Source organism: Phragmites australis, chromosome 1 (genome assembly GCF_958298935.1).
Source record: "Phragmites australis chromosome 1, lpPhrAust1.1, whole genome shotgun sequence".
NCBI classification, from domain to species: Eukaryota; Viridiplantae; Streptophyta; class Magnoliopsida; order Poales; family Poaceae; genus Phragmites; species Phragmites australis.
The window spans coordinates 50020653-50075576 of NC_084921.1; the positions used below are offsets into that span (position 1 = coordinate 50020653).

The 54924-nt window shown below is 44.1% G+C and overlaps 5 protein-coding genes and 1 pseudogene across 10 annotated transcripts; 4 read left to right on the top strand and 2 right to left on the bottom strand.

The window, feature by feature from the left end:
* Positions 1-8362: 8362 nt before the first annotated feature.
* On the bottom strand, positions 8363-12165 carry LOC133924983 (F-box/LRR-repeat protein At1g67190-like). Of its 6 annotated transcripts, none has more exons than XR_009910876.1 (3): positions 11669-12165; positions 9752-11216; positions 8363-8513 (listed from the first exon to the last, which is right to left on the bottom strand). XR_009910876.1 is itself a non-coding variant. In XM_062370764.1 (3 exons), exon 3 carries the CDS (start codon positions 11060-11062, stop codon positions 9809-9811), a length of 1254 nt encoding a protein of 417 aa, XP_062226748.1. In that variant the 5' UTR covers positions 11063-11216; positions 11352-11479; positions 11669-12165; the 3' UTR covers positions 8760-9808. The 6 variants fall into 6 exon arrangements, 1 of the variants encoding a protein (XP_062226748.1); XR_009910875.1 differs by lacking the exon at positions 8363-8513 and adding an exon at positions 8760-9104; XR_009910872.1 differs by lacking the exon at positions 8363-8513 and adding an exon at positions 8760-9130.
* Positions 12166-18313: 6148 nt separating this feature from the next.
* LOC133885782 (bZIP transcription factor 29-like) lies at positions 18314-19609 on the bottom strand (annotated as a pseudogene).
* A 4884-nt stretch (positions 19610-24493) lies between these two features.
* LOC133890516 (acidic endochitinase-like) lies at positions 24494-25665 on the top strand. Its single transcript, XM_062330908.1, has 2 exons — positions 24494-25020; positions 25120-25665. Exons 1-2 carry the CDS (start codon positions 24530-24532, stop codon positions 25520-25522), a joined length of 894 nt encoding a protein of 297 aa, XP_062186892.1. The 5' UTR covers positions 24494-24529; the 3' UTR covers positions 25523-25665.
* Positions 25666-28579: 2914 nt separating this feature from the next.
* Positions 28580-29885, top strand: LOC133925003 (hevamine-A-like). Its single transcript, XM_062370787.1, has one exon. The coding sequence runs from the start codon at positions 28713-28715 to the stop codon at positions 29619-29621; it is 909 nt and encodes a 302-aa protein (XP_062226771.1). The 5' UTR covers positions 28580-28712; the 3' UTR covers positions 29622-29885.
* A 1712-nt stretch (positions 29886-31597) lies between these two features.
* Positions 31598-32071, top strand: LOC133885792 (ferredoxin, root R-B1-like). Its single transcript, XM_062325541.1, has one exon. It carries the CDS (start codon positions 31598-31600, stop codon positions 32069-32071), a length of 474 nt encoding a protein of 157 aa, XP_062181525.1.
* A 16001-nt stretch (positions 32072-48072) lies between these two features.
* Positions 48073-50273, top strand: LOC133925009 (glucan endo-1,3-beta-glucosidase 14-like). Its single transcript, XM_062370800.1, has 2 exons — positions 48073-48292; positions 49025-50273. The coding sequence occupies exons 1-2, from the start codon at positions 48229-48231 to the stop codon at positions 50176-50178; spliced, it is 1218 nt and encodes a 405-aa protein (XP_062226784.1). The 5' UTR covers positions 48073-48228; the 3' UTR covers positions 50179-50273.
* The last annotated feature ends 4651 nt before the right edge of the window (positions 50274-54924 follow it).

The window sequence follows — 54924 nt, forward strand, 5'->3', positions numbered from 1 at the left end:
ATCACATTCAGGGTTGATAGATAAGGAAGAGTGAAAGACAAATTTATGGTAAATGTTAGTGAGAGTTTTACTCTAAAAGATGTGGTTTTGGTGGAGCATTTGAGATACAATTTACTTTCTATATATCAGTTGTTGGATGAGGACTTGGAAGTGCATTTCAAATGCGATGCTTCTCAAGTTCTTGATTCCTCAAGCGCTTTGGTCTGTCGGATTTCTCGAGTTAGGAGAGTCTTTGGAGCCGATTTTCCTGAGTTTTATGGTTTTTCTCGGTGTTTATTTGCACAACCTTCTTCTAAGTTTTGGATATGGTATAGGAGACTAGGGCACATAAGTTTTGATTTGCTCTCACGGTTGAGTGCTCTAAAATGATCCGAGGATTGCCCAAGCTCAAGTTTGAGAAGAACATTATTTGTGCTCCTTGTCGGTATGGCAAGATGGTTACCGCCTCTTACGCACCAGTCAATCTGGTGATGACTGAATGATCGAGAGAACTTCTCTATATGGACATTGTTGGTCCTTCTCGAATTTGTTCAGCAAGTGGGAAATAGTATGTATTTGTCATTATTGATTAATACTGTCGCTACTCTTGGATATGCTTTCTTGTGAGCAAGTATGAAGTGCTTTCGCACTTTTAGAGCTTAGCTTTGAGATTGTTCAAGAAACTCGCTGATGCATTAAAAGCAATTCACAGTGATAATGACATCGAGTTCAAAAACCATATCTTTGATGCTTTCTGTCTTGAACATGGTATTGAACATCAATTTTTTGCCCCACGCATTCCTCAGCGGAATATCATGGTTGAAAGAAAGAATTGAACTTTGGTTGAGATGATTAGGACGATACTTAATGAGCATAGGACTCTTAATAAGTTTTGGGCAGAGGCTATTAGCACAACTTACTATATCTCCAATCAGATTTTCTTGCACTCGATTTTGAATGTGACTTCTCATGAGCTGTGTTTTAGGAGGAAACTGAATGTTCTCACTTAAGAGTTTTTGGATGTCGTCGCTTTATCCTAAAGTGTGACAATCTTGACAAGTTCGAATCGTGTTCTTCTGATGGGATTTTCTTAGGTTATTCTATTCGTGGTCATTCTCACAGGGTTTATAATCTTCATACTAACACCATCATATAGTCATGTGATGTGACCTTTTATGAATCAACTCACTGTGCTAACTCACTTCACTCATCTACAAAGATGAGTGAAAACATCTTTGTAGATGGTGACCTTTCAGCTCTCGGTGATGATCAGGATGATCCATCACTTCCTGCTATCACACCTGCTCCTGAGCTGGCTCATGCTTCTTCTACATCGGTAGAGGGTCCTGCAGCCTCTACCTCCACTTTAGCTGCTTTTGAGCCTGCACCAGCAGCGCTTGAGGCTGAACGTGAGACTCTACAACACATTCAGCGAAGACATCCCTCTTAGCTGATGATCAACGACCTTGGCGAAAGGGTAACACAAAACTATGAGCAAGGAATTCGAGATGTCGATGATGGATGAGCTCAACTTCTTCCTTAGGCTTCAAATTCACAATGCAAGTGTGGTACATTCGTTCACCAGACGAAGTACACAAAGGACCTGCTGAAGAAATTCGACACGAGCGCTGCAAAGCCCTTGGTGGGTCCGATAGCTACCCCGATCGTACTTTATCCGAATGAAGAGGGCGAGGCAATAGACCATCGAGAGTACAATAGCATGATTGGCTCTGTCGGAGGGTGAACTCCTGTCGCAGGGATCCTGGGGGACCCCTTTTTAGAGATTCGGCTGGGGGGATGATCCTGAATATGTTCGCCGGAGAAATAAATGGGTATGAATGCGATGGTCGGTGGGGTGGAACGATCCAATGCGGAACGGAGTAAATGCACTGGTGTTTAGACAGGTTCGGGTCGCACGGAGGCGTAACACCCTACTCCTGTATGAATACTATAAAAGCCCTGAGAAAGTCCCTCAAGGATGTTGCTGGTTACAAGAATGTTTATCTATCTTAGAGCCTGGGGCTCTTTGTTCTTTGGCCTGTGATCTTCTCTTCTTTTTTCCTCTACACTTGCCGTTCTGTCTCTCTTTCTTCTGTTCTGTCTGCTGCTTTAAATATCCGCCGGCAGTAGCGTACCCCGAACGGAGGGGGAGCGCGAGTTCCGAGACACCATAAATGGAAAGGGCGTCATCATTTCCTCTGGGTGAAGTGACCGGGGGTGGAAAATGCATCCCACGCCCGGTCATCCGTCACCATAAATGCACTGGCAACGGGCGCCGTGGAGAGAGCCCACCGGGCAGCCGCAGAGCGACCTGACGTGCCCGCCCTGTCTTGTTCCCCTGCCACAGCAGCACGACAGACGGAACGCCTTGGCCCTTACGATGTTATCCCGAGACGGGCCGGATGGCACGGGATATGACCCGTGCAATTAATAACCCCACGCCCTTCTGCCAGAACGTGGCAGGAACTGACGCTGAGCGCGGCGGGAGCAGTTGGAGGTGACAGGCCACGCACGCTCTTTAAATGCGGCCTTGGGCCTTTGACCGGCTGACACCTCATCGGTGGGCCCCTCGGGGGCCACTGTCAGGGGGCTCTCTGGGTTGTAGGGGAAACGAGTGCTCGGGGGTCACTGTTCACCTCCCCGAGCACTCTCTCCCGAGAATGCCCTTTCTTGTCCTCGGGGAACCGAGTACTCGGGGGTACTGTCCACCTCCCCGAGCACTCTCTCCCGGGCACATTGGTACGACTCCTTGGGGAACTGAGTGCTCGGGGGCTGCTGCACGCAGCCCCGAGCACTCTCTCCCGGAACTTCCTTCAGTGGGTCCTTGGGATACTTGGGTGCCCGGGGGGGCCACCGCTAGTGGCCCCGGGCACGTTTCTCCCGGTACTTAGCTTTCCTAGTCGTCGGGGGACTTGGGTGCTCGGAGGTCACCACACACCTTCCCGAGCACTTTCTTTCCGGCACTTAGAGTTCGTGGATCATCGGGGAACTGGGACGCTTGGGGACCACCGACTGTAGCCCCGAGCGCCCTCTCCCGGGACTCGATCTTTTTTACCTTGAGGGGGAGACTCCACGGGATGGCGCCATATGGCGGATTACTGGCCTGGCCCCGGGATTCGGAGACCCCCGGTTCTTGATACACCGACAGGCTCCCTCATATATCTGACGGTGACAAGACCCCACATCTACTTTCTCGTCTGCTTATGTGATGGCTTGCAAGCATCACCAAGGACATCTCATCGCCAAGATGTGAAGCACATTTTGAGGTGTCTCAAACACACCTTTGAGTATAGTCTTTGATATTCTGCATCTTGTTCGCTTTCTTTTTGAGATTTTTCAGATGTCGATTTTGCTAGTTGTAGGATTGATAGAAAGAGTATCTCGGATACTTGTCATTTCTTGGGTATCTATCTTGTTTGTTGGTTTTCTTGCTCAGTCAACTGCTGAAGCTGAATATGTTGTTGCCGCTAAATGTTATTCTCAGATCTTGTGAATGGTTACCAACTTGAGAGATTTTGGGTTAGGCTTTAAGAGTATACTACTTTTGTGTGACAACACCAGTGTCATAAACTTAGCCAATAACATAGTCCAACACTCAAGAATCAAATACATAGATGTGAGATTCCACTTTTTACGAGACTACAATAAGAAGGGAGACTTGACTTGAGATACATAGATACCCAACACCAGCTTACCGATATCTTTACCAAGCTTTTAGATGCAACAAGATTTGCTTTTCTGAGGAAGAGCTTGGAGTGTGTCATCCCTATAACATTGTGTGACAGGAGTTATAGTTGTACATACTCTATCTTACTTTTATTGCTTTTGCATTGCATAACATTGTGTAAGCTAATTATAATAGTTGTATGTCTTTCGTATTTTCAGTTGCTAGTCTTGAATTTAGACTATGTTGAGTAGTTACGCGGAGTAATCTTTTAATCTTAGACTCCTCTTAATGCTTTGATGTGAAACATTTCAAGTAAGCTAGCTTTCCTAAAGATGACAAAGGCAATTTTATGAATCATGTCGACTATGAAATGTTGTATTCTTAATCACCATATTCGTAATTGCTTTATCTTAGTCAATACTTGTATTAAATCTAGGTTAATGAATATCTTGCTCTAATCTTCTTGGTTCAAGACAGTGGATTTGAGAACACTGCATTATATTTTCTATCTTTGTCAAATGTTTAGCTTATGATAGAACATTAGAAAAACATGTGTTCCTTGTATCATAAAGACACTACTTGACTTGATCTTATGAAAAACTTAAGAATTTATGTCATTAGAATAATTTTGAATAATTAAGTTTCTTGTGCTAAAATATGATCCAATACGGTTGTCTTAAAGCCTCGAGGTATTTTTCATACCCAGTCGTGTGACACTTCGCTTGAATAAGAGGCAACTTGAGGATAAAATTAATTAAAAAAATGTGTCTAAATGCTTAATCTTCTTAATCATTTGATCTAACTAAGTCTTAGTTTTATACATGAGTGTTTGCAAAGCCTAGTGTCATAAATGCTTGTTTGCCAAGTTCGAGATTAAAGTTTGCTAATTCTTAATACTTGTCTTGCCTCAGCACAAGTGGATGCTTATGTGGTGGTCGTTTTTACCATGATTCAGCTATATGAACTTAAATGTGCCAATAATTCTTCAGGTTTAGCCTGTGAAGCTTCATGCTTTTGTGATATTGTATCTTTTTAAGCTTTTATACGATTGTGAGTTCCTCATTCTACTCTCCATAGCCTTTTTTATGTTTATAGCATTTGCAAATGCTTTGTGATATAATTATAAAAGCTCATTATGATGCATATCCATTCATTGCAAGATGTTTTATCTTTGATATTTGCGTTGCCAAAGGGGAAGAAAAAATACATTAAATCACAAAAAAGAATCTTGCATAATGAAAATTGTGCATTCATCCAGAGAGAGTTTGTTGTTTTTGGCTTGTCCTTCTATTCGGGCATATTCATTCATTCTCTTCGGGCTTATGAAATCTCATTAGAATTGCATATTCATTCATTGCAAAATGTTTTATCCTTAATGTTTGCATTGCCAAAGAAAAAAAATACATTAAATCACAAAGAAGAATCTTGCATAATAAAAACTGTGCATTCATCAAGAGAGAGTTTGTTTTTTTGGCTTGTCCTTCTTCTCTTCAGGCTTTTTGCAATCTTTCTTATGCCAAGTGACATTGATTTGCACTTTCTTTTGTTTTTGTCACTTTGATGAGCTTCTCTTGTTAAAAGTTTTCAAACCAAATTCTTATGTCTTAAGAGTTGTCAATGAAGGTGATATACCCTAAAGGCAATCATATAGATGATTGTATCACACGTCTATGTTCATGTACTACTGAATAATCTGTTATTCCAAGAATGACTATTGTTTATATTGATTGGCAAGTATGTGACTTGTTCATAAAACTCTTTATTTACATCAGGATATTATTCTTAGTCGATCCCTGATCGTATATCATTGTGATGATACATAAGACCAGCACAGGTATTGATTGATGATAACATTTTATAGATCATAGGTATAGAGATACCATGTCAATAATATGGATATTTATGTTAGAGAACATAATATTGGATAGACCCACCTTGAGATACCGCTGGAATTGTTATTTATGATGCATCATCAGTTGTTATCTCAAATGGTGTACCTGCAGGATCCTTAGACATGAGATCATCATTGATTCCTAGAATATGTAGTGGCATACTTTGAGGATATCAAATGCTATTCCGTAACTGGGTTTGTCATGAAACATGTTGTGAGGTATGAGCGATTAAGATAGAATTTGCCTCTCCTTGATAACGGAAGAGATATCTCTGGACCCCTCGAGATAGTTGGATTGAGAAAATACATGACCATGCAAATATGATTAAAGAGTTAATCATGATAAATCTACTACTTGATCAAGTGAATGGTCGAGCTATCACAAGGGTGACACATATCTCGCCTTGAGCTTGGCTGGTATCGTGAGGTGAAGGGATCGGTGTATGTGTATATCAAGGTTCAGCCGATATGATCTTTTATGTATACACGGGAATCAACATGTCATGCTAGGGACCGCTATTGATTTCGGTTTGAAAAAAGTTTTTGAGTCGTAGCCGCTTGTGTATGAACCTAACGGGTCACACATTTAATGGGTTGAAACAAAACATGTGAATTGGATTCGTATATGAGTTTTGATTGAGTTGTGATACATGAGAAGTTAGAGTTCTAAAGGGCTTCCAACATGGGAGCCTATTGGCGAGCTCTATATAAAGAGAGGCGTGGGTAGGGCGTGTAGAGGTGGTGCCACTCCGAAACCCTAGCCGCAGCATTTCACATGATCTCCCAAAACCCTAGCCGCACGTGCGGTTCTAGCACATTGACGTTCGGTGTTTCTACCCAGTACGTGTGGATACCGTAGAGGCGCTGCTGCTATTGCGGCGTTGATCTTCTCGGCGAGTTGAACGTGACTTGGTCAAGGAGCACGACCATCTGCTCATAGTTGGTCGAAGAGCATGACCATCTGCTCGGAATTGGTCGAGGAGCGTGACCACCTGCGTGAGGCTAGTCGCGGATTTGATTGAGAAGCTACTCGAGGAGTTTGACGTGCACGACGTTGGATTGGTCTACTCCAACTCTTCTTCTGCTACACTGCGCGTTGAGCGATAACAATCTATGATCTCCTACTATCATGATTTTCTAGGTGAATGTGGTAGAATTTTTTTTTAGTCTAGCGTAGCCTACCCGTTCCCTTACAGTCAATGCACTAATAAGGGGGAGCTTGAGAAACAAAGTTGAAATGTGCCTTAGTTTATATGTGATGAGTGATTGACAAGGTTATTAATGTGGTTTGATGATTTTGGTATTACATGAGCATGTCTATATATTGTAATTATGATCATGACTAACAAAAGTTGCACTCGCCAGATGATTCAATGCTGGAAAATTTATAAACGTTGAATAGTCCGGTGCTCAGGAAGATTTCACGATGAAGGATTTTGACTCAGAAGAGAAAATCCATTGCAACACCGGATGGTCCGGTGATGGTTAGCAGTACACATCGGATTAATTTTTCCAGAGAGGTTGCAAAGCTTATATTGTGAAGATGTACATACCGGATGGTCTGACAATTGAAGATGTTCTCGCCAGAGAGTTCACTAGAGCAATTGTTCCAAAAAGGTTGCAAAATGGGGTGACTGGTGCATTTGTACTCATCGGATGATCTGATGATGGAGGAGTGTACACCAGATGCTTCGCTAGAGGATTTTCTATGAAGTTTTTAATGGAGTCAGAATTACAAGCACTGGATGGTCCGATGCTCAGAAGGAGTGTACACCAGATCATCCAGTGTTCATGATTTTTCTGGCATATGTTTAAATTGAGAATTATGATTTTTAACTTACTTGAGATGAAGTTACATATATGTTTGTGCTTCTTATGATGTGTAGGTGATGGATGCAACTTGACGGTCAACGGTGGGGTGCTTGCTGTCGGGCGATGAAGGATGTTGGACAAAATTAAGGGTAATCCTAGCTGTACACGTGGAGATCAAGCAAAGCATGGAAAGACAGATGAAGATGTCGTATTGATAAAGTCAAGTGAAAGGGATATCGATGCAAGTGATAAGACGACACGAGGAATCGGGAACGGAAGAGACTTACTGGTGGTCAATATCGCAAGACAGAGTACACGTGTCGATATCGGATCGCTTGCTTAAGGTATAAGCAAGTGATGGTGAATCACTTTGACAAGCGCGAAAGGCTGTTTCATGATTTGATCTCAAAACCGTGAAGAAGAAGTGCACGTGACATCATCATGAAGCTTACGTCGAGATAAAGCTAAGTCATGAAGGCATCACAGCTGTTCGATGGATGAGAAAAAAGATGGATGAAAATGCTCTCAATAGTAGATATAAGTGTATCGAAAGAAATGAATATTTTAGAAATAATTTAGAAAACTTATAGGTCAAGGAACTTAGATTATAAATAAGAGAGGAGGACTGGTTGAACCATTTAAGCCAGTCATTTGAGAGTTATATGGTAGGATTTTAGGAAGAAGAGATGAGTACTTAGTTTACGTATAAGGTGAGAGTTTTTGTATGCAAAATATATTCTAAGTAGCATATACGTGTATCGGTATCAGACTGATACGGATACAGGATACACTATTTTCTAGAAAACCTAATACACAAATATGTTTTAATTTTTTTAAAACAATAATAATTTGCAATGCACGTTTATATTATCTTAATCACTTAGAGGTTACTATTATCAATATGTCATATCAAACCAGAGCATATAGCTAGATTTAACTCATTAGTAATTTACATATGAGATGATAAAAGGTAGATCAAATTATACAATATCAACACTAATTTTCTTTGTCGTCTTCACAACATACAAAATTGTTTCCACTCCATATGAATCATAACCAATAACCAATTTTATTAGCCAATTAACCTGAAAAGAGGAAGAGCCAGAGAGAAACTCACCACCGCCACAACTGGGAGGGCGTCGCGAGAGACAGCTGGCGACGGCTCTGCAGGAGGCGTGTGGAATTACGAATGACTTTGTTAGGTCATGCAAAATTGCATATCCAAAATTTACATAATTGTTTTTTCAAATACTTGCCGGATACATATCCGACGTGTATCGATATCGGATACGGTATGCAACTTGGATACAATGCCTTCTGAAAGTATGGTGTTTCAGAGTTGCCAATACAACAACAACAATGTATTTGTCCCAAACAAGTTAGGGTAGACTAGAGGTAAAACCAATAAGATTCAACTAAAAAGATGATGATAAAACAATAATAAATAAAAAGTACTAGTAATAGCAAAAAAGTAAAAGTAATTTTGGTACAAAATGATTGATGCATAAGTTATAATTTTAGCACATGGATAACTAACTTTCACGTATTTCTATTCATAGATAGTTCTGTGAGGATATTCTATTTCTTCAAGTCTCTCTTTACATACTCCTCTCATATTAGATTTGATTGACACGTCTCTCTTCACATTATCTCTTAATAACCTCTTATGTGTCGGTGACTCTTGAGGCCTCCATTGAATATGTCCAAATCATCTCAACTGATGTTAGACAAGCTTTTCTTCAATTGACGTTACCTCTGCTCTAGCACACACTTCAATAAGTCTGCCAATCCCTGTCACAAAAATAAGGGCTAAGTGACACAAAGGTCGGATAACAGGTACATTCACCAGTTAGACAAAAGCCATTAAGTAATATGGCAGAGACGACTGGCTCTTAAGCAAAATCATGAAACAACAAATGGCCAATTATAGTACAGGGATCTAATTATAAAATCGCATAACTGCTTGCTAGCTGGTACTGTGCCATGATTAAATTACATCAAAATTCCAAAAGCTACCAATGTAGCAGATACGTCTGCTCATATCTCCAAAAGGTTGGTAAATCAATACAAACTTAATGCTCACACTTAATGTTTTGTAATAACTTAGAAGGACGATATCAACTACATGAGTTTTATCGGGAAGCATGTACGGCATACTTCAATATCCAAGGCTTACATTATACTAAGCTGGAGCCTGGATTTGAATCAATTATTGTGAAATTTTTGTTTTTGCCACTAAGGATACTGCACATACAAAGTAAGACTGAGCTAGAGGACAAACATTAGACCCAAAATGAACCATTTCTAAAAGGCCAATAACAGGGGGAGAAGTGCAGGAACTGTAAATGTAATAAGACCATGCTGAATAAAATGTTTTGAGGCCACAAAACAGAAAATGTTACCTGATGGCACGGCTTGAAGTGAACGAGGACAAGGATGCCAATTGAACCTTGTAGATATCACTCATATTCAAATTGTACATCAACATGGACATACTTCCTCATGAGACAGACTATAAATGAGGTGAAGCTTGCTAACATCTGGCGCTCTTCTCGTGTTTTTGCCTCAGAAAGAACACCATGAATAACAAGTTTCTTGAGATTTGGACACCTTTCAATCATACCAAATACCCAGGGTCCAAAGTGCTCACTTATTACTGTCCAACCAAGTTCCAGAACTGAAACATTCTCCAGTGGTGATGATCCCTGCAGGCTGTAGTGAAGTAACCCGTCTCGTAATTCATAACTCAATGAGAGATGCCTAAGAAGAGGAAATGAAACAGCCAAAGTTTCTGAGTCCACAATCTCATCCTCATCGTCAAACACAACACCCCAGAACCGTAGCATTCGCAAGTTGGATGCTCTGGATATCATGCTATAGAACTTTGGCCAGACTATTGTGAAGTTACTCACGTCTACTACCTCCAGATGATCAGTACTGTCCCCAACATCCAAATGTGTAACACTGACGTCATCAATTTTAAGATGCTTCAGTGTTCCTTTCCCGATAAGCTCAAACAAATCAAGGTTCAAAGCATTCAGGTGTAGAACCTCCAAATTATCCGCATCAAGTATGATCTTGTCTACACCTACTGATTTTGCAAAGAGGCTCTTCAACGTATGGCTTGTGAGCTCCATTGTAGACTGTGGATCTGAAGTGACAATCTCAAGGATGTCAAGTGCCAGTAACTCTATCTTCGGGCAAGCAGCAACTAAAAGGCTCAAATCCAAGGCTGAAATACTGACATGACTCAAGGAGAGGGATTTCAAACAAGTGAATCTCTGATAGCTCGGTTCAACGCCTGTGATTGTGTTATGGTCCAAATCCAACACTTCGAGTTTCTGCCTGCCGCACTTTTCCAGGATGTTTACATTAGGGATCGTCCTGACATTGTAAGACAAGTTCCGGAGTGTCTCCCTGGTATACATGAGCCACGCAATCACAGGTGCTGCAGAGAATTCATGGGTGTTATCTATATGAATCGAGAGGCACTGCAACCCCCTTGTTTGAAATATAGTCTGTGTGATGACAATCTCCAGCTGACGTGTAGTCATGTCCCGAGGAAAGTCATCGGAGTTGAAGGACAACAAACGAAGGTGCCTCCTGCAGGCATCCCGCCACTTGCGGCATACAGCAGAGGCCACCATAACATCCCGTGCAGCACCAAGATGGGAAAGAATGTTGCCAATGACTTCGATAGGGAGGTGCTCCATATTTCACACCCAAAGAAAGAACCACCGAACCTTAGCAACTAAAATCTAATGAAGAACTTTCTCCATCACAACCAAGACAACCTTATAGCATGGAGTTACAGACATTTCAGATGCACATATGAATAGTAGGTTCAGACCTCATTACCTTCCTTTCCTGCAAAAGGCAGAAGTGATAATTAGCAAGTAACACCAATGATTTAGTAACATCAGTCTATAATTTCTAGAGACTTTGTCAAAGCTCAGGCCCAGTGACAGAGATACCAACTTGTCCAGTAACGACATGACTCACCCAACCAATTTTGAACAAACCGACACAAGCAAAAGCAGAGTTGGCTATCATCGAGCGCGATTTCCCAGTGAGAAAATCCCTCTCAACACCTTGGAAAATCGCCCCTCCAAATCTAGATCAAGATCAGCCTATTTAGACGCAGAATTGAAAAACTATGTCATGCAATTCTTCGGTTGGATCACAAAAACGGCACATAGGAAGATCGAATACAGAAATTCACCATACAAATCTTCAATTCGAACACGGCGAACAATTTCCTACCAAATAAATTGAGTGAGACAGAAGGGAGGGGAGGAGGAGGGAGAGGATAACCCGACCTTGATCGGAATGGCAATAACAAAGTGATGATGACCGCGGCGTGGCCGAGAACTTGACCTTTGGCTGCGCGTTCTTGCCAGATCTGCACACCACAAGCAAGTTCGTCGTGGCGGCACCCCAGATCGACTTCACCCAACAACCCCTGTCCAAACCGTCGCGTCTTCCTCCACTCCGGCTGCCGCCCGAGGCGAGACTGCGCCACTGTCTTCGTCCTAGGACCCACGTGGCCGACGCGTCGGCGTGGATGCAACGGCTGAAGACCGGGCAGAGGCGGGCGGTGGCAGCGCAGGTCGCGAGAACGGGAGAGGCGGCGCTGACTCTCGAGGCCGAGGCGTCGGACTGAATCGCAACCACGGTGGCGCTGAATCGCGACCACACGGCGCAGGTCGCGAGAACGGGAGAGAGGCGATGCGTTGCCGCAGTCCTACGGCCACGGGTAAAAGAAAAATCGGGTGATGAGGCGCGGGCCGTTTTGCCCGCGGCGTGCCCGTTGGACTGAATGTCCGTGCGTGTAATGGGAATAAAAAGTTTACCTACGATAATATTATTGATTTATCATGTCTTAAAACATTAATTATGTAATTAAGTATGTATAATTATTATAAGATTATATTTATATATGTTTGTTTGTAATACGAGCTTTAAAACGTGTTTCAAAAATTCGTTGTAGATGGTTTAGAGACACTTAGAAAGCCTTGACTACTTTGGAGGTGAAGAAATATGAAAAAAGGAATAAAAAGGAAAAAGATTGTCCTCACGGTCTATATGGGATCATCTACGGTCTAACCGACAGCGGGAAGCCATATGAGCTTGCCATATGGGTTTCTCGCGGTCTAACCAACCCATTCTGTAGTCTGACCGTCAGAAACGCAGAGGCTCACTAAAGAGGATCGATCGGTCTATCTTGTGCTCTCTCTCATTTTCCCTCTCACTCCCCATTCTCCCCGATCCCTAGAGAGAGAAGGTGAGGTTCGTCCGTTGTGTTTGAAGGCCAAAGATCGTCGGTGAAGATTTGTCCGAGCTTCCTGTAGGTTTCTCCGAGCTCCTCCCCTCTTCTCCCTCGCTGGAGGAAAGTTAAGCCTATACACCACCACAGGGCTTCTCCGAAGTAGATTGATGTCACGTCCTAAAATGCTAATTACGTAATTAGGCATGCATAATTGTCAGCGTATGTGCTTTCACATGTTTGTCTATCAAAAATCGGTTAAACATGTCTCAAATACCTTAGAGACGATTTAGAGCACTTTGGAAAATCCCTACATACCTTGAAGGAAAAGAACGAAAGAGGCTGATGAGGGGAGACGTAGAAAAATTTCAACAAAAGAACCCCTCGCGGTCTGACCAGTGTCACCCGCGGTCTGACCGTCAGGTGCACTGCCACGTGGGCTGCCACATGGAATTTCTGCGGTCTGACCGCCTAAGCTCGTTGTCTGATTGCTAGCACACAGAGGCTCGGGTTAAGTGGATCGATCACTTCTTTTTGGTCTTTCCCTCTCACTTTTCTCTCACTCTCCCTCCCTCCACCCTGACCTAGAGAGAGAAGAGAGCTCTAATCATCACGTTCGAAGGCCGAAGATTGTAGGTGGGAACTCCCACGAGCTTCCTAGACGACTTCCCCAAGTTTTCCCCTATTTTCCCTTGCCGGAGCTCCGTTCATCGACCGCAAGCTTCACCACCACTCTAGGAGCCGATTCGCGAATCGGAGTTTCCACGAAGCATTCCAATCCAATAGAAAGCTTTCATAAGGTGAGGTGAGCTATCTCCTACCATTTTTTGTTGTTTTCAAGCTCGATTCGACCCTCGTGTCATTTAGGTCCAAGTTCAACCTAGCCTAGATCCAATTCATGGGGTATTATGAGTTTAGCTAAGTGAACGGTGTCCAAATCACTTTAGAAATACTCCAATAGTCCTATAGAGCATTTTCGTACCCTTCGTTATCAAAGGTCTCGCCGGAATCCTCGCCAGCGACCCCGCAAAGGCGCTGCCGGTAAGGTCTGACGGTCTGACCGCTAGTTGGAGACCAGAGAATCCGAGTTAAAAACTTATACATGAATCTGATCGCCACTTGGGCCGATCTGATCGTTGGTGGGCGATCTGACCGCCACCATGCCTACAGTCATACCGCTAGAGGCCAAAACTCTCTGCAAGCCACCGGTCTAACCCCACCCTAAGGTTGGTCTGACCGCTAGACTGTGAAGGCTAAGGTGAGGCTATGTTAGCTTATCCAGAGTTTCAAACTTTGAAACCCTAATCCTTTGCAGATGTTTTTGAGTCGTAGCGCTCTACTATTACTTGAGCATGCACATTGCATTCTTTTTGCATTGTTCGTTTATTTAAGCATTGCACCCATGTTTCTTTTAGAGAGCGTCGATCTGACAGTTCAAGGAAGCAAAGATGACACCGGTCTACCACACTTCTGTGAGTTTTGTGCGGATAGTATCAGGCAATCGACAGAGTAACAAGGCAAGTATCTAAGTATATTGCACCCTCTATTCTATTGAATGAAGTCTAAAATTGATAAATTATACTTATGTATGTCGCATGTGTAGTGAATCAAGTCTCGGGCTTATTCGGGTAGAACCTATATTGAACTGCACATCCTCTACCTTGAGTTGTTGATTATCCTCATCCTTGTCGCCTCGGTAATGTTGTTGATGTCTAGCGTAAGAGTTGTTCGACATTCTTAGCAATGCATAGGTCCTCGGTAGAAGTCGAGTGATGGTAATACCGTTGTTCGCTAGCATAGGGCTCACTTATGGTTTACAGATACTTTTATGATATTGAGATGTTTGGATGAGTGGTGAGTATGAGGTGAGATGTGGGTAGTGTTAGGGATGCTTTCTGCTTAGGAGGAGTCCTCGGTGCAGTTCGGGAGAGGAACCCGGACACCGTAAAACCGCTTTGCATTGTTTAAGCACTGACCGTTGGCCGCCGTTGGCTTTAGCACTTACCATACTCACAACATGCTAATCTAATGCTAAGCCGAGCTAAATACCTTTGTAGCTGAGATCATTTGGGCCCGAATATCGATAGTGTGAGCGGAAGGGCTTATAGGGGTATCGAGTTCGCTCCGATAGTAGTTCTAGATATTCCTGTGCCAAGCGATGCATGATCAAAATGGTTGGGGCTTATTGGGAAAGATTGTCATGAGTACCCCCTTATGTGCACTTTAGCAGGTGGCACAAGCCGAATGGTTTTTGTGTCGTGTGGGTAAATGAGTATCCCCTGCAGGGTATAAAAATAGTTCGAACTGTCGCGCTCTCGGTCATGAGCATGCCTTCTGTCCATGCACACCATCGTAGAGTCACGAGTTGTGGTTTGTGGTTGGATATGTTGGTTATGATGGAGATGGTTTGTGTTACATATATGTTCATTATGGTTCCAGTTACATTTATGTACAGTTGGTTATTGCAGTGTATATTTGTATTGTTATTGGTTATGTTTAGATGCTCACACATATGTATTCAGGTTATGGGCATATGTGTTTTACTTAACCTTGTGACCTTTTTTCTTGTTAATGGCCCAATGCATAATCCTTGGAGTCGAGCTATTTATACGTACTTTATATGGATTAAGTCTTGCGAGTACTTTCATAATCAGCTGCTCTACAGGTTTTGCAGGTGAGGAAAAGGTGGTTTTTGCTACTTTACGCCCGCCAATGCTACCGGCGGGAATGAGTAGCCAACTAGTCGGAGGTCGTGCTTTTGGGTGAAGTTTAAGGGCATATGGCTTCACCCATCTTTTGATGTCTTTAGTTTTTGTTTCCGCTATATAGTTTTTTTTTTTGGTTAAGAGTTGATCAGTTTTAGTATCTTCCTAGATCTCTTTGTTGTAAATTATTGAGCTTGTAAATGGTTTAATTACTCGCTGTTTATTAAGCTTGGTTATGATTGCTTATGTTGGAAAGACATGTGTTTCGATCTTAGGTACAAAACACGTGTCGGGACTATTGAGATGGTATTCTGATTAATGATCAAGGTTGTGATTATGAATAATGATCCTTCTGATGATTAATTAGAATACTGTTTGGATGGTTCCTCACAATTGATCTGCTAGAAAGCTTCTCTACACTAAGGTGAGTAATCTTCTACCATTTTCCTGTCGTTCCTGAGCTCTAATTGATCCTTGTGTCATTTAGACCTCAGTTCAACCCTAGCCTAGAGCTTCTCCATGGGGTGTTTTGAGTTTAGCTTAGGAATGTTGTCCAAATCACCTTAGCAGCACTCCACTAGTCTCATAGAGTATTTCAGTACCCTTTACGATCAAAGGCATCACCAAACCTTTGTCGAAGGCCTTCAAAGGTGCTACTGGTATAGTCTCACAGTCTGACTGCCATTAGGGTCGGTCTGACAATTGGCATACCATCGGTCTGACTACCAGATACCAAAACCTTTTACACGTCGGCGGTCTGACCGCCACTTCAACACCAGTCTAACCACCAACCACTTAAGTTACATGCACTTAGGTTGCCTTATCTGGGGTTTCAAACTTCGGAACCATAATCATTTGGTGATTGTTTGCAAGTGTTTTCGAAACACGACGCTCTATTAATATGCAAACATGCATCATATGCACACTTTTTTCATCATTTGATTATTTATGCAATGCGTTTTTGATTCGTTTAGAGGGTGTTACGCCAGCGATCCAAACGAGTGAAGGCGCTACCAATCTACCAGAGTTCTATGAGTGTTACGCTGGGAGTATTAGGCAACCACTAGAGCAGCAAGACAATCATCTAAGCATATTGCACCTTTGTTGAATTGAATGGAGTCTAAATTGATAAGTTGTCGCTTATGTATCATTGCATTGTTAGCAAGTCGATGTCGGGTTTATATGGGTAGAACCAATATTGATTTGCATTAACTCTACCTTAAGTTGTTAATTATCCATATCCCTGTAGCTTTGATAACATTGTTGATATCTAACTTAAGAGTTATTCAAAATGCTTAGCAATGCATAGGTTCCTGGTAGAAGTCGAGAGATGTTGCAACCAATGTTCGTGAGCTTAGAGCTTACTTATTGTTTACAAACACAATGACAATGATATGAGTTATATGATATGTGAGGACGAGACGAGATGTGAGCAGTACTAGGGGTATCTTCTGCACCGGAGGAGTTCATTGGTGTAGTTCGGGAGAGGAACCTGGATGCTATAGATCACTTGTATCGTTTAAGCACCGTCCGTCGGTGCAGTTGCCTTAAGCACTTTTCGTACTTACTACATGTCGCATATGGGAATGATAAGCCGAATACTTTTGTAGTTGTGGCTTTTTGGCGTGCGAGTCAATGGTGTCGTGGGCATAATAGGCTTACAGGGGTATCCAGTTTGCTCCGGGAGTAGTTCTGGATGACCCCCGGATCTATCAGCGCAATATCAAACGGTTAGGGTTTATTGGAAAAACTTGACACGAGTACCTCCTTATGTGGGCATGTGTGGCCATGTGAGCCGAATGGTCCTCGAGTCATGTAGGTAAAGGAGTACACCTGCAGTGTGTAAAAACAATTTAAATTGCCACGCTCTCGGTCATGAGCATGTTTTTATACATTTTTATCAGTCGTAGAGTTTCCAGAGTTTGGAGATGGGTAATATGGAAGGGTATGTTGGAAATGGTTGTTTATGACTATTGATTACATGAGATGGTTCCAGTTACATTTATGTTCAAGTTGTTGGTTACAGGGTAGAAAGATATATATGATTAAGTATAGATGCTCACACATAGCTGTCAGGTTGCTTACACATATGAATTTAATTAACCTTGTAGTATATTCCTTACTAATGACTCAAGTGCATAATCCTTGGAGTCAAGTTATTATATGTATCCATTATGAATTAAGTCTTGCGAGTACCTTCGTACTCATGCTGCTCTTTCCGATTATACCAGAGCTTGTATCTGGATACTTCACACCCGCTGATGAAGGTGACATGAATGAGTAGTGCAAACTGCTCGTGTGGTGAGTTTTTTGGTAGAGCTTAAGGGCATATGGCTTCACCTAGCTTTTGTTGGTTTATAGGTGTTGATTTTCCGCTATGTAGTTTCTACTTTGGTTATGAGGTAATATGTTCTTTATCCTCCTAGCTTCCTTTTGTTGTAAATTATTTTAAATGGTTAAATATCTAAGAACTTGTAATATAAATTAATTACTCACTCTTTCTTAAGTTGTGTTGTGATCTATATGTTGGAAAGACATGTGTTCTGATCTTAGGCATAGAACACGTGCTAAGACTACTGGGATGATATTCCGATTAATCATCATGATCATGATTAAGCTAGTGATCATCATGATGATTAATTGGAATACTATTTGAATGGTTTCTTACATGATTTCTCTAATAACTCACTCAGTACGATATGGCACCATAAATAAGCAACATAATTCTCATCAGCAAAGTTGAACATACGCAAATTGCAATCCTGAATGCTCAGGCCTATCCTTGTCCTTAATCCTTAAAACAACAGATCGGATAACGCAAGGAATTGCGTTCTGCCTAAGCTTCCCTACTGCTGTGACTGCACAACACACATTGTAGAGAATGATTGTATATTATCTTTTTTAGACGAAAACATTATTTCTTCAACAAAATATCGAAACCCATCTCCACAACTCCCTGCAATGTCCTAATCAGCCATTTTCCAAACTTAGTATCATTTCATCAGCCAACCAAACAGCCACTGCAACGGATTCAAACACGGAACACAGCTTTTAAATTCTTACGGATAAGATGAAAATGTGAGTTCAAAATTTTAGACATCTGCAAAGCATCGATTAACAAAACACCACCCATTTAAATCCTTGTATAAACATGGTGAAAAATGATGATATAATATAGAGGTGATTGATTTACAACCCACATCATCCAAAAATATTCAGATTGCCTTGGTCCAAGAATGTATTCTGTGCTACCACCCATTCGGGTTCAAATGATCATGAAAAAAATTGGCACAGAATCAATATATTATTATGCCATAAAATCTCCATTAGCTCCATAGAACAAACATGCAACATTGTCAATTGTGCTAAGAGCGTAGTAGCCTCCGGCTGCAATACATGTACCTTATGGTCAAGCTCTTGAATGTACCTCATCTTGCGCTCCTTTGACCCCGCTGCAGACTGTCGATTCATCAGAATCCTAAAAAAATCCACAAGTACAATGCTCAATTTCCAAAAAAGGGATGAATGTCCCAAACATACGGAGAAATGAACACCTCTTGACTCTCTTGGGGTCCTTCAAAGATATCTCCGCAAGTCACTCGTTTGCCATGATCTTCTTCTTCTCGGCATATGTGAACTCACTGTTTGCAAACTCCATATCAAATAGTGCCATAGCACCTCCTTCCAGGGACTTGCTCCCATCCATCGACAGATTGTGACAATGTCAGGACTTGCCCCCGTCCTTCCTCTCTACTAACGTGGACTGGCTCTCTGTCGTGCTCCCAGTGCGCATGCCGCTCGCGTGCTCGTCGTGGTGCTCTTCGGAGGAGTTGAGCGGGTCGAGCCCATCCAGGTCCATGTAGGCGTTGATGAGGTCATACAAAGCCATGTCGTCATTGTCCGATCTGTAGCCCTCTGCCTCCGTGGCTGCCTCGCACTTCAACAGTGGCGGTGGTGACAGTGGTGGACTAAGTTGCATGAAGCCAAAGGGGATGTCGATTTGCGACCGCCGGTGTCCCACCCTCCTCAGCGGTAGCCCGAATGGTGGCGGGTTAGAGCTCGACAATGGCGGGGAAGGTGGTATAGCGGGAGCCGCACCCAGATCGGTGTACGGCGGTGATGGGAGTGAGTCGAACAAGAAGAAGATGGGTTGGTATATAGTGTGGAGTTTCTATCTATTACAATGAGAGAACTCATTGTTAGTTTATAAAGGGGTGGAGGAATCCCCTCCACTTTGGTAAAAAGTCCACAACAAAGAGGAGAGGTGCCTGGGTGGGCCTCTTGTTCATGGTGAATTACCATGACATACATGCTTTATCCAAAAACCCAATGGGAACAAGGAGAATCATACATACCGTCCTTATGATGCACACATTGCCTCATTAAAAACCTCATATGAGAAAACTTTAGGTAAAAACTCACAAAAGGAAAAAGATTAAAATGCATCTTTCAATCTTCTAGATTGATTACTCTTTCACTAGGAATAAACTATTTGTCTTCTTGACTCAGTCATTTGGATTGTAATATCACGAAAGTTCTTCACCTGACTTTTGCACTTCTCTAAGTCATCTCATACCAATACCACGTACAAGCTTTTCAAATATTGCTAGTGATAAAGACTTAGTGAACAAATCTACTAGATTATCACAAGGCATGGAATGAGTCAGCATAATTTATTCTTTCTTCTGCAATTCATGGCTGAAGAATAGCTTTGGTGAAATATGCTTCGTGATATTTGACTTTACATATCCATTTGTATTTGTACAACACAAGCTTAATTATCTTCATAGATAATACTTGTAGAATTAACAACATTCACTCCACATGTATTTTGTACAGCTGAGTAACACATCTTAGACAACTGCATTACTTGGTTGTTTCATATAGTGCAATCATCTTAGAATGGTTTCTCGAGGTACCTATGAGCTTTTGCTTCACCAATTTCCAAGACTAAATGTTGTTTATAATATACTATATTCGAAAAATTGTAAATATGCAAAAACAGAAGGTCTATACTTTAAATAAACCATCAAACCAAAATCCTCATAAATTATGATGTCCCTGAGGGTTTGCATGCAAAAACCAAAAACTTTTGCAATTTCCAAAAAGTATAGGGCGTATTATGCAGAAATACAAAACCTCTGCGTAATTTCTATAATCCCTACGGTCTATCCATAAAAACAATATGAGATTTTTCTTTATTTTTCAGAATTTTTTGAAGTCCCAGTCTAATTCATTATGGGCCAGTTTTGAGCCGACCCAAATTAACCCCTTTTGTTGTTTTGGAATAAAACATCCAATCCTTTGCCAAGAGGCATGTTTCCTTATTCAGTTGAATCAAAAGGTGGGTGGCTAGGGTTTCCAACCTTACCCATCGCGTGTGGGGGCGCTAGCCTAGTGCTACAGGCATAGGGTGACGCCGATGAGGAAAGGTGGTGGGGGACGGCACGCGTGCACGTGATGGTAGGGGCCAGTGTCGTGGCTGAATCGGGCGATGCAGTGCTCGGGCCAGGGAAATAAGCGGTGGCGTCAACAAGTGCTATATTTTATGTTGCCATCGGTTATGATATTGAGAAACCAAGTTGAAATATGTCTTGGTTTACTTGTAATGAGTGATTGATATTGTTACTAATTTGGTTTCATGATCTTCTATTTTGCATGAGCTTTGATATGATTTGAGATTTTATTTGAGCATATTGATTATGGACTAATTGAAATTGGAGTTAGAGATATGTGTTTGCTTGTCTCATGGTGTGCAGGTGATGGATGCAACTTGGCGGTTGACGACGGGATGATCGGGACCAAGCGGAATGTTTGGTGCCAGACAATAAAGGAGGCTGGGTGGAGTCAAGGGTGATCCTAGCTGAACACGTAGAGGTCAAGCAAAGCATTAAAGGCGGATGGAGATGGTGTGTCGACAAAATCAAGCGAAGGGGATGCCGGTGCAAGTGACAAGGCGGCCCAGGGATCAGGAGCGAGAGAGACTTGCTGGCGATCAGGATCGCATGACGGAGTACACGCGTCGACATCGAAGCGCTTGTTTAAGGTGTAAGTAAGACGGTGAGTCACGCTTTGAGAAGCATGCAAGCGATTTCGTAGTTTGGCCTCAAAATCGTGGGAGGACTGGAGGAGTATGTGGCACTATCGTGAAGCTTACATCGAGGCAAACCTAAGTCGTGAAGGTGTCACGGCCATCCGATGAATGGAGAAGAAAATAGATCAAAATATCATCGATGGTATGCAGGAGTGTACTATAAGAGAGGGGTATTTTAGGGAAAAGCTAGAAAACTTAGTGGTCAAGTTTGTTTCTTAGGTCTATAAATAGATAGGTAGGGATATGGGAGAGTTTGAACCAGCTACTTGAGCCCCCTTGTGCCACCCATTTGAGAGCCTTAGAGCGGGTTTTAGAGGAGAGAAGGATGAGTGCTTAGCCTATGTAATATATGAGAGTTTTGAGAGATAAATCTTTATAATCTGCCTAACATAGGGCTGACCTATTTGAGTAATGAAGTTTATGTTTTTTGCATATGCTTGAATTCCCCTCCTTCTAGTTTTCCTCTATTGGTTCCCTTGCAAGTTTGCAAGTTTTTCGGTTTTCAGTTTTGATTTTCGTTTTGGTTTTTAAGCTGAAATTTCAGCATCTTGTGAGGTCATTCTTCTTGTTGCTAGATGCATAAACGCATACAAGTTGTCGGAGGATTAACTCCTGTCGCAGGGATCCCGAGAGACCCATTTTTAGAGATTCGGCCGGGAGGATGATCCTGAATAAGTTCGTCGGAGAAATAAATGGAAGTGAATGTAAATGCAACGGCCGGTGGTGGGGGATGATGACCTAGTGCAAGAAGAAGTAAATGCACCAGAATTTAGACAGGTTCGGGCTGCATGGGGGTGTAATACCCTACTCCTGTATGGATGCAATAACTGTTCTGAGGAAATCCCTCAAGGATATTGCTGGTTACAAGAACACTGGCCTAACTAAGAGCTTCAGGCTCCTTGTTCTTCGGCAGGGACTATGCCTTGTGCCTTGTGCCGGTCCTTGGTTCTTGGGTGCTTGCGATCTCTTGTTCGCTTGTTCGATTGGTTGGGCTTGGGTTCGTCCTCTTCTCTTCTGTACCGCCGGCTCTTTTAAGTACCTGCCGACCGAGTCATGCCCCGAACGGGAAGGAGGGGGCACGAGTTCCAAGACGTCATGACTGGAAAAGGCGTCATCATTTCTTCTGGATGAAGTGACCGGGGGTGGAAAAAACGCCGCACGCCCGGTCACCTGTCACCATAAACGCCCTAGCAACGGGCGCCGTGGAGAGGGCCCACCGGGCAGCCACAGAACAGCCCGGCGTGCCCGCCCTGTCTTGTTCCTCTGCCACAGCAGGGCGGCAGACAGAATGCCTTGATCCTCGCGATGTTATCCCGAGACAAGCCAGATGATACGGGACAGGACCCGTGCAATTAATGACCCCACGCCTCTCTGCCAAAACATGGCAGGAACTGACGCTGCAGCGGGAGCAGTTGGATGTGTCAGGCCACGCACGCTCATTAAATGCGGCCTCGGACCTCTGACAGGTGGACACCTCAGTGACGGGCCCCTCGGGGGCCTTTCTGAGTCATCGGGGCACCGAGTGCTCAGGGGTACTGTTCACATCCCCGAGCACTCTCTCCCGAGAATGCCCAACTTTGTCTTCGGGGTGCTGAGTGCTCGGGGGCACTGTTCACCTCCCCGAGCACTCTTTCCCGAGTACTCTTATATAGACCTTCGAGGAACCGAGTGCTCGGAGGCTACCACATGCAGCCCCGAGCACTCTCTCCCGAGCACTCTTTGTATGGATCCTCGGGGAACCAAGTGCTCGGGGGCCGCCGCTCGCAGCCCCGAGAACTCTCTCCCGGAACTCAACTCTTCTGATCATCGGGGGACTAGGGTGCTCGGGGGTGACCAGACACCTCCCCGAGCACTTTCTTCCCGGTACTTAGACTCCGTGAATCATCGGAGAACTGGGATGCTCGGGAACCACTGACTGTGACCCCGAGCACCTTCTCCCGGGACTTGAGCTTTTCTCATCCCTCAGGAGGGACCTCGTGGAATGGCGCCATGTGGCGGATGGCTGGCCGGGCCTCGGGACTCAGGGACCCCCGGTTCCTGATACACCGACACAAGTGTATGCTCATGGGTCTTGAGTACCCTTGTCTTTGGATCATCAACTTGTAGAGATTCTTTACCCAGTGATCTTTTCTTTGAGCAGCAGTTTTTCATCTTTTCAGGGTTATTTTTCTTGGTACTAGTGACTTAAACACTCACATACTCATGTATTTGAACGGGTCTTGAGTCCCCTTGCTAACTAGACTATCATCTTGGAGGATAACTTTGTCCGGTATCCATTTTCTCTAGTTTCTTTAAAAATTACGAGTTTTGAGCACAAAGACATATGTAATGGTTTTGAATGGAACCTATGGTTCATATTCCATCCGTGGAGTTACATTGCCATGGAACTAATCTTCTTACTTTGTCTCTCTGATTCTTTTGCTTCCACTTGAATATTTTGAGATGCGTTAGTGAGAAATAAGAAAATATCATCTATTTCAAAAGAAAATTGTTGAGACACCTATGTCTCTCTTGATGAACACAGTACAAATATAGATCCAAATAAGAACACAAGAACACAGATATAGGGTGAAACTTTCTTTTTTATTACTTCTTTTTTCTATCTCTTACAGTGGAAAAACTCATTATGTATATAAAAATATGGAAAAAAAATCCTTAATCTTTAAAGGACAAGTTTGATAAAAAAGAAGTCCGCACCAAGAAGTACACGACGAGGGGTGTCTGGCACGGCTCCACGACAGATACAGGAAAGATGCAATTTTTTGTCGCGTGGGCTGTTGTAGTTCAGTTGAGTACGGTGGAGCGTTTCAGATTCGAACTCGGCTTCAGCGATCATTGTCGATCATCAGTACGAGTAAATTTAATTATGGAAGTATATCGACGCAAAGAAATGTTTATGCATCTCGGCTTTACTTAACCGCAACTACTCACGGTAAATTCACATTGAAGTGCGGATGAGCCACGGCACGAAACCTGCTCAAAATTCTCAACACTACGTCCATATTACTAGCGCTAACACTCTCAAACCGCTATAAAACGAGACCCGACTAACCACACTTCGCCAGCCATCACGACTCAAAGAGCATTCCTATAGCTAGCTGGGCACGGTCAAGCCATGGCAGACCGAGCTCTCACTCCCTTCCAGCTCGTTTCCACCCTCTTGGTGGCGCTCCTCATCACATGCCACGCCGGCGGCATCGCCGTCTACTGGGGCCAGAACGACGGCGAGGCGTCCCTGTCCGAGACGTGCGCGTCCGGCAACTACAGGTTCGTCATCCTCGCCTTCGTCTACAAATTCGGTAAGGACCAGACGCCGCAGCTGGACCTGGCCAGCCACTGTGACCCCTCGTCGGGCGGCTGCACGGGATTGAGTAAGGACATCCGTTCGTGCCAGAGCCGCGGCATCAAGGTGCTGCTCTCCATCGGTGGCGGCGACGGCAGCTACGGCCTGTCGTCCGCGCGGGACGCACGGCAGGTGGCCGCTTATCTGTGGAACAACTATCTCGGCGGCACGTCGTCGTCTCGCCCGCTCGGCGAAGCCGTCCTTGACGGCATCGACTTCGACATCGAGCTCGGCGGCGCCAAGTACTGGGACAACCTCGCCAGGTAAACTCTTGCGGCCCTACTCGTCGTTACACACGTACACTTGCACAGTCGTGTTAAGTGCAGTATGCCCACCTGGCCGGATGCCATGCGCGCATGCAGGGACCTCAAGAACATGGGCAAGAACGGCGGCAAGGCGGTGTTGCTGAGCGCGGCGCCGCAGTGCCCGTTCCCGGACGAGTGGGACGGCGGCGCGATCAACACGGGGCTGTTCGACTACGTGTGGGTGCAGTTCTACAACAATCCGCCGTGCCAGTTCAGCGCGGGGCGCAGCGCGTTTCTGGACGCATGGAAAAAGTGGGAGTCGGTGCCGGCCGGACAGATCTTCCTGGGGCTGCCCGCTTCCAGTGACGCGGCCGGCACCGGGTTCGTGCCCGCCGGTCAGCTCACGTCGCAGGTGCTACCGCTCATCAAGGGCTCGCCCAAGTACGGCGGTGTCATGCTCTGGGCCAAGTTCTACGATGACCGTACGGGCTACAGCTCCGCCATCAAGAGCCACGTCTGATACTGCAAATTGCTCAGCAGTCGGCAGGCATGCAAGCTTTGCATGCGTTGTACGTGTGTGTTGGTCGTAGATTGTAGATCGTTTATCTTTGTGCATGTTCGTGTTCTAGTCTCGACTTACCAGAGCTGGAGACTGTACTCTGTAATACTACGTGTGGGTGACGAGACCATGTTGGTGTTGGGGTTGTGTTCCAGATTCATTTGTGTTGTCACATGTAAAACGTATCACACGATTAAATAAAATAAAATATCAGCTTTGCTATTTTTAAATCTTCATCCTAGGCCTTTGGATCAACAAATAAAGGAGATATCATTTGTCGTTTGTTTGTGCTACACTTAGTGTATTGAGAAAAACCCATGTCATACTTTCAAACTGACCACTTAGATTCATCTACTTGTGTTATTTTATTTCATCTAAATATAGTCGGATATTTCCATGTAAACATGCATTTCTTATTTTGTGAGGGAATAACTAAACTGATGGAAGTGTGAGCTTGCAGGGACAATTCTCATGTACCATGGATGATCAATTCACCAAAACCTAAGCCGTTGAATAAAGTGGTTAATCAACTTATAACTAGGTGGATTGACGCCCCTACGCCGCGCTCGGTTTTTTTTTTGCACAAAGCAAAACAAAAGAAGACTAAAAAATTAGCTTCACCAATTTTAAGTATCTCAATATTTATTTATGGATATATCAATATTAACACATTCATCTAATTATGGGGAAACACTGGTACTTTCATGCATGCACATAATATTAGCATGTATACGACAGTAATACAAACTTAACTAAATTTATTTCATATTTTTTTAGTTTTAGATATTTTTCCTATACATTTTAGATTATTTCAGCAGATTTATCAATATAACTATTATTACTTTCGCCATTTTTCTGGAATTTTGAAAAAAATATGTACATACACATATGTATATGTATACATGTGCGTACATATATGTACCTGTATATATGTATGCACGCATACATACAACTCATATGAACAGTACTATAGTAACTTGAGCCTAGATTCACTCTAATTCTTAGCCCTTTAATATATGTAATAGATTTACCGCTTTTAGTCTTCTCATGTTTCAGACTGGGTGATGAGTTGACTATAGGCTAATAAGACTTTTCTAAAAGATATCACATGGAGCCCATCTTATTGCCGCTTGTAAGTGGGGCGCACATTAGAAGTTTGATGTCTCAAGAGAGATCTCTGACATAACTGTACGTGTTACGTCGTCGCTGATATGTAAAGTTCACTAAGAATTAGCTCAAGTGTTAATAATAAGATCATTTCGTAAAGTTACGTTAGAAAAGCCGTACCGTAATATCTCACCAGAGAATGTCCAGTCCCTAATTTAACATCGTTCTTGTGCAGCACTGGAGCACATAGTATTGCCAAGCTAAGCTCTTTATACACCTGCGTATTCACCTAAGTGAGTTGTAGGCACAGTGCTTTTTTCTCGATTACAGCGCACCCGGCCATCCTTTGTCACACGCTCAGAAATAAAACCGCAGTAAGAGAACTACCGTGTACACTACTGAACGTTGCACATGTTCAGAAATTCAACTGTGGTGGTGGTCGCCATCTGCTTTCAGTTGAAAACGATAGCCACGAACCTGCAAATCAGCTCATTAAGCCAGGCTCAAGCGATTTCCTTCGCGGACGAGATTCTCATCGTGAAGAGATTTTCATTCCTTTTATCACTCCAACAGTTTCTCTTTACGATTTCATTCACGACGGGATTCTCAGGGCCATTCTCTTCAGTACGGGATTCTCTCTTTTTTCCCTTCACGATTCCCTTCGAAAGAAAGCTGTCGGAGATGAGAGAAAATAAAAGAAATGGGAACAGGGAAGGGAATTGGAAAGGGAACGAAATGAAGGGAATATGGTTGGGGATTTTGTTCCTTTCAGTACTCCAACGGTTTTCCTTCACGGTTCTCTTCACGACGGGATTTTCAGAGTTATTCTCTTCAAGATGAGATTCTCTCATTTTTCTTTGCGATTTCTCTCGAAGGAAAATTATTGAAGATAAGAGAAAATAAAATGAATGAGAATGAGAAAAAAACGAAAATAAAAAAATAGAAATAAAGAAACGAATCGAAAGGGAATAAAAGGAAGGGAATATAGCACGTGAATCGCCACTCCCCATTTTATTTCGCTGCTGTTGCTGCACTCGGCATCAATGGGAATGTATTTTTCAACAAGTTGACGGGAGTGACAGAAATGAAAGGAGGCCCAGTTCGTTCGGCTGGCTGTCCATTCCTCTGTCCAGGCGCACTATAATATTGGATCAGTCTCCTTACGTACGTGCAGGCCCATCTCTTAAAAGTCGTTAATCGTCGGATCAGCGCCAGGTTTGGCAGCGTTTTCTGGCTTACCCGCCGAGCAGTACGAAGATGCGCGAGTGACATGACGTCGTGTTGTTCATCAAACAGTTCTGGGCTTGTCCACTTCACTGTCTGAACTGATACGTAAGATCCGGTTTGCGTATAGCGAAGGAAAGAGCATCCAGTTCCACAATCTCGCCCGTGACACGTTGGACCCCCGTCCTTTGGTCGATAACTAAATTATTTGCAGTTTCAGAGCTTGTGGGCCTGTGGCAACGGATAACGAGCAGCGGAATCACCTCCCTCCGGGACTAGCACGAATGTGAACATGGTTGCCAACTTGCAGAGGTGCGGGAGAATGCAATTGCAAGTATGCACTCCGCGACGGCACGATTTCATATTTGCATCAACGGAAACGCACTAGCTCTCGCGCACTGAGCGTTTCTGGGTTCTGATTTCTGAGCCGAAGCAAGCGTGGAAATTGGAAGCGAAATGGTCGTCGCACTTGGCCGCTGGATCAGTGGAAGCAGCTCTTCTCAAACCGATGACCCACTCGTATTGGTTCAACGGTCAACCACCGCTGAGTGCCAGCTGCTAGCATGCACGAGTTATTGACAGTGCCCTGCTTTCGATGACAAGTCCCAAATTCCGACCACACGTTGCGCTATCTCGATCTTGCCCGGTCCACTTGTGATGGCGAGCACACCTAACGAATGATGAATCGTAGTGAGAACACAGCTGCGCCGCTGCAAGTTGCACACCACGTTGCTCAACGGATTGAGCTATGTAAAGAGCAAGAACCTCCAAGCATAATCCGTACTTCATAAGACTACGTATTAAGAACTCGAAAACCAAGATGGCAAGAAGCGATTCGTTTCCGGCAATGTTGTTGTTCACGGTGGTTGCGCTGGCCGGGCTAGCCGCCGGAGCGCGCGCCGGCGACATCGCGATCTACTGGGGCCAGAACGGCAACGAGGGCACGCTGGCGCAGACGTGCGCGACGGGCAACTACAAGTTCGTCAACGTGGCATTCCTCCCCACGTTCGGCAAGGACCAGACGCCGGTGCTGAACCTTGCCGGCCACTGCAACCCGGCGACCAACGGCTGCACCGGCGTGGGTGCGGACATCAAGTCGTGCCAGCGCCTCGGCATCAAGGTCCTGCTCTCCATCGGCGGCGGCGGCGGCAGCTACGGCCTCTCATCCACGGGCGACGCGAGGAAGGTAGCCGAGTACCTCTGGAACAACTACCTCGGAGGCACCTCGCCGTCGAGGCCCCTCGGCGACGCGGTCCTCGACGGCATCGACTTCGACATCGAGAGCGGCGGGAGCATGTACTGGGACGACCTGGCCAGGTTCCTCAAGGCCTACTCGCGGCGGTCGGGGAGCAAGCCGGTGTACCTGGCCGCGGCTCCGCAGTGCCCGTTCCCGGACGCGTCGCTCGGGCGCGCTCTCACCACGGGTCTGTTCGACTACGTATGGGTGCAGTTCTACAACAACCCGCCGTGCCAGTACAGCTCGAGCGCCGGCGTGGGCGGCCTGGCGCGAGCGTGGGCGCAGTGGACGTCGATCCCAGCGGGGCGCGTGTTCCTCGGGCTCCCGGCCGCGCCCCAGGCCGCCGGCAGCGGGTTCGTGACTGCGAGCGACCTGGTGTCGCAGGTGCTGCCGGTGGTGAAGAACTCGACCAAGTACGGGGGCATCATGCTGTGGTCGAGGTTTTACGACGGGCTCACAGGGTACAGCGACGCGGTCAAGTCCCAAGTGTGAGCTATGCTTGTGTCAGGTCAGGCGTGTGATTCACATGTGTCCATGTGCGTGCGTCGTGTAAGATCGAGGACTCTACAGAGAAACGTAGACACAGCGAGAAGGGTATGCAACGAGCATGTCTCTAGAGATCTCTCTGTTGTGTGTTTTTATTTTTTTTAAGGAGAACTAGAACTTCATTACGCAGCTTGTTCAGGCACATCACCTATTACAATGGCAGCTATAAAAGCTGGTACTGACATGTCCCAGTGAGATTCATCCCCTAAATTCTTACCAAACTTTGCTAACCCATGAGCAGCTGAGTTACAAACTCGTTTGCAACGCGGGATCTTGCACGTCTGAAAACATGTTTCCAATAGAAACTTCATGTCACGAACGAGCACTGCATAAGTTAAAGCATCAGGCTCTTTCCTCTTAATTGCTTGGACTAGAAGCTGGGCATTCTATTACCAAATTACCAATTCCCAGTTGCAGTGCCAGATCGATAGCCTCCACAGAAGCATATACTTCCACTGAATTAGCACTATTAACAACTTGTACTGACTCGGCTTTGGCAGAAATAAAGTGACCCGTGTATTCACGTATAATAATACCCCATCCACCACAAGATTCACCCATATTATAAGCTCCGTCAATATTAATCTTAAGGATTTGGCTAGGAGGCTGCCACTTTTGCGGAGGTTGTAAATCCTATTCCTTTTCAGCTTTAAACAGTTTCAAATACTAAGCAGTGTGGCACTGAGACTTGTAGCAAATATTGTTTAGAGAATTTGCGGGGTCACCCTCTCTGATTTTATTTCTATTGTCCCACCATATCCACCAGAAAACAAAAATGAGCATGTGCTGTTCAACTGGGAGCCGAACAATCATTTTGGTAACTTCCATTGCTGAAGTGCAATCAACCATCAAACATCTCAAATTTTCCAGTCCCAGCAGTCTCCAACATGCTCATCATTTGATAACTCTCTGTGGTATTTTGGCAGGCTGTATCTCCAGAATGAAAGTCTACTGCGATCAGTCAGTTGATTCAATGAACTCTAAACGCCATTATTGTGGCGACAAATGCTGCGTATTAATCCGGAACTCTGTCGCAACGTTTCTGCATTCAATTCACTGAACTAGGTTGAGGCAAATGGAATATTCCACTAGCCCTTGCCTACCCACGAGATATTAAGATTGTTCATTTATGTTTAGATTCGTGTCAAAGAGGTATACGAAAAAGGATCGTAAGATAGTAAGATAATCAATAGATGGATAGATATCCTGTGAGGAGAATAAACGAATAACAATGTGTCCACCTTGTTGTCTTTCCGTTTAGGCTTAGCATTTTCGTGGGCATTACTTGCCGTCTCAACCCTGAACAAATAGGCCTAGGAGTAACAAGAACAGAATGCTCGCATCATTCTCTACCTGTAACCTCTATCTACTGCACTCGGGAAGGCCTTAATGCCATATTGGCATATCACAGGTCCAATCAGGATCCGATAGCCTCGTGTCTCGCCGATCGGGCCCTGCTACAACCTCAATTTCTGGCCCTTTGCCCTTCGAGGGGCCGTCACGTGACACATGTTCGCAAAACTTAGCCGAGCCGAGTATGCAACCAGGGAAGCCAGCGCGACACCTGCTTGCTTTCCACTTTCTACTGGAACCTTCGACTCGTCACCAATGGTCGTTTCCCAAGGGCATCAGCCAAGCGTAATCGAGGTTGCTTCTGGTGCAGCTCGGCATCTGGCACACGGCTTTTAAATAGCGTGTCCAGTGCAGTCCTCATGTTCTACACGGTCCAGTGTTGCCCTGAAACTCTTGTGCTCGCTCATCTGCATCACCTTAAGCAGGCACAAACAGTTACATGTTGATTGGTTCCACCGTACCCTTTGTCGACCCTTTCTTGTTTCTGATCATTACATGTCGATTTCGTCTTGGTAAAATTATGATCTTATTTGTTGTCATCACAATCTCGAAGGACCATCAGTATGGCAATGATGGTTGCTCCAACAATGTACTACGCTCCCACAACCGGCTCCATGCGGTGCAGCACCTGCGCTCCGCTGATCAAGACTAATGGTCCGACTCCGTGCATCACTTCCCCGGCGCGATCCATGAACCTCGCCTCAGGCACACGGGTCTCAAGCAGGTTCAAAACATCAGCGGCGGTCGTGCCCGTGCACAATGTGAAGCTGGTCGGGCCAGACGGCTTGGAGGGTGAGGTCGACGTGCCCGAGGACGCGTACATCTTGTACGCCATCGAGGCGGCCGAGCTAGAGCTACCCTTCTCGTGCCGGGCCGGCTCGTGCTCGACGTGCGTAGGCAAGCTGGCATCCGGCGAGGTGGACCAGTCGGAGGGTTCATTCCTAAACGATGAGCAGATGGCCGAGGGGTACGTGCTCACCTGCATGGCCTATCCCAAGGCGGACTACATCATCTACACCCACAAGGAGGAAGAAGTACACTAGGTTGGGTCCGGTTAAACTTCTGGAGTGGTTACGAGTGTTGTGGCGTGTTCTGCTTCTTGGTTTGGGTATTCAAATCCAAATCACACACATTTGTTCAAACTTTGGCTATTCCAACATGGCACGTTAAGAGAGATTACGAAGTTCTAGACTTGTGTCTGTGACCAATATTGATTTGTGATATTTCGACAACGAAAACCCCATTTCTATTACTGGGTAACGGAATAGTTCAATACAAATCTTACAGAAAAGCTAACCAGCAAATGCAACAACGACATAACTAGGAAAAAGTAACCAGGTGAGAACCAACTACTTGAAGCATAACAAAAGACAGGGGCAGAAAGGCGAAACAAATGCATAAAACATCTATAAATTGCCTAGAACATGAAAGACCTAACTTAAGTCAGATAGCAACTACAACTTCAGCAAGGCATCTGTAGGGGAGATCATCATGAAGGTATGATCAAACTTCTTCATCCTCTGTCTTATACTCATCCTCAACCTGTGGAACACCAGGGAGGCGCAACAGTTGATTGCTAGAGGGGGGAGGTTGTGCATCATCAGGAAGCATGAGGAGTTGGTTGGGGGGGGGGGGGCGGTGAGCCTGACGTTGCTCCAACAAAATCTAGTTCATTGTTGCCAATAGACCATGAGCGTCGTGTAGAAAACCATCTTTGCTCATCTCTTTGAGGAGCTCTGCCCAAGAAACCAAGAGGGAACATGCATAAAAAATGATATCAGCAGGATCACATAAGAGCTTTTTGTCAAAAAAAAAAAAACATCCTATTCTGAGTCTTCCAAATGGCCCAGCAAACAATAGCTAAGCCAGTGGTGGCAAAATCTTTTCCCATTGGGAAAGTAGTTATTAATCCACTTATAATATTGAGCTAGCGAATTGGGAATAGTGGGAGCACCAATAAAAGTTCCAATAAAACCTCAGACCACCTTAGCAATAGGGCAGAGAAAAAACAAATGATTAATAGTCTCAGACTGAGTACAGAAATAATAGGATGGATCTCCACTCCAATATCTCTTAAGCAGATTATCTTTGGTTAACATGTCATCGTGCTCCATGAGCCATAAGAAAATTTAATTTTTCAGAGGAATTTTGGCCTTCCAAATATGTTTAAAAGGAAGGTGAGGGATATCTTTAGTTAACCAATTAGAAATATACTTAACACTAAAACAACCTTTCTTATCCCATGACCAAGAAACAGCATCATCAGAGCAACCAACTCTAACAATTGATAACCAACTGAGAACCAAATTCCATTGAGATTGAAGTTCCAGAGTAAACCATCTTCTGAATTCAAGGCACCACTGCATATTGTAACAATCAAAGACAATAATAAATTTTTTATTGCAGATGGAGTAAAGCACAGGGAACACTTTAGTGAGGGAATTTGTGGTCAGCCAAATGTCTTCCTAGAACCTTGCATTTTACCATTATCAAACAAAATTTTTCCTCCCTTGAGGCAAATATATTTAACTTTGATATAAGTCTGCCAACAAGGAGAATCACTAAACTTTTGCTTATCCTCAATGATAGAAGAGTTATGTAAATATTTTTTTTCTTGACAATAGACTGCCACATCCTATCCCTTTTCTCAAGCCTCCACCACCACTTACAGAGAAGGACAATGTTAAATTTAGAAACAATTTTAACACCAGGACCCCTTTTTTTCTTAGATAAACAAAATTTGTCCCAATAAACTAGATGGTATTTCTTTTTGGTTCCACCACCTTACCAAAAGAACTTCTTCCTATCAATGTCAATCATTTTAGTGACAATTTTTGGCATCCAATACAATAACATTTGATAAATGGGAACATTTGAAAGACTAGCATTGATTAAAATGAGTCTACCACCCATGGACAATAAACGCCTTTGCCAGACATCAAGTTTTTTGAGAAATTTATCCTCCATTTTCACCCAGTCAATAAGATAGAGTCTGCTAGGGCTTATTGAAAGTGCATCTAGGCTCCTTGTGGGTTTTGGATAATTGATGACAAATGATTAAGGGACTAATAGCTTTATCAAGTGTATGAATAGGTTTTAGTCCTATTAAAAAAGGATAAAAGAAGTCAATGACTCTAAAAAAAAGCAGAAGCGACATGAATAAACTCATAGAGTCTAACTCGTGTTTAATTTGAATTTGAGTTTTAGGAACATCGTACTATTAAGAGGGATGCTTTTTTTTTAGTTTTCGTAGTGTCTTAGTGCTCAAAGTATTTTGTGAAAATCAATTTTTTGAGAGACACCATCACTCACAAACACCGGGAACATAGGGCAGAATTGTCTGGTTCCAGAGTCTCCGGGTTGGTCCGAAAACTCCGGACTCTGTAGGTGTTCCGGAGTTTCCGAGTGAGACTCCGTGAAGAGCTCTCGGTTTGGCTTTAATTCTGTGCCTGGAGTCTCCAGGATAGCCCGGATACTTCGGACAGTGCAAATGCTTTAAAGCCTTCGAGTGAGTCTTCGAGAAGAGCTCTCTGTTTCGATTTAATTTTAAGCCCGAAGTCTCCGAGTTGGTTCGGATACTCCGGATGCTGTTAAGTCTCAGAGTCTCCAAGTGGGACTCCTTGAAAGGCTCTCGGTTAGCTAAGGTTTTTAGCCGGAGTCTCCGAGTTAGTTCGGAGTCTCCGAGTCTTGATGCTTCCGGATCTTCCGGGCACCCTCCGAACTAGTGTTCTAGCCGATTTTTCTCAAAGTGTTACCCGGAGACTCCGGGTGAACCCGGAGTTAGTGTAACGGCTAGTTCTGATAGATTGTGTGTGTGGTTTTCTGTGCTACTCGGAGACTCCAGATGAACCCGGATACTCCGAGTCTGTCTGAATAGCACAGTAACAGCTAGTTTTTGGGGGAAGAGTATAAATACCTCTTCACCCCCTCTCATTCAATGCTTGCTGAACTAACAGTGCATACACTCTCTCTAGAGCATTTAATAGCACTCACAAACCCCTCTAGTGTCCAATCTTTGCTAAGATTTAGGAGTTTGGTTTGGGGAGTGAGATTTGGAGCAAGAAAGCATAAAGAAAATCTTTGAGGATTTTGAGTTCTTACCAAGCTGCGAATAGCAATCTTTTTCTCTTGAAGCTTTGTGCTTCTAGACGGCAAGAGGTCACTCGTATAGCACCCAATTGTTGTGGAGTGGCATCGGGAGTTTGTATCACCCACGAATTGAGTAAGAACCCTAACTTGATCTATGTGGTCGCTTGGGTGAGGATAGGGTTGGAAAAGACCCGGCTCTTTGTGAGCTCCTCAATAGAGACGTAGGCACTTCTTTGTCTCCATTTAAATTTTTGCAAGTTATTCATTCAAATTTTTATTTGAGGATTTGCCTCAACATTATTGTTTGCGAGTATTTGAGTGCAGGTTTATTGTTGAGTAGAACATATCCATATTAAAGATATAGTGGTAGCTCATAGTCTCTAGTAGATTCTCTTAAACTTACTTTGATTTCGAGTTCCTGTAAAGTTTGGATAATCCAGGTAAATTCGGATACTCCGGAACCCAGAGTATCTGGATTAAGCCGGAGTCTCCGGACACTGTTTAATCCGCTGCTGAGTTTTAAATTTTAGAAATGACTATTCACCCCCCCCCCCCCCCCTAGTCGACATCAAGGACTTTCACTTACAAGGACCCCTAGGTATTTGATAGGAAATGAGCCTATTTGACAGTGAAATAAATCAGCATATCTTCCAGCAATAGAGAGGTCACCCCCAACTAAAAACACCTCATTTTTTTTGGAAATTAATCTTGAGACCAGGCATTAGCTCATACATATACAACAACAACTTGAGATTAGTTGCCTTTTTAAAATCATGTTAAAGACAAAGAATTGTGTCATCAGCATATTGTAAGATTGCTATGCCACCTTCAAACAAATGGGGAACTAGGTCGGTCACTTGGCCATTACTCTGAGCAGTGGTAATCATCTTAGTCAGGGAGTCAGTAACAAGATTAAAGAGAAAGCACGACAATGGATCACCTTGTCTCACTCCTTTATAATTACCAAAATATGGACCCATATTATTATTTAGCTTCACACTTAGAGTACCATCACATACCACTTTTTGGATCCAAAGTTTCCATTTGTTAGTAAAACCTCTTATATCAAGGCATTTAAAAAGGAAGTCACAATACACCTTATCATAAGCTTTTTCAAAATCTAATTTCAGCACCACACCAATTTGTTTTTTCTTTTGGTTTCATGTAGGATTTCATGAAGAGATATAACTCATCCATAATATTCCTATTCTTGATAAAAGAATGTTGACAATGATTAATGATCTTATTCATGAAATGTTGGTTCTAACCTTAAAGTTAAAGCCTTTGTAATCCACTTATAAAGACAGTTCAGCAAATAAATTGGTCTAAACTGCTGAATTCTTTCAACATTTTTCACCTTGGGTAGGAGTGTGATAACACCATAGTTAAACTTTTGACATCAAGAGACCCCAGATAAAAGTCATTGAATAAGCTGATAAAATCATCTTTAATAATATCCTAGCAAGTTTGATAAAATTTAGCATAGAACTCATCAGGGCCAGCTGCTTTATTGGCTTCCATCTCAAAAAGGGCTTTTTTTAATCTCAGATTTAGTAAAAAGGGTATCAAATATTACATTATCATAATCATTTAATTTTTTATCATCAGACCATAAGACAGAGCTCAAAGAAATCAAATTACCAGAGGAGGGACCAAAGAGTTCCTTATAGAACACAGTAGCATGAGCTAACAGGGCATCATCCCCAATATTTTTCTCATCATCCCTCATAAGGTAAAGAATTGTGTTTTTTCTTTTCCTGCTATTGGCAATACTATGAAAGAACTTGGTATTATTGTCCCATTGAAGAATCCATTTAGAGCCAGATCTTTTATACCTCATCAATAAGAATCTTTTGGATATCAGATATAAGCTGAATATTCTTATTAGCATGACTCAAGCTATGGGGGCCCTCTTCTTCTAATTTTTCAAGTACCTCAAGCTCTCCTCTGAAGAGCCTAAGCAACTTCTTGTTATGGCCAGCTAAATTTCCACCCTAACCTTTTAGAAAACATGTAAGATTTTTAAGCTTATAAAAAATATTGTCCAAAGTAGAACCAGTTGGGATGTGATCATCCCAAATCTTTTTGACCTCAGAAAGGAAAGATTAATGATGGAGCCAGGAGAGCTCAAACCTGAACAGGTTTGAGATTTATATTACCAAGAGAAGTGGAAAGAATCAAGGCATTATGATCAGAGGAATCTCTAGACACCTTACTTACATTGGCTAGGGGATACATAAGCTCCTAATCATTAGACACAAGAATTCTATCAAGTTTTTCCAATGTAGGAGATGCTCTATTATTTGACCTCCACACATATGAAGCTCTCTCAACTCATAACAGTAAATGATGTATTGAAAATGTGAGAGAAGGTGGGGAGAATGGAAGGGGTTTTTTTTCCAGAAAAGTATCTAAGGATATTAAAATCACTTCCAAGAACCACATGAAGCTGCAAGTGAGAGCAAAAGGTAGCAAGCTCAGAGAGAAACTGATGTTTGAAATTATCTTGTGTAGCACCATATACATTAAGCACAGTCCAACATTGCTCGTATTGTTTGACCTTAAGGTTAGTCTACAGAATATATATACCTTTTTGACATTTATGAAACCAAAGACATTAGTATTAAGACCTATGAGCAAACCACCTGATCTACCACGGGAAGAAATCCATTCCCGGTGAAATTTAGTAGGTGGATCAATTTTTTCTAAAAGAATTTGGGGTAAGGCAAGTAGAAATTGTTTCTTATAAGCACAAGAGATCAAGATGTTGACTGCAAATAAGATCCCTTAAGCATGAACTCATGCCTTTTTTTATTAATCCCTCTACAATTCCAGAAGTAACATATCATCTATATCTTTGAGGTTTCTTCCTAACCTCCCTCATAGGCCTCTGTGAGGATGGAAGGGGCAACATAAGGAGACCTTGAGCTCAAAGGTCTTTTAGGAACTTTGGAAGAGATAATTTTAACAATTGATTTCCTAGCATATCTTTTTCTAGAACTAGGGAGATGATAATCTTCAAAGTAAGAGGTAGGTATGGTAGAATCCTCAATCTAGCCTAACATTTTAGTAGGGCTATTGTGTTCATTTAAGGGCTCATTCTTAGGAGAGGGGTTAGCATCAACTTTAGATTTACCAAATAAAGCACATCTAGCATCCTCAAGATTTTTAATTAGATTAATAGTTTCAAAATCACTAGAATCAAGCACAGCTCAGAGGCTTTAACATCAATATCATCAGATTGTAGCAAAATAAAAAAGGAACTCTCACAGGGAAGAATGCAATCTAAAGGAGTTGGGGATGTACATTCCAGATTAAGTTTCTTGGCTTGCCTTATAGCAGCAATATTCACAGTGTGACCCACCGGATGGGCACATCTTGAACTAACTCTAGTATGACTAGTGGGGTGAATCTGCTTCTTTCCTGGGACTCTTTGCAGAACTACCTCGGATTTTTTGGCACTTAAAGGCCCAATCTCATTAATATATTTATCCACCACTAAGAACTCATCAGTAGGGAGAGGAAGATTGACTTCAGTAGAACCATCAGGACTATCCATAGGAGCATCAGAAAAAAAAAAAACACCAGAAATAAGATCAGCTAGAGGATCAATAGTAGATTTCTCAAGTATATGACACATGTTCAGACCAAAGCATGACTTAGAAAAAGAAGAACCACCACCAAGAGGATCATTATTAGGATCACCATTCTTCTGAAACTCTTGAGAAAACATATAATCATCTTCCTCACTCATATCAAGATCAAGGAGAGCATATATCTATTCCTTATTGAGATCCTTTGGTATAGATGACAGGTCATTAGTCCCTGGTTTTGACATAGTCTTCTTTCTAGATGAGGAGGAAGACTGGCCAGCAAAAGAAGATTTTGGTGGAGCATAACTAACAGCACCAGGCATAAGGACAAGAGAGGTAGCATTCTTCAAATAAGTTTTTCCACTACTGATGACCACTTCAGAAACAGATTCCCTTTTGCTGACCCTTGATTACCACCATTATGCATACTAGAACCAGAAGTCAAGGGATTATCATAGTCCATCTATGCCTTCTTAGGAGTTCTCTCACTAAGATCAGGTATATCTGGCTATTTGGATTTAGGATCAGACTGAGGAATAGCAACATCTGTTTTGGGTGGGGTTTCATCAGCATTAAATTCTCTCTCAAAAAGGAAATCAAAGAAGAAGCAACCATCTTGCATAGTCAAGCAACCTTTATCAGTTTTAGGGACTTTAGAAACATCCCTACATCATATCCTCGTTCTTACAAATTTTTGCTTAAATAAACTAGATTCATCAATTTCTAAGGTTAAGCCCACAAGGGAACCCATGATGCAGGGGCAGGCTCAGATCTACACTCTTGAGGGATCCTTCTAACCCTAAACCAAGCAGATTGGAGAGCCCCTTTAGCACCAACTGCAGAATTCCAAGTAGATACTTTAATTTCAGCATTAGCCCTACTCATTCCAATAGTTTTAAAATGAGCCCACTCAGCAATGTTTCTAGCATCCAGGAATCTCATGCTAAAGACAGTATCAGACCATTGTTTTGCGTGGCATCGCCATGTATTGCCAAAGGAATCTTGAAACTCTTATTTAATTTGCAAGGCAGAGACATGACCATTCACAACCTTGATCATGGCTAAGCTAGCACAATCTTTAACAGCAAGAGCATTAGGGATATTCTCGATAAAGAAAAATAACTGATCATTAGTCTGAGTACCACACATTGGAGCAATATAATCCCAAGGATTCCTACCAGGACAAAACCTAGGACCATGTCCTTCTCTACCACACCTTAAGCACAAACCAGAAAGAGGACACTCGCTCACAACATGATCAAAAGACCCGCAGCCATAACAAGCACCAACCTCCATATCTTCATGTTGTGTAGCCTTGCCTTTACCCAAGGGATCAGAAGAGTTGTACCTTTGGGGTTCATGAGAAGTATCACCAGCAGATGATGGATGTCCAGAAGCAGGTTTGAGGCAATTATCAGGAAACTTGGATCCATCATCGCTAGCAGGGTTATAAACCCGTTCTTTGCACATCTCTTTTTGATGATCAAGGTGCCCTTGATTGGATCCAGTAGCCTTAGCCTAGGGATCATCGGGAGGAGGGGTAGATCTAAATCAGCTTTGAGATGAAGGGAGGGATCATATCTAGGAACTCCAGAGGACCCGATCTCCTGCCACTTCTTACCCCAGCCATCACGATAGAAGCCATCCCGGACCAAAGTATGAGCAGCTCCACGCCCAGATCTTCCAGATCCAAAACCTCCACGTAGTGGAACACCCTAGGCACCATGGTCACCAACCATGATGCAGGGTGCTACTTCAGATTTCAGGGGAGAGAGGAGGACTTGGGAGAACGATCTCGTATCTCTGGTCACAGATCCTTGCCAAACTGTGGAAGCAACATCGCAGAGATGGCGAATGTGGGGTCTCAATGTGAGGGTGTGGGGGAGAGGAGGAACCGAATTAGGGTTGGAATGGGGATCAGAAGGGGTAAGAGGGCTCACGAGGGAATTGTCATGGCGAAAACCCACAATTGCCCTCGTAGTAGGTTCTAGAGCATGTCTCGAGGAAATCGCTCTCTGACCCGCCCGTAGCGATAAAGAGCGAACGGTCGCCATTGGACCCACCTACAGCGAGCGAACGGCCGCCATAGGACCCGCCTGCAGTGAGTGCTCACCAGAACCCTCACAATCTAGTGGAGCGAAACAACCGGATGGCGCGTGCCCAAGGATCCCCACATACACCAACGCGTTCCTCCAAGCGACAACCCGGGCTCAAGGTCCTCTAGAACGAAGCCACCGAGCAGTCTTGGTCGGTGACCATTGCACCGCCGATGAGAGCGCAATCGTCGCAGGGGGGGATCATGTCGCGCCTCCACCCATCCCCTGTTCTTTCCTTTTTGCGTTCGTAGTGATTTGTGATATATTTTTGTTAAACGTTTTGGTTTTTATCTCCTGCTATGTACGCTGTCTTTCATATGTGATTTTTGCAAGATGGATGCCACAAAAGAAAGTTCATAATTTTTTTGTATGTATGCTTGATTATGATCAATGAGCCATCTGCTATTCTAAAATTGTTTGTCAGGCCGGGTTGTATTACCGTGGAAAGTGGCCTTAATGTCTCGGAGAAATTGCTCCAATTCGGGTGTTGATAATGTTACTGTGCCCCTCGTCCTTCGAATTCCCTGTATATACCGGGTGCTCGAAGAGAGTTTGGGTCGCCCACTTGTTGAGATTTGTGTGAGACGGGAATGGATGGTTGTGATGCGCGGGTGCGGGCTTCTCGACATGTGCTGATATCTGGTTAGGCGAGAGATGGCCATATGGTGGGTGGGAGTTAGTTTGAATTGCAAACTTTAAACGTGTTTTCTCTTAGATCATGGGTTTGTTTTCAAATCTGATTGAACCATGGTGTTTTTTATAATTAATGAAACAACATATGATCCAATATAAATATTTTAGATTATTTATACATTCAATATTTCGAAAAAATGGTTTGACATTTTATATGAAAAAATTGAAATAGTATATGAAAATTTTTGTATCAAGCCTTTGGAAATGTTGAAAGTCATAAAACTATAAACCTAGTATATGATGATTAAGCACCATGGTTCAGAGGTAAAGTAAGAAAAAGGAGAGAAAAACTAAGCTGACCTTTTCCGCGCATTGGGCTGACTTCTCCCGCTGTCTGGGCCTTCTTTGTTCGTTGGTGGGCTGACCTACGCGGAAGCTCTTTTCGGACGACCTGCGGTCCCCTCGTCGTTGCCGATTTCACAATAAAACGTATAGTGCACGCTAGGCCCGCCAGAACATGACTGTTACCTTTTCTATCTACCATTGCTTGTGGACTCAGTTTCAAACTATATAGCATTTTTGCAGCACAAGGCCAATATCATATGAATCCACCGTTGTTTGGTAGGCTAAACTAGCTACGTTGACAAGCTACACAAGATAATGCCTAAATAAACCTTACATGATTATGACATCCACATGATTGACCTCAGATCAATAGCAGTGGCTTTCCTGGCCCCACCCGGTGTGGTCAGATCGTTCTGCTTCCTGATAAGATTCTGATTGCTTTCAAAGTTCAAATAGCGGCGGAGGCAGCCCACTCGCGTACACAAGTCAACAAATCTGTGCCATGAACCGCACGAACCAGCGGGTGAAAGTATGCGTGAGGATTCGCAGGTGCATGCACTCCTGCTGCGCATCGCAGTGATCTTAGCGCGCGGCGGCGCAGCAGCACCACTTCGTTCGGGAAGCCAGATTTTACCCGTGACGCCAGCCGCGCGGCCAGGGGCCATGTACCAGTCGCACGACTGCGCCACATTGTTTTCCTTTACAGCTCAGTTGACAGGCTGACGTGGAATCATCGTAGGGTCAACGTTTAGGTGTATGGCCCACGGACCACAGGGCGCTTGCCGCCCTTCTCCGTTTTACCTAAAAGTCGATTATACAAATATTTATTTAAAATATAGATATATCGTTATTAATTGTGTGTATTAAATGTAAGTACGTATGATTTTATACAGGCCTCAATAGGATAATAGTTTTATGTCCTATTTTACTCTAATTATTCTTAGAAAAAGATAATTATAATATGGTATGTTTAGATCCAATTCTAAGTATCTTGACGAGTTATCAGTGTTATAAATTCTGAAGACTTGATTAGATGAATCTAATTATGACATGGCTATGTAATATTGTTTATGTTCTTATTATCCAACTATATTTGTTTCATATTATTTGTCTGGCTTGTCATATTTCTCTGCTCAATGACTTTCTCTCTTCTTTTTTCTCAGTTGAACTCTTCTGCATTACCGCTCCCCTCCTTATGTAGTCAGGTTGGAGAGACATGTCATACTTAAAATTTCTAGGTATAATCTTTATCGATTGTATTACTTTCAAATATATTGAGGAATCTTTTCTAATCCAATAATAATTGTCACGTAGAACATGATAAACTATCTGAAATATGAGCTAATACCTTATTTATCTCCGAGTGATAATGAAACGCACCATATCAGATTAAAAAACAGTGTACAGTAATGATCTATCTTCAAGGTACTTCTTATTTCTAGAAAACACTTGATTTTTTAGTCTTCATTCACAGCTTAGTAGTATAGGCTCATAGCCATCTGGTCTAAGGTATAAAACGTAGGGAGAAAAGCCTATCATCTCTCCCGCTGCCTAATCCGATAAGCCGCCGTCAGTGTTTCATCAAGCTCTTGATTTGCCTTAAGAGAAATTCCTATCCTGACCGTCATCCTGTGAAGTGTTTAATCCTCTGTTCAATTTCAATTTGTGTTAGCTTCCAAAAGAATGCGGGAACTGCCTATTTAACTTGCGCATGACTTTCTCTCTCAATATCATAGTTGTTGCCAGAAAAAAGAAGATACTTTCGGTTGTTAGTGACTTGATACACACAGCAAGGATTAATCAGTGACCTTTTTTGAGCTCAGATGCGCTAGATTTTGGGCTTGGACTTCGGCACAAAGGAAAAGTGATACGGCTTTCCATGGGCTGTCAATCGTAACATTGACGTTTTAGGGGTAAGTTTGTCTAAACCATCATCATTAGCAGTCCTACATCATCAGAAGGGACATCCGTGCACAATAAGGAAAGTAAAGCTTAAGGCGTGACCTTTTTTGCATTCTCGAGTCCTAGGATCGATGACAGAGATGTGAACAGACTGGAGAAGAAGTGAACTGATATCCATTAGATGTAGTTTATCATATGAGAGCGATTATGTTTGGATCCATATAATGGATGATGTGATGTACGCCTGTAACGAAGCAAGTCGCAACACGCAGCTGCAAAAAAATATGTTATCTTTGGGCTATGGTTTGATAGCTGTGTAGTTGTATATGTTTTATATAGTAATGAGTCTAGATGACCATAACTATTGTATTTTGTCTACTTCACACTCCTATGTAATAAAATAGGTATTTAACACCGTCACATTTTCAGTACCATCTAATTAAACCCCTAAGCCTATTTTCCGGAGCGATTTCGCCTAGCAGACGTGCCATACAGGCCCGGACCTGTCAGTGCCTGCACATCCTTGTGGATGTACTTTTCATCATCAACACCTCCACTATAGGAAGTAAATTTTATAGAACTATGTCCTAGCAAAGATCCTCTCCCCTTTAATGACACGTGTTCACCCTCTCTTTTCTCTTCAGCCCAGCCATTATATTATAGGATAGATGATATTAATAGGGTCTCACAAAGGTCTTTCTAAATAATTTCCTATAAAATTAATAAGATCTCACGAAGGTCTTTCAAAACAGTTTTCTATAAAATTAATAAGATCTCACGAAGTTCTTTCTAAACAGTTTCCTATAAAATTTGCATCCTCCACCGTGCACCGCTTCGTCCATCCCCTAGCATGCCTCTGCGTCGTGCTCCATCACGGATGACCACCACCTCCACCCATTCTCCAACTTGCAGCGTCGTAGCTCTGGGGATGTCGCGCACCTAGCCAGGCAAGGCCTCATCTTCTCAGATTCAGGAGCTGGGGCCACCTCCCGGAAAGCTTCCATGGCTAGAGGCAGTGGAGTTGGCATGGCAAAGGAGGCAGCTTCCATGGCACTGGAAGGTGGAGAAATCGACATGGCGAAGGAAGGGAAGCTGCTTCTAACTACGAGAGGCTGGAGGAGGCAGAGAGATAATGTTTGGACAGCGCAAGGAGGAGGAGCACACTGGCGTTGCTGAGGATCAAGATGAACTGGGCGTTGAGGAGGAGGGACCCCGCGAGCCGAAGTATGACGGCGGTTCTGGACGGCACGCGGGAAGATGACCAGGAGAGGAAGTCCATGAATCGAGTTCCTCTCTATCTCCAACAATCCGAATGAAATCAAATCGCAACCGAACCCTTATTCATCTCAAGCTAAATCGATCCCAATCCCAACTGAATTCGATCTCTATCTCTTTATTGCAGCCGCCTATATAAAGGAATCGATTTGTTTTGGATCAGGGGGGGGGGGGCAGGTTGAAGAAATGGGTAGGATGCAGCTACGTGTTGCGACTTGCTACGTAACAGGCTTACAGCATATCACATCACATCATGCATTATATGAATCCAAACATAATCGCTCTCATATGATAAACATAATCCCTACTGTTGGGCTCAGGCAGATCCCCTGTTGTTGCTACCCATGGCAGACGGAGGGGGGGGGGCGAAGCCCTGCTGCCACCCCAAGCCAACGGATTAATACCCCGGCCGAAGCTCCCTGTCGCCGTCGGTAGAGCATGGATACCTTTGGTGAGCCGAGGGCTTCACCGCCATGTCGCACTCCGATGTGCTGGCACGGCGGTGGCCTGGGGCCATGCACAATCGCCGGTGTGAATTTCCTGTGTGTTGTTGTTTGTTCGCCCTGGTCGGTGTGCCGTCAAGGCTCATGACTCCGGCCTCTGTGCCGTCGAGGCGTGCTCCAGCCGGTCTCGCACCTTGCGATTGAGATTTGACTTTGTTTATCCCCCTATTTTTGTTCTTCCAGGTTAAGGAGCCCCGCCGTGGCTGCATTGTCTTTGACTGCACCGACATTGAGATGTTTTTACAAGTGTGTCCAGCTGCATGGTCTTTGATTGCGCCGATGTTGAGATCATTTTTGCAGGTGTGTCCGTAATGGGTGTATGGTCTTTGACTGCTTCGACGTTGAGATCATTTTTGCACCGGCATTGAACTTGAGGTGTGTACGCCGTGGGTGTATGGCCGTTGGCCGCACCGGCATTGAACAATACCTTTGTGTTACTCCGTCCGGTTTTGTGCCACTGTCGTCGAGCCACCGTTGGTTCTTTTGATCTTTGACGAGCTCTAGACAGCGCTTGCGCCATAACCTTGTAAGATATCATGTGTCGTGCGTGCGTATGTCTAACGTCGTTGAGTCTTTGATGCTTTGGTCAGGAGCCATGGAGGCATGCTGTGACCGCCGTTGGCCAGGTGGACTGTGCTGGCGGTAGTTGGAGCCGCCGCTTGGGTGAGTTGTGCCATCGATAAGTGTGTCCACCCTTTTGTTGTTATTCTGCTGCTTTTGTTCGGTATGTTGTTGTGAATATTGGTCATGGGTCCAGGCACTGATAGGTGGGTCCGGGCCAGTGTGGCACGCCAGCTAGCGAAACTGCCTTGAAAAACTGGCTTAGGGGTTAATTAGACAGTATTGAAAAGGTGAAGATGCTAAATACCTGATTTATTATGTGGGGGGTGTGAAGTAGACTCGGAGGAGAGGTCATCTAAGACTTATGGCCACTGAAAGCATGCAGACGGAATCTGGCTATGCGAACATGAAAGCATGCTGATGTAGTTTTATACTGTAGCCTTGGCTTCATCCTCCACTGAGTACCAATACTTGCAGGCTCTCGAGTTATTTGGTGACTAGCATCTGCATATATGTTTCACACATGTAAAATTAATTTAGGATATAGCGATGTATAGAAGGTAAATATTGGACGTCTAGGTGTGAAAGATAAATAATAAGATATTACATGTATTTTAAAAATATATGAAAGCTAATTATTAGACGTCTAGATATGTAAAATAAATAATATGAGATGAAATATATTTTTAGAAAGAGGAACGGGAAGAATCTTTGTACGGTGATTGTTTGACCAACTTGAGTGGATGTTAGAGATTGTTCGGTTCTATCATAACTGATGTAGGAGTATTTTATGAGTATAGAAGTATAGATTTGGATGGACGGTGAAGATTATTTAAACAAATTATGTATTTTATATGAGTATAGATACTGAAGAAGTATGCACGAATGATGATATCAGAAGAGAGGGAAAACACTATTCCGCGTGGTTCATTCTACCCGCCCACCCAGACCTGCTAGATTCGGTTGGTCTGCTGGTGGCATCGTTTGGTAACTACGCCGTAGTTTGGACTTTGGAGAATATTCAGAACTACCCTGCAATGATATCATCCCTACGCGACAACAGCTACTGTGCTACTCAAAATTGTTCTCCCACGCCTACGAGTATCTTGCAATCAATATATCATCCGCGGCATGGCACTGGCACGTCAAACAAAACGGCCGTTCACATCGCCCGGAGATGGTTTTACCTTCGTCCAGTGTAAAACGAGAGAGTTAGGTTGTGTAAGGAATCCTATCCCCGTGTGCCGCCAAGGGAACGAGGAGTTCAGCAGCTCAACTCAATTGACAAGGGTGAACGTTGACTGTTGCACGAGAAAACCTCCAGATCAGAAGAACGGCACGCCGCTGTACACGAAAATATCTTCAAGAGAAAGAAGAATAAACGGAGACTAAACAGGGTTTTGTCAAACTGTCAGCGTCTAATCTCGCTCAAAGGGGTAGGCGGTTAGTGGAGAACCAATCCTAGCTTAGGTGGATTAGTGGGGTACTTTACCTCTGTCCCCTATGGATCAAAATTTAGATTTACTCTATCTACGTCTTAGACAGATTTTTATTGCAACATATATACTAATTTTGTCAATATTTAATTTTTTTTTCTCTGTCACATTCTGTGCGCATGTGACGATGGTGTAAATGAGTAATGAATTATACTAATGTTTTTCAAAAATATCTCCAAAATATCTCGTTCGGAGTGGCACATGAAATATTTTGTCGAGAGGGATGACCAGTCTGGACGCGGCTCATGCATGCAGCAACTGTGGCTAGTGGGAGCCGCCGCCGCAAATCCCAATTCTCACATCGAAAACCCGACCATTCTCCGCGATGAAACAGGGATAGAGGTCGTAGGCGCCGGAAGCGTAAAGGGACTGGCGTGACCGAGGCGACGCGCACGTGCCGGTGGCGGTGGCTCGCCCGCCGGAGCAGCCGACCTGAGAGGGGAGAGATATTATTTTCGCTTTCCCGACCTGAGAGGGGAGAGATATTATTTTCCCTTTCCCATTTCCATGCGCGTATGAAAACACATTTACCGATGGAGATGCGGCGAGACGGCATCACCGGGAGTATAAAAACCGAGGGGGCGGCCAGGCCACCAGTCCCGAGGAGAGGAGTTTCCCCTGTACTGTGCTTAATGCGAACGTAACTGGCTACCCACCCCGTATCGGCGAATAACAGAGGAAGGAGAAGGAGGGAAGGCGAAGCGGAAATGGGGCTCCGCGTCCGCACCTCCTCGCTGCTGCCTCTGGCGCTCGCGCTCGCGCTCGTCTCAGGTAATTCGGTGGCGGCTTGCTCGCTCCTTGCTTGTCTTCATGTGAATTCTCTCCTCCTGCTTGTGCTCTGTTTTTGCCGCCATTGCCGTTGGTTAGTCTCATGTACGTCTGTCCTCGTGAATTCTTCTAGTTCTTTCGAGTTCTGGGCGCGATTCTTTGTTTCAATTTCCATAAGAAATTAAGAATATAGGATACTTTTCCGTTTTGTTTGAAGAAGTTTGAGGAATATTTCGAGTTTTCAGTAGGAACAACACCGAAAGAAGCTATGAACCAGAGTATGGAGCTCTGAGATCCAGCAAACTTGATTAGAATTGTCTTTGCAAATAACTACGAGGTCATTTTCTCGCGATTAATTGAATCCAGCTGCTGTGTCAGCTCTGATGCGCACCCATGCTTCCGATATGGAAGTATATTAACTGTGCAGCGTCATTATATGATTTTCTTGCTGAAACCACACACTTTCCAATTGACCCATGTTCTACGATAATCCCATCTGCTTACATACATTATTGATTAGGTAGTCCTTTTTCGAACGATTTTTTCTGCGGCTTAATCACGAAAGCGACTTGGTACCTAAAGTATTCCATGCTTCTGTCTGAAAAGGGAATTTTCAATCCCGTTTCAGAAATCTTATCGTTGAGAAAAATCGGATCGTCTGGCAAAAAAGGAACATTATCTTGGTAGCAATTAGTGCGTGATTTCTGACTGCTAAGCTCGCCGTGTGTTTCGCAGTGGACCTGGTGTCGGCGCAGAATAAGTTCGGCATCAACTACGGGCAGATCGCCGACAACCTGCCGGACCCGAGGCAAGTGGCAGGGCTCCTCCAGTCGCTGAACGTGAACAAGGTGAAGCTCTACGACGCGGACCCCAAGGTGCTGACGTCCTTCGCCAACACCGGCGTTGAGTTCATCATAGCCGTCGGCAACGAGAACCTGCAGTCCATGGCCGCCAACCCCAGCGCCGCCCGCCAGTGGGTGGCGCAGCACGTGCAGCCCTTCATCCCGGCCACGCGCATCACCTGCATCACCGTCGGCAACGAGGTGTTCACCAGCAACGACACCGGCATGATGGCCAGCCTCCTACCCGCCATGCAGGCCGTCCACGGCGCGCTCGGCGACCTGGGCCTCGGCAACCAGGTCATCGTGTCATCGGCGCACTCGGTGAACTTCCTCGCCACCAGCTACCCGCCGTCGTCGGGCGCGTTCCGGGAGGACCTCGCGGAGTACATCCAGCCGCTGCTCGACTTCCACGGGCAGACGGGGTCGCCGTTGCTGATCAACGCGTATCCTTTCTTCGCGTACAAGGCGAGCCCCGGGAGCGTGTCCCTGCCGTACGTGCTGTTCGAGCCCAACCCAGGCGTGCGCGACCCCAACACCAACCTCACCTACGACAACATGCTCTACGCCCAGATTGACGCCGTGTACGCGGCCATGAAGGCCATGGGCCACACGGACGTCGGCGTGAGGATCTCGGAGACCGGGTGGCCGTCCAAGGGGGACGAGGATGAGACCGGCGCTACCGTACAGAACGCGGCGGCGTACAACGGGAACCTGATGCAGAGGATCGCCATGAACCAGGGTACACCGCTCAAGCCCGACGTGCCCGTCGACGTGTACGTTTTCGCGCTGTTCAATGAGGACATGAAGCCCGGGCCGACGTCGGAGCGGAACTACGGGCTTTTCTACCCCAACGGCTCGCCGGTGTACTCGATCATTGCCGGCTCCGGCGGTGGGTCGGGTCCAAGTGGCTCGCTCAACCCGTACTATACGTCCATGTTCTCCTCCTCCTCCTCCAAATTGGGGGTAAGAACAACTTGTTTGACTGAACGAGTACTGCTGCTGCTGCTGTTGCAAGTAATTGTATTGCTCCTACAGTCATACTGTTAATCAGCACGAGTATTCTCTTGCTGTTTAGTGATACATTGTAATCCTGTATACGAAAACGCGCATATCAATTCATGAGGTAGACCTAGATTCCGAAATTTTGCATGACAGTGAGATTTTCCAAAAAGCTCGTCTCTTTTCTCTTATTCCCCTAGCAATGATCTGAAAAGGTGAACTTTTCCTCCCTATGCACAAACCTATCGAGATATGGAAACATCTAAAGGTAAGGTCGATAGATGGCCGGGCATCATGGAAAGCGCGGGCATTTCAGAGTGTTTGACCGAAAGAACGAAGCATAACATTTACCGTGGCTTGAATGGTTTTCAAAGCTTAACTGTGCAGTTCTTTCGGCGGCAGGCTGAAAGGGGCATGCGAAAACCCAGCGACGGCTCGTTTCTGAACTTTGTTTCCTGGTCGCTTTCAGATAACGTTTCCGACGGGGGTGGTTGTCCTACTCGCCGCATTATTGGTCCGAGCTTCGTCCACACGTACCGCCCAGATAGAAAAGCTTACAAATCATTGGGGGCTTGTCACATCTTAAAATTCTGATTTTAGGTTATGAGTATTTTAAAATAATAAAATAATTTTTTTTAAAAATGTGAAAGCTCTTTTAAAAATTTTAGAATTTAAAAAGAATTTATTTTGTGTGATAAAAAATATATTTATAAAATATTAGAATATGTTATAGAATTTTAAGGTTGGATAAATTCTTGTTCCATTTTTTTCATATCATCTAAAAATCATCCGTGGATAATCTTATCTCACGTACTTCAGATCTAACCCGACGTGCACTGTCTTTCCTCAAAGTTTTTCTCTCTAGCCTGTGACTGCAGAACCGCAACATGTCATCAACCTTGCATCACGTTGGATTGCTAGCAGGACGGCCCATATGTGTGCTAAAGCCAACCCAAACCAGCTCACTTGCACGTGCATGTACCTGATCGTTTCCATCCACCTCCAAACGACGTCGTCCATTCGCCTGGCCACCGCGACCGCTCAACTACCCATCTCCATGGCACTTGCCCTCCCCTCTTCCCCCATCATTTCTTCGTTCAATCCCCCACGTCAATCCAATCTTTATTCCCCTCAATTCAATATCAAAAAATTGCTGCTCTAAATGTCTCTAATGGCCATAATGACAATTCAAGCCAGCTGCCAGTTACTCCTCGTCGTTAGCCTCGTCTTTTCACTCAGATTCGGAGTTCAAGATGGTTTAAAATGCAAATCTTGACAAAATCCAAAGTGGTAGGTCTCATCGAGAGCTTTGATTTGCAACTATTGAAGTCCCCATTTGGATAATGGAGCTAGAAGTTATGATCCCCAAAATCAGTGCTATACAGATTAGACTGAATTCAAATAGTTTCTCTTGTGACGCATGTTTGGAAATCAAGATGGTGTTTTCAGAAGTTCCAATGAATACCAAAGTTGTAGATATTTTCGAGTACTACAAGATAGAGTCCAAAAACTTCCAATTTGGTATCCGAAAGGTTGATTTATCATTCTATTAACATAGACCTGTGAATTAGCGTCGCTCAATCGAATCACAACTTGGGCCTAGGCCATGGCCGGCTTGCATCCCACCTTAGCTCACCAGCACGATGTTACTAGACCCATAAAAAGGGACCAGCACACCCTCCCTTGCCCTTTTTCCCACGTCCACCAACCCAAAGCCGCCGCCCCGACCTACCGGGTGTCGTTCGCCATCGCGGACAGTCATATTATCGTAAGTTGGCATCCGTGTTCCCAGTGATCTGTCTGCCAAATACCTTGATCTTTTGCCAAGATGTGACCCAGGTTGTCCCCCATGATGTCCCAGGATATTTTGTCCATAGGAGGACAGACGACGTCGGGATCTACGTCGCCATCTGTGCTGCTCTGTGTCTGGCCGCGTCCAAGGTGCGAAACGAAGAATTTATCGGCGTTCCTGATGATCCAGTTAAGATCCAGTCAAGAGACCCACGTCACCATGTAGAACTTCGATGGAACCTCAGGATCCCTAAAGGGCTTGACCAGATATTCATCTGTGCGATGGGAACGTGAGCCCGAATTCCAGAGTCTCCGTGAATCCTTCTTCACCAATCGTCGCAGCAAGGTGAGGACCCCGGACCAGCCCCTTCTCCTCCTCCTTTCCCCTGTTTGGATACCATTAGTGATCCCTAACCGAACCTCCAACCCTGGCCAAAGCCCGATCTATGATGCAACGGTCATCACCATCGCGGACATGTGCACCGTCGCGGATGGCATTGACATTCCCCAGTCGATCAGAGGTTGGATCGCCATGCCCTTTGATAGCACGTGCCCCTGTATGTCCCACATAACCTCACCAAACCGATTGTCCATTAGAGCCTTGAAGCCACCGGGATTATGATCGTCGTGCTACTGCCCCAGTCTGGAGTTCTACGCATGCAGTGCAGGCTCAAATCGCGTTCCCAGGTGAATCGGACTCCAATCCCTAAGTCCTTTGGCCGAGACATGCCTCTGATAGTCCTTAACATCCTCCCAATTTGGGTTGTCCAAATCTGCACCGGAGCAATCGTACTAGACGTCGGTGTTGCCACTGCCTTGTCTGGATAAGTTATGCGTGTGCACTGAAGGTTTAGTCCGCGTTCCCCATCAATCTAGCAGTGGTTTTGATGTACCGACTGTGTCACGGTGTGTTACATCACATCTTCTTCAGATACACATGAGGGTCCCCTCAGATCTGCAGCGTTGCCACCAGGAACGTGATCCCAACCTCCAACATTGTTGCACAATCTCGCCAAAGTCCCGATCGATCTCCCTCTATGGGGATGATCTGTCAGAACCGCCATCACGGCATCGTTTTCTAAGGAAAACACTTTTTTCATATGGTTCCCCAAAACACAACCAATCTCCGGTAACGCGCACATATTCTTCGATGTCTCTATGCGTGGCCACGTAACCTGGGAGCGTTTGTCATTGTTTTGCCGCTATCTCAGAACCTCTCTGCCAAAACCAACCATAATTCATCCAACCGTGCACCTCCCCACCTTTAGCTCACTGGTGTGCGTGTCCTTTTGTACCCTGGGTCAAGTTGAGCCCTCCATGAGTTCATGGTTGCGTAGTGACTCTGTCTGCACCATCTTCATCAACTCCGGACCTTTCTCCCACCGGCGATGGCAAGAGGCCACCGCCGGCCGACTCCTCCATGCCAAACTCCCCTGCTCTGCTCTCTCTCTCTCTCTCTCTCTCTCTCTCTCTCTCTCTCTCTCTCTCTCTCTCTCTCTCTCTCTGTGTGTGTGTGTGTGTGTGTGTGTGTGTGTGTGTGTGTGTGTGTGAATCCCTAATAACCCTCCAGAGATCCTTCTGTTAAAATAGAATTCATCTCTTAAAATAGAATACACGTTAGCCCCTGCCTTTTATAGTTAATTCTGTTCCAGCCCTTATTATTCAAATAGAATTCATCTATGAAAATCTTGTTCAGCGAATTTCATTCAAATCCAAGCAACACTCTACGAATCCGCCTAAATCTCGTATCATATCCAACCATAGAGTTTTTTATGATGTGATGCCTCTGTTTGATGTATTGTTCTTAGTTATTTTTGTTTTCTCTTTTGTCAGTTGTTCCTGCGAGTAGACGACTGCGTTCCGAAGCAATACGAGGATCTCCAAGAGCAATAGTTTAAAAATCGATGATATGCAAAGTCAAGACTTCAAGATATGCCAGAACCGAGTTTACGAATATCACTGAGCAGCAGCTAGGCAAGCGTCCTTGAACATCTTGCACCTATTTTAGGACTTTTATATTAATTGTTGATCATTCTTGCATGCTTGTCTAATTTGCAATCCCATAATTAGGGTTTACTAGATTTTGTGTGATTATCCTTGTCGTCGTTGATGAGTCATGTGAAATGAATGGTAGATATGTTAGTTGCTGTCATGGTTAGGGTAAATGTTAATCTTGACTAATGTTTATGCAACAAAAATCAGATATGGTAATCTTGTAGCAACATGGTATAGGGATACTAACTGGATAGTTGGTTTGAGGTGATGCTGCACAGTAGGTTTGTGGTTGTTCTTGTATGGGATCTTAAGGACCGGTTCTTTAAGCATGTAACCAGGCTAAACCGTAACCATCCATGGGGCCTATATGGGTACAGTCTGGCCAATTAATTAACCACACCTCCCGTTCTGTAAGCATCATTAGACGGTTGAGTGGCACAAGAGGGGGTTTTTGCAGCGATGTAATCGTCTATTAGCGGTGAAACCTCAGTGGATGCTTGCGGATCGGTATGAGCTTTGTAAAGGCTTTGTAGTGATCTCCCGGTGCACACCTCGGAAGTGTGTAAGTACTTGGCTAGCACTGTAACATGGAGACTGTCACCTGGTAATGCAGTTGATGAAATCACGGCTCGTGGGAAAAGGTGGGCAAACTCTGCAGAGTATAAAACTGATCAATCAGCCATGCTTACGGTCAATAGCAACTTGGACTTCTTCTTTATTATTTAGGATCAGGGGTAGCCAGGTAATGGGATTATCTGGTGAGTTATGGTAGCCGGATATAGAATATCAGGTGAGTTTGGTAGTCGATGAGATCCGATGAGCTGTTCTTCTTATTTAAGTTGTATCTTCATATTTAGTTAATATGATGTCTGTTTTTTGGAGTTATAAGTTAAGATTGTTTAGTGCAGTAAACCAGTGTCTAACATTTTCTTTACTTTAAATTATCATGTCATACTTTCTTATACTTACAGAGTATGATATGTATTTACACTTACTATTTCTAATAAT

Coding starts and splice junctions, on each gene's coding strand:
- LOC133925003 (XM_062370787.1), top strand. CDS start 28,713: ATGGCAAGAAGCGATTCGTTTCCGGCAATGTTGTTGTTCACGGTGGTT.
- LOC133924983 (XM_062370764.1), bottom strand. CDS start 11,062: ATGGAGCACCTCCCTATCGAAGTCATTGGCAACATTCTTTCCCATCTT.
- LOC133925009 (XM_062370800.1), top strand. CDS start 48,229: ATGGGGCTCCGCGTCCGCACCTCCTCGCTGCTGCCTCTGGCGCTCGCG. Junction 48,293..49,024: donor CGCGCTCGCGCTCGTCTCAG/GTAATTCGGTGG, acceptor TGTGTTTCGCAG/TGGACCTGGTGTCGGCGCAG.
- LOC133885792 (XM_062325541.1), top strand. CDS start 31,598: ATGATGGTTGCTCCAACAATGTACTACGCTCCCACAACCGGCTCCATG.
- LOC133890516 (XM_062330908.1), top strand. CDS start 24,530: ATGGCAGACCGAGCTCTCACTCCCTTCCAGCTCGTTTCCACCCTCTTG. Junction 25,021..25,119: donor TACTGGGACAACCTCGCCAG/GTAAACTCTTGC, acceptor GCGCGCATGCAG/GGACCTCAAGAACATGGGCA.